The sequence below is a fragment of the Crocuta crocuta genome, unplaced genomic scaffold (assembly GCF_008692635.1).
Source record: "Crocuta crocuta isolate KB4526 unplaced genomic scaffold, BGI_CrCroc_1.0 scaffold323, whole genome shotgun sequence".
NCBI classification, from domain to species: domain Eukaryota; kingdom Metazoa; phylum Chordata; class Mammalia; order Carnivora; family Hyaenidae; genus Crocuta; species Crocuta crocuta.
Window position 1 is genome coordinate 82,472 of NW_027536465.1, and position 66,903 is coordinate 149,374.

Here is a 66,903-nt window from a genome sequence, read left to right on the forward strand (position 1 = left end):
GATAGATAGATAGATAGATAGATAGATAGATAGATAGATAGACAGACAGGTAGATAAAAAGATAGAAAGAAAGAAAGAAAGAAAGAAGGAAGGAAAGAAAGAAAGAAAGAAAGATCCATCCATACATACGTACATACATACATACACATTGGAGCATTGTACTGTATCAGATTCTTAGCTACAGAGCCAGAGCCATCTGTGAGGAAGCGGGCATATGGATGACATAGGCTGGGACAGTACTAGCAGGTACCAGACCTCTGACAGAAGGGAGGCTGGGGCAGCTGATATACCTGTCCTGGTCACTGTGACCTCTGACACTGGTCTGGGCAGAGCCTCCTGACACAGGCATGGGAGAACTCCACCCAAGGAGGGCTTAGCTAGTGTGAGATTCCACCTTCCTGCCCCTTTCCACGTCTGTGGGGCTCTGGTCACCCCTCTGGCCTACAGATCACCACTGCAGTCACCATTCACATGTATGGAGCACTTACTTTGCCCATGGCTCAAAATGCCTCACATCTGCTTTTTCATCAAACTATCTCATTCGGCATATGCAGTAGTATGTCATTTTAGGCCCTCAGGCTGCAAGTAACAACCCCGACACCTTGCTCCACTATGTCTCTCCTTACCACGGTGTCCTTTAATGGCACATATTTCAGAAAAGGATAGTAAAAAAATGGCCCAACTTCCTTCAGCCTTTAAGAAAGTGAGAGATGAACTTTTATTGTGTTAAGCCTCTGAAGACAGAAGATTAGCTTATTATTGCCACTTTGCCTGTCGAATACACTACTCACGACCTCATGGGTTTGTTGTGAGAATTGAGTTTATGCACGTAAAGGGTTTGTAATCTTTCCTGAAGGGTAGTCAGCACTCCATATGTGCCAGCTGGTGTTAATATCATTCTTTGATGACAGAATACTGATACTGGTCCCCAGGGGACTTGAGGGTTTTGGCATTTATTGCCCCAGCATGAACATCCACTCAGTTCCTGTTCATGACAGCTGGGGCTAAAGATGCTTTATGTTTGCAGAGGGTTTTATTGGTTTTCTTTAAGAAGTTTACAATAACCTCAGACTCAGAATCGAAAAGGACCATAAAAGTCACCTTGCCCATCCCTCGCCTGGGGCTTAACTGCCTTCTCCAACTTTTATTCTGAGGGTTCCTTCAGGCTCATCTAAAGCACCCAGGGTGCTTAACCAGGAGCTCGTGCTGCTAGAAAGTTTCTTCCTTGGGGAGCCTGCGTAGCTCAGTCAGTTAAGTGTCCAACTCTTGATTTCAGCCCGGTCATGATCCCAGGGTTTTGGGATCAAGCCCTGTATCAGGCTCTGCACTGAATGTGGAGCCTGCTTAAGATTCTCTCTCTTTCTCCCTCTGCCTCTCTCTCTCTCTCTCTCTCTCCCTCTCAAAATAAATAAATAAAGGAAGGAAGGAAGGAAGGAAGGAAGGAAGGAAGGAAGGAAGGAAGGAAGCTTCTTCCTTATGCTTGCCTGACTGTCTCCAGTAGCCTTACTCTGGCCAGTACACCTGCCCAGTCAATCCAGTGGCCCAGTGACCATTCATTCCATCCATTCAGCAAACAGTTACTGAGTTCCTACTCTGTGCCTGGTCTCACTGCTTCCTGTGGCCTCAAGTGAGTTACTCAACCTCTCTGAGCTTCCAATGCCTCATCTATAAAATGAGAGTAATAATAGCACTTGGTTCACTGAGTTGTCATGCGGATGAGATAAGGTAATGCATATAGGGCACACATACATAGTGAGTGCTCAGTAAGGACAACTTTTCGTTGCCACTGCTATGGTTGCAACGTATTAGGAAAAATAGGAGCCAGATCAGTATTCACAAGTCTGGGAAGGCCTTGCAGAAGACAAGGGTGACCCATCATAGAAACATGGACTGGATCTGAACTGGGTCCTATTACTCCACAAGAAGAGAAATTGGCTGTCAGCAGACCCTTGGAAGGCCTAAAAAGCCAAGCCAAGAAAAGTCACAGCAGAGAGCTTGGTGGGTCCCCCATTGAAAACCCCGACATAACACCATAGGAGAGCTGTTCTTGGAGGTAGCCGCAGAACAGGGCTGGAGGCATCCGGACCAGGATAAGCTCAGGGTTCAGTGCGGGGGCTGACCGGGGAGCAGGATGGGATGGCGTCCACGACCTGCTTTTGTGCCGCATAGAGCAGTCCCAGCAGCTTAACGGAACTGGGCAAGAGTGACACCAGAGACAGAAAACAGACATGGCTGAATGGCTTGCAACTTAGAGCTTCCTGAGGGGGACAGAAGCACAGCCAGGGACATAGGTCAACCAGAGACACAAGCCAAGCCCCCTCCCCAGCGGCTGCTGCTTGTGAACAGCTCCTGCTTCTGAGCCACAGCTCCCCTCCTGCAAAACGAGAAAGCTGGGGGAGGGGGTGTTGGGGACAGAAGGAGGGACTGACAGCCCGCCCTCGCCAGCTCGCCATGACAGCCCAGCCCCACGCTGGAGTCAGATCAGCCAAATGGAGCACACGCAGTGGGAGGCGATTGGCCCGCTCCCACCCAGCACCCTTCCAGAGCCTGGTTTGTGGTTTTACACAGTCTCACTGCATCTTGTTTTGGAGAAGAGCCTGGGAGGAAGGCCTTCTTTCCTCCCTGTGTCTGCTGCTTGCCTGCTGGTTCACTGATCACTCTTCCCATTTCCTGGTGGCTGCTAGGATGTGACCCCAGGGTGGGGGGGGGGCATGGGTGTGGGTGGAGGCAGCTCCCCGCTGAGTCACAGAGGAAGTCCCCCACCCTCGCTTAATTGCCAATAAAACGGAAAGCACCAGCTCTTCTTGGGAGAAGGCAAAGAATCCTGCTAAATCTCATTTAAAACAAGAGTTGTCGGGGTTTTTTTTTTTCCTGTTTGGAGAAACAAATTGGAAGCACCCTGACCCCACCAGCAGCAAGGACCCTGAATGGGTCAGGAGGGAAGTAGAAGAAAGGGTGTAATGGAGAAAATCTACCCATTGGGCCACGTTGAGCACAAACTGGCACTGCTTTTGGCTGTCTCCAGCATTCAGGCACCAGGCCAGGCCCCAATTAGCCAATTAAGTGACAGACACTGACAGTCTCCATCAGGTAACCAGCGTGGGTCACCGCCTCCGCAAACAGAGTCTTGGGAAAAGCTACAACTTGAGTTTGAGTCTGACGCCATTGTGTGTATTTTGTGTGACTTTCAGTGAGTCATATCACATCTATGAGTCTCAGTTTCCTCATCTGCAAAGTGGAGCCAATAATAATAACCTGATAGGATTCCAGGGAAGATTAAATGAGATAAACACGTATTAAAAGCTTCACACAGGGCTGAGCCCGTTGTAAACACTTGGAAGGAGCAGCTGTTAAGACCTTCAGCTATCACGTACATGAGGCTGGCTGCAGAAAGCTTATGCCTCCAGAAGGGAAGCAAAAATAATATAAAAATAGGGAGGGGGACAAAACATAAGAGACTCTTAAATATAGAGAACAAACTGAGCTTTGCTGGAAGGGGTGTGGGAAGGGGGATGGGCTAAGTGAGTAAGGGGCATTAAGGAAGACACTTATTGGGATGAGTACTGGGTGTAATACGTAGGGGATGAATCACTGGAATCTACTCCTGAAATCATTATTGCACTATATGCTAACAAACTTGGATGTAAATTAAAAATAAATTAATTAATTTAAAGAAAAAGGAAGGAGGCTTATGGTTCCAAAAGGAAACAAGTGTCCCAGGTGGGTGTCACTCTCGGGAGCATGACTCAGCTCCTAACACTGTAAAGACTGCTCCTTGGGAAGCTGACAAAGACTACGCTTTATCTCTCTCCATGCTATTATTTTCTTGTATTTAAGACTCCCTCAAATCGCTTGCTTATTTCCTGCATCACACCAGTATCAAAGGCTGGTGAAGACCCCCAAGCAGACAGACTGCAAAGTGGTGGTCTGGCAGCTGCCCTTCCTTCCGGAGGGAGCAGAGGATGTGGAGAGTAAAGCATCTGGGGGAGGGGGGTGCTCCTGCGTGAGCGAAGGCCCAGTGGAGAAAGCTCACAGCATCTCAGCTGACATTTGCAAACAGAGCTATATTGAGAGGTGTCACCTTCTCCAGCAAGGTCAAAAGACTCATGCCTGCTAACCTGGAGAGGTGGGAATTGCAGGCAGCAAACAAAATCACACTGCCACTTGGAACCCTGCCAACTGCTACAATCAGGGTAAAAATAATTAGAAAAGTAAGTCAGGTGTGAATCAGATGCTCTGGCACTGGGTGGAGTATGGAACGCTGTGTCGACTCCCTCTTCTTCTGAGGCCCCTCCTGCCTCAACTTCTAGGACACAGTTTCTGCCCAGTGCTTGTCCGATCATCAGCCACCCCGTCCCCTCCTCTGGCTTCTCATCCCTTTCCCATGCCCTGGGGCTTGGCCCTTGGCACTCTGCTCCTTCCTGCTAATATTGTATTCATTCTTTCTAGGATTCATCTCCTCTCACCCCAACCTCACAGCGGCTCAGCACCAAATTGGAACACACACACACACAGACACCACCACCCCCTGACCCAGGCTCATGGGCACCCTTAAATAAGCCATTCTTCATTCACTGGTATATTCCATCCACAGACACTTAGTAAATACCTGCCACAAGTCAGGCACTGGGCTAGGTTCTAGACATACAGAAGTGAAACGCACACCTGATTGGACGGTCTATTGCAAGGAAAGAAAATTTATTATTTTTTAAAATTTTTTTATGTTTTATTTATTTCTAAGAGAGAGAGAGAGACAGCGTGAGCAGGGGAGGGTCAGAGAGAGAGGGAGTCACAGACTGAAACAGGCTCCAGGCTCCGAGCTGGCAGTCAGCACAGAGCCCGACGCAGGGCTCGAACCCACTAACCACAAGATCATGACCTAAGCGAAAGTCGGACGCTTAACCGACTAAGCCACCCAGGCGTCCCTCAAGGAAAGAAAATTTAAAAGAAATTTTTAAAAATTAGAAATTGCAAATATAAAGAATATAACATGGTCTTTCATGGACAAAACTGAGGGGTGAGGGAGGGGAAAAAAACCTTCCTTTTCATAAAGTAAAGATCATTCTGAGTCAATGGTGTGGAAGCTAATCCCTGATAGGGAGTAGGAGTGGTGTGCAGAGTGGGGAGGGATCCTTCTAGAAAGATGAAAAAGCAAGAGTAAGGATCTTACCCATTTTTTTACCAAATAATTTGACTTGTGTGGGGGTACATGAAATGGAGGGTCTCCAATTTAAGGATTATCAAGAAGTTAAAAGCAGACAGATATCAGCTTTTATAAAAGATATGCTTCAGCCAGACATCCAAATAATTACCTAAATTGTCTCATCTGTGACATTTATCACCAACCCTTCCCTTGGAGATATGTTAGTAGGAAAATAATGAGAAGAAAGTTATTTTGTAATTACGCAGCATGAATTATGACTCTGAGAGGCTATTTCCAGGTGTGCTTTAGTGTAATTTAGTTCAGCATTATCAGAGTTTAATTTAAGATGACATTATCGGTGCAGAGAAACTCCGGAACAAGATTCAGAACAGGACTTTCATCCTGGTATTCCTGGCCATCTGTGTGATCATAACCCTGTTAAGCTTCGGTTGCCTTCTCTATGATGTGGGAATAATAATCCTTGCTTTCCCTACTTCTCAGAAGAGTTGGAAGAATTAAATAAGGCCATGGATGTAAAATGCTTTGCAAACTATAAAGCACTTTTCATGGAAGGATCACTCTTCATACCTTTCCTTGAGGTTGAAGGACCCTTTATCGTGGCCACTGGACAAAGAAAGCCTAACTCAAACTTGTTTGGAGAAGAAAAAACCTACTGGCTACAATAATGAGAAATCTGAGGTTAACTGGCTTCAGGTACAGTCTGATCCAGAGACTCAAATAATACCATCAGTCCCCAGACCTCTCTCCATCTCTCAGCTCATCTCTTCTCCATGCTGACTTTCTTCTTAGGGTCTTCCTGGTGGCTGACAATTGCTCTAAATCTATACTTTCCCAGGTTTAAACCCAGCAGGAAAGAGAGAGTGTCTGTCACTCAACAACTCAAGGGAAGTCTTGAGCCCAATTCTCCCTGACCAAATGGGGTTATGTGACCACTGTGTCCAAGGGATGAGAGAAGCCTTGATGAGCCCTGTCTGAGTCACATGCCCAACCCCAAGCAAGAAGCACATGGACCTGAGTGGAGGTGGGATGGATTCCTGGGGAAACCAAGAAAGGATGAACGACAGTTGGCCAGTGAAACGGCAGAAACTCACTCCACCCCCACATTCTAGGTCCCTCCACTGGAAACGGCTGGCCAGTCTTCAGTATGTCAGGACCAGCAGTAACCAAAGACCAGTGAGATTACAGGCTGGGGCATGGAACTCAACCCTGCTTAAGACCAAGTCCTTCAGAAACTCATAGAGCCATGCCTTTTCTCAAGTCTCCAAAGTACAATCTGTCCTTAGGCATTTGTCTTTCCCTTCAGACACAGCCTGCTTCTTTCCATCCAGGCCAGCTCCCACCAGGCAGTGGATCTGGCCTATGAGGACCTGTGCTATGAACTTCACCACTTCTCCTACCAGTCTTGATTCCATCCAATAGTCAAAAACTCTACAGCTTTTGTGTCTTGGCTTCTCTCCTGCTCCATAGCCATTTCCCCCCAAGTTTCATGGCATGTAAATGATACAATGGAATACAAAGACGGGATAACTACTTGAGGGTATTTGGGGAGATGGGAGAGTGTGTGACAGGGTAAAGGGGTGGTGCAGAAATCTCTATAGAAGAGAAGTGAACAGAGTCTTAAGTAATGATTAAGAATTTGCTAGAAACAGAGTGAGAGAAGATCATTCCAGGCATGAATCTTTGGATCCAAAACTATTTTTGATCTCTCCTTACAAAAAAAGAAAACTCTTTTTCTCAACCCAGAAGTTGTAAGCCAGTGGCCTGCAGACAGATCGGGCTGACAGATGTGTTATATTTGGCCCACACAACATTTTGTAGAATTTAAATTAGTTGCCAACATTTAAAAATGGTGAGATTTTACATAAGGATCTGGAGTTTCGGCTGGTCTCGAAAAATTCAGGAGCTTTGGCAGCCCTGGACCTGGCTTCCCAATGGGGCAACAACTGACTGAGTTGGGGAGCACCTGCCCTCTTGAGACAGGGCAGGGGCCACACAGCCTGCTGGCCTCCTTGTTCTCCTATGACATTTGCCTGGCCTCTGTTGGCATTTGAGTCTGTGCCCTTGTTTCTACCCAAAAAAGTAGCCATTTACTCTGCAGACCATTTCCTATTATTAGTAGTATAGTATAGTACAGTATAGTATAGTATAGTGTAGTATAGAATATCATATCCTATTAAAAAACCTAATCTGTTTTCATTCCTCCCTTCCTTAAAAATCTCAAATGATTCTCCAAATCAACAGAACAAAGTCTAAACACCCAGTGCAGACTGGTGGGTTAGGTAGCGGAAGTTGACCCCAATGCAAGGTTGACCACCACCACCTTCCTCTACCTTATCCACCAACTTCCAAGCCCTAAAACCCTCTATTCTGAACTGTCTTTTCCTACCCCTTCCTTTCCCATGACTGCAAGCTCTTATCACATACTGTCCCTCCAGCTCCTCTCCCCGGGTCAGACTTCCCTCAGCCTTCAGTGCTCCGTCCAGGGGCCATCTCCTGTCTAGCTAGAGACCACCTGACTCTTCCCTCCCTCCTCGGGGCCCCTGCAGCAGCACTGTGTTCCTGTCTTGGTGTCGGCACCTGCCATGTTTCTCTCTAATTATCTGTTTACATGGCTGCCTCCTCCACATCCAGCCAGTCTGAGATCCTTGAAAGCAGAAACCGTGACTGATTCATCTTTGTATATTCAGTGTCTCTCTGTATACCTTGGCAGATATTGGATACTCAATAAATTCTTGTTACATGAATGAAGAAAGGAACAAACACATGGGGAACAAACTGGCAGGTGTTCATGGAATGTCACACCTCAACAATTGTAATGAAAGAAATCCCTTTCACGGAAGCATTTCTGTCTACTCTAGCCACAAGTGCTCCCTTCTCTGGATCCTTGTGGAGACAGTACTTTATGATAGAGCCTAGCTGAGTTATTAGAGGAAGCTAGAAGAAAGGTCATATATCCCTTGGGTGTTGACAGAATTACAGGGCCATAAAAGACCTTAGTGCTGGTCTCTGGCCTTTCCAGCCCCTTGCAGGCAGGTACAGGCACCAAAGCCCTAGAAGCTGTGGCTGAGGCCCCAGCACCAACTCATCAGACACAGAGTAGCTCCACCACTGACACACCAGAGAGAAACCCAGAATAAGTTCTTACTTTTTCACTCAGCTCCAGTCACATCTGACTTACTTGCTGTTCCTTGAATATACCAAGCACCATCCTGCCTGAGGGCCTTTGCACTTTCTAGAATTCTCTTCTGTGTATTCACGTGGTATACACCCTTACTTTATTTAGGTATAAGATTTTTTTTTTAAAAGAACAAGCACAAGCAGGGGAGGAGTAGAGGGAGAGGGAGAGAGAGAATCTCATGCAGGCTCCACACACAGTGCAGAACCCGATGCGGTGCTCAAACTCACAAATGGTGAGATCATAACCTGAGTCGGAATCAAGAGTCAGACACTTCACTGACTGAGCCACCCAGACACCCCCTAGGTATTAGATCACATTTAACCTCATTAGAAAAGACTTCCTTGATCACCAAAATAAGACTATAAGTATGTCACCTACTCCTTGACTCTCCTAATCCTTTACTCTGCTCTACAGAAGAATGGTTAAGAACCAGGACATCAGGGCCCAGAGACAGCTGAGGCCTGATGCCACCAAGACTCCCTCCTTTCTCCTCTTCATCTCTTATGTTGGTTTGTTCTGCTTGTCTCCATTTTTTCTTACCCAGGCAGGCTTTCTCTACAGGAGTAGTCGTGATTCACATCCTTCAAGCTCATGACAGAAACGAGAAGGAATCCTTCCCACTCATCCTGGTGAGAATAATCTCAGAGAAATAAGCTGATTGGCCTAGTTTGGGTCCCATGCCTATCCCTAAACTATTTCCACAGTGAAAGGATGTGTTCTTTTTTTTTTCTAAAGTTTATTTATTTTTGAGAGACAGAGAGCATGAGCATGGGAGGGGCAGAGAAAGAGAGGGAGACACAGATTCCAAAGCAGGTCCAGGCTCTGAGCTGACAGCACAGAGCCGGACACAGGACTTGAACCCACAGACTGCAAGATCATGACTTGAGCCAAAGTTGGGCACTTAACCAACTGAGCCATCCAGGCGCCCCAGAGAAGATGTATTCTTATTGGTCAGGTCTGACAGGGTCTTTATGGCTTGTCAACCTATCACTGTGACCAGCAAAAGGAATGCTCACTTACCCAGGCCTGGGTCACCTACAGACTGAGAACCAAGGCTGGAGCCAGCTCCATGTGAACCAAATGGTTAAGAATAGGGGTGAGTGGAAAATCGAGGTGCAACTGCTCCCCAAGACAGAAGAGACGGGTGGACACTGGGCAGACAGGTTCATGAGACATGTGATAATGGCTTCCCAATTCCCAAAGCACCTCTTTCGCTGTTTATCTCCACTGAATCCTCACACCAGTTCTGTGCATGTGCCCAGGCATTATTATCCCCAGGAAGATATTCAAAATATTGAACAACCAGCACAACACAGGCCCTGGCCAAGCAGAAGGGAACTGTCTTAAGCGTTGGGGGCTGTGATAACAAGGTACCATAGTCTGGGTGGTTTCTGAACAATAGAAAAGTTTTCCCACAGTTCTGGAGCCTGTGAGCCCATGATCAGGAGGCCAGCACAGTCAGCTTCTGGCGAGAACCCTCTTCTGGGTTGCAGACTCCAGGCTTCTTGCTACATCCTCACATGGTAGAAACCAAGCTAGCTCGTTCTCTCGTCTCCTCTTCTGTGGGCATGAATCCTGTGATGAGGGCTCCACCCTCCTGGCTTAATTACCTCCCAAGGCCCTTGCTCTAAATACCATCACATGGGGAGTTAGGGTTCCAACACATGGATTCTGATGGCGGCACAGGCACGCCACCCATAACAGGACTCCAGCTATGCACCACGGGGAGGGCCACCCTGATGAACAGTCATGGAACCGCACCCTGATTGCCCTCGTTTTCCAGGTGAAGATACTGAAGCCAAGAGAGATGTTTAGGCTGTGCCCAGTCACATGGTGAGCTGGTGGCCAATACCTCCAGACCCCGCCACCAACTCGAGGCCTCTTTCCACTGTCCTAATCTACCCCTCTGTCCTCAACCATTTGGGAGGTGAAGTGAGGCAAGACTGGGGGAACCAGAGAAGAGTTGCTATTCGGATCCCAGCCGCTTGGAGGAGGAAGCCAGCACTCTGGAGCACATGGGGCGGGCTGCTTACCAGGTGCCACAAAACCCTGGGAAGCAGCGCCTGCCAGACGGCAGGGATCAGAAACAGCCAATGGGATGGGAATGTGCCGCCAGGCGGCAGACGCCAGGAGGGCTGCAGCTATTCTGGGGTACAGGCAGTGGCTGCGCCATCACCCCAGCCCTGTCCCCTAGTCCCCCAGAGCCTGACTGATGTAGGGTCTGAGACCCGAGGCTTCTGGGCCAAGTGGTCAGGCCAAAGGGAGGCAGACTTTGCAGAGAAGAGCAGAGAAGACCATGAGTAAATACGGCTTCAGGTCATAGTAAATGCCTAGTCATTGTCCTTATTCGAAGTCACCCAATCTGCTCAGAATCATCTGGGCCAAACGCTCCTCCTGTTGGCTCACTACCCTCTGGAAGCCTCCCAGGTGTAATCTGGAACAGTCCTCCTCACTGGAAGGGCGGGGGGAGATGGAAGAAGAAGGCAGCCCACTCCAGGTTGGAAGGTAGCAGTGTGAATAAGCAAAAGGCACTTACACACAGGGCTTGTCCTGGGCAGCTGCAAGATGGATGGGTCCCCACACCCACTCAGCAGCTCTTAAAAGTTTATATTAAGAGGCTTTAACCGGGTCCCATCATGTATACTGTGTAGGCATTTTCAACACCACATCACTACGCCAAAGCTGTGTCCTTGGAGAAGACTCTGAGAACAGAAAATGTAAGTGAAACCCATATTCCAAGGACAGGGGAGGGGATGAAGAGTCTCCACATCCCTGGGTCTAGCTCATGTGTCCGTTTGGCAGTCATATCTTTTTAGTGACGTTCCCAGAGCCCCCATGTTATTAGGTGCAGAAACTGAGGCCCAGGGACAGGCTATGACTTGCCCCAAGGACCCACAGCAAATTTGAAGGAGAGTGGGCATTGCTTGATTTCTCATTTCAGGACCCCTTCACCTGGACTGCCTAAGACTGGGAGGCAGTCCGATTCCCATTCTTAGGGTCACCATCCTTCCACTTCATGGGGCCAGTTGAGCTTGACCTTCACGCCCCCCATTCCTCCAGTAGGGGCCATGCCATAGCTATAGGCGTGAATTCTGCTGCAGCCCCTCTCCCTGCCCTCACGCGCTGCACTGAGGACCACACTGTGCAGGCCTGAGCCCCGCTCCACCTTCTGGATTCAGGGCCTGAGCAGCTCTCTGGGCCAAAGGCACCACCCAGGCACAAACACCTTGGCCCCAAATGTCTCTCCTAGAGAGAGAAAAATAAAACAAGGGTGAAAAAGAAATTCCTTCCTTTCTTCTTCTGACAGGACCCAGCCTTCTTTTTATTGCACCCACCTTTACAGCCTAACTGGACAACAAAGAGAGCTTCATGCTCACCCCAGGGACCAACCTCAGGGACACTGTTGCTGCACATCCTCTCTCAGTCTCCATCTGCTCAAGCCTCTGTCTCCTCCAGGAACTGGGCCTAGAGCACACCCGGGAGAGAGAAGGTGCACCTGTGAAGGCAGTTCCCTTCACAGCCAATCATCAAAGCCATGAGTCTCTGCTCCACTTTGCAGATACTACAGAATGTTTTCTTTTTAATCCTGTGTGGTAAAAAGGAGAATTCTGGCTCCCATTTCACAGAGGGGGAAGACTGAGGCTCAGAAAGAGGTATAGGGCTTTGGAAGGAGAATGATCATGTAGAAGGTCTTTCCCTGTCATAGACAGGCTGTGGGAACCCGTGTAAAGCACTTAAAACCCAGTGCCTGGCACAAAGTAGATGGTCAGTAAATGTTATCTACGCATTGTCATCCCCAGGAGCAGAGAGCCTGAACAGAGCTACAGCTCTAACCACAGCCTCTGGCTCTTATCCAGCAGCCCCAGGAGAGAGTGACCTGATGAGGACAGGAAATCAGCAGTGGTGGCCTTGCTGACATGGGCAGGAATAAATCACTCCAGATGTGGCAGTTTCTCTGTGCCTAAAACCAGAGACAGTAGGTGCGCCACTATCCATGTGAACAGGTGAGACAGAGTGAAAGGGTGTGGGTCACAAGAGTGGGCACGATCTCATTGCGGTTTTAGGGTATTTCCAGGTATTTGCTCAGCAGGACTTACCAAGAATCCTTCTATAAGTTGGAATTACTTCCCAGGGTCTGGGAAGAAAGCCCCCAGCTTTTCTGGATCCCTGGCCTCCCATCTCCTTCTCCCTCAACACTACCACTCTCCTTTTCCAGAAAGTCCCGGGGCAGCATCTGGGCTCCCTCCCACCATCCTCTTCCCAGAATCCTAAGGATGCCTGGCAAAGGTAACTGCCCCGAATGAATGGGCCAGAACAGTGATTCAAAGCTGGGTGCTGATAATTGGAGCTGCTCTGTGGTCTGGCTGTGGAGTCCAGGGCCGGCTGAAAGCATCTGGACAGCATCAGTCACGAACGGAAGACACGTCAGAAGGACTCAACCCCAGCAGCTACCCACAAGGGAAGGAAGATGCAGGGAACCAGACAGGAAACGATCATGCTTTTCAAAATCAATGAGTTTATAGTAACTGTATTTTTTTTTTTCATTTCTCTATACAACTAAAGAAGAGAGATGGGTAAATTATCAAGAAAGTAGAGCATTTTCTGTTTATCAGTCATGAGCAGAGGAGTGTCATTAAGTACTCTATCAAATAAGCTGTAAACAACTAGATATTTTTATCAGTCATTCCCTCAACATTATTTTTATAAACTACGTACATCTTATTGCCCCCTGAATTCATATCCTGAGGACTCGGGGGAAATAATGTTTTCCTTATTGTTGCTTCCTGGTTCATTAAAAGATATATTTCATAGAATGAAGCAAGTTATCTCACCTGAGAGATGCAAGGCTGTAATAATCACCTAAGGAGTGAAATGATGCCACAAAATCTTAACAAATAGCTTGTAGAAGCACACACACACACACACACACACAAACTATCTAATGAAGCTGATAGCTGCAATTAAAAAAACCCACAAAAACCAATGAGCTTCTAAAGAACACCTGATAAGGTAAAAGAAGGAGGCCAGAACGAATGCACTCAGAGAATGCATGGCTTTCTCAGGGAGGTACCCCCACGCACACACCCCATGTTAGCCCAGAGCTCTGCTTTTACCTACCTGCACTACCCTGCATTCTCCCTTCAACCAACTTTGCATCTTTATAATCATTTAAGATCTTTTTTCCCTGTGTCTCCCTTCCCAGGAAGAGACCTTGCCTGTTTTCTTGACTGCTCTAGCATGGCACCTGGTGCATAGTAGGGGATCAATAAATATTTGATGGCCAACACACAAGAAGGTCTCTCTTTGATAGAACCATGGGTTGGCGGCCAGCTGCGTCCACAGTCCCTTCATCACAGGCTGTGTGGATGGAGGCCAAGTGGTTGGTCATCCTTCGGATCCATCAAACGTAGGTCACACTTCTTATTTGTTGTGAAATCACAGGCAAATTACTAACCTCTGCCCCTGCACCCCATTTTTTTCATAGCAGTTATCATCACATCCAGTATATGATTTATGTCTGTGATCATCTCTGTCTCCTCCAAACAGAAAGTGAGCACCAGGAGACCTGGGACTGGGTTTTGTTCACTGCTGAACAGAGGAAAGTCATAACGTGTAACCACCAGCCATCATGGACACCAATTTGAATACATATTGGTCCCATATGCCCTACAGGCACACACTGTGTATACATCAAAGCTGGCTATCGTCCAGTTCGTAGGACAGGGTGTGGTATATAGTAGGTGATCAGTAAATAGGTGTTAGATAATTGGATGGATTTCAGTCACCCTCTCTGTAAAATGGGACATTATGGCTATTTAGCATATATTGGTTCCTTTCTGGCCCTTTGCTGGTCAACTCTGGTCAGCTAAGGAAGCAGTAGGTCCCTTTGTTCTGTCCCCAGCCTCCCTCCCACTGCAGCAAATACAGCCATACAGCCGCTCTTAATAGACCCGAAAGCGACAGTGTCTGCTGTTCCTACCTCTGGCTCTCCTGGGAACTAATTGTAAATTTCCATCTGTTATTTCACCCCTTTCTATCCCCTTCTGTCTCTTCTGTCAGATGCCAGAACCTCTCTTACCATTAGCACCAGTGGTAAAGCATAGTGTCCCTAGACAGACATTGAGCCAGCATTAGCCTGTTTTGCCCAAAGAGGTTTAAAGTGCTCTCAGCAAAGAGGGCCCAGCAACAGGTACAGCTGACCCGATGCTTCAGCGTGAACTCACTCACTCATGCTGCAGACACTTGTGATGTGTTCGTGCTTATTATATAACAGACGCCAGAGGAAAACAGTAAACAAAGTAGCATACGTGCCCAAAAGGTGCTCACAGTCCAGCAAGCGGGACACACAGTCCAGCAAGGAGACAGACAGATAGGCATGTACTTACACTGAGAACTTCCAAGAGAAGGGAGTTGAAATGGACAGAGAACTGCCATTCCCAACAAACTCCGGTTTGTCTTCTCATTTTAGTAAAATGAACTTTGCAAGAGAAACATCCCTGGTAAACACCTAGCGCCCCGGGTCCATGTCAGCAGGAATAATTCTGGACCTTTGCAGCTGTCTGGGGCCTGCAGGACAGGGCAGAGACTCCAAGAAAGATTTGGCCAACAGAATACTGGGCACCAAAAGCAGCTACCTCCACTCACCCCTTATTCCCCATCAGTCCTGACCTCCTCTCCACGTTTCCCTGCCCCCAAGGCAGGGAGATGGCAGTTTGAGGGGCAGAGAGCAGGAGCCAAGTGCATTACATATGAACCACTTTGCAGATGAACGCACCTCATCTTGACACATGCAATTATGAGATTTTACTCTTTGTGCCTCCAGGGCATCTGGATGCATCTTCCCAACTCTTCTCCACATATACACAGACAGGCACGCACCCCCATGCACACAGACATACACACCCGAGCTGCATGCCCACGCCCGCACACATGCACGCACGCACATACCCCTCCTGAGCTGTTCAGAAACGATGCGGATGTCAACATTCAACTCCAGTCGGAGGCTGTGGAGGGTCACCAAGGCACGGACAGGAAGCAGCCATCGAAAGAGCTCAAGAACCAATCCCCCAGGGGTTCAGGAACCAAGGAGCAGTAAACAAGTGCAAGCTGGTCACAAGTAAAAAGGAGGGGCTGGGAAGAGTGGGGGTGTGGTTCCACACTCACCTCCACCAACTTCCTCCTGAAATAACAATAGCAGCAGTAAAGGTTTGTGGAGAGTTGATGGTAGGCCAGGTACAATGACCTATTTTATGAGGGTCATTTAATTCTTCCAACAACCCTGAGTCAGATATTATTATTGTTGCCATTGTTGTTGTCTCATAGCCCTTGCCCTAACCACTGTGTTACACAGGCTCTCAGGTTGAATCAAGAAATTTTAAAAGACTGAAAAAGGTACTCAATCCACTTTTATATAATTAAACTAATAATAACGGTAATGACTATTCATAGAGCTTCTAGAAAGGATGGAGAACTGTGCTGGTTCTACCTCTTTCAAACCTGGCAGCCCTGTGAGGTACACACTGAAATCACGCCCATTTTAGAGATGAGAAAACTGAGCACAGTGAGTAGAAGGGCCACAACTAATTGTGCAGTACGAGTTAGGATTTAACCATCAAACTATGAGCTAAGCGTTGGTCGGCTTTATTCAGTTAACATGATTCTGCCCCCTTCCCGGGCATCAACGGTACCCATCCAAGTGCCCCAGTTAACACTGTTCTCGTTGGCATCTCCTTTATATTAATACGGTGTTTGCTTAGCACCCTCTGTTGCTGGCCAGTCGTGTCATTCCCTTCTTTATCTTTATCGTAAATATTCCTGCTCTGAATATTTTTATATGAACTAATTTCTTGCTAATTACTAGGTCAAAGGTGAAAGCAATTTGCTAAGTGTGTCTGAGCCAATTGCCAGTGTCTGCAGTAAATGCACATATCTGGTTCCTCCAAATGCAGCCCATGAAATTTCACAGATGTTTTTACTGTTAATGGGTTTCACATATTATAGCAAAATAGATTTTGTTGCTCTGCATTTACTGTCTAGTGAAGCCCTGCATTTTTCCACATGACATAACAAATTACCACAAACTGATAGGCTGAGAACCATGCTCATGTATTAGCTTATGGCTCTGTATATACCTGGCATAGTCCTGGCACAGCGCAGGTGGGCTATCTACCCAGCATGTTTCGAGAGGCTGAAGTCAACTCATTGGCTAGTTGCACTGTCATCTGGATCTCCAAGCCATCTTCTAAATTCACTGGCAGAACCACGTCCTTGCAGATTCTTTACTGGCTGTTGGCCAGACTCAGCAATTAGAGGGCTTTCGGGCCCTTTCCACCAGCTCCTTCCCCTTTCTAAGAGCTGGCAATGGACAATATCCCTTTTAAGGGTTCACCTGATCTGGTAACACCAGCCTGGGTAATTTCACTTTTGATTAACACAGTCAACTGACTATGGGGATAATCAGGGAGCAATATCTCATCATATTCACAAAATCGGCTGAAACTCAAGGGGAAGGGAGTAAATGAGGTGTGCACACCAGGGAATGGGGCTCTTGAGGGTCATTTCAGTGACCTGTTGCTGTAACAAATTACCACAAATTTAGTGGCCTAAAACAACTGTATTACCTTACCATTTTAGACATCACAAGCCTAGGATGGGGTACCCAGTTTATATTCCTTCAGAGGGTCTAGGAGAGAATCATGCTTTTTCTAGCTACTAGAGGCTGTCTGCATTCCTTGACTTGTGGCCCCTTCCTCCATCTGCAGGGTCAGCAGGTAGTATCTTCAACCCCTGCCTCCCCCATCAGACCTCCTTCTCTGACTCTCCTACCTCTCTTTCCCTTTAAAGGATCTTTGTTATTACATTAGACCCACCTGGTTGATCTAGGATAATGTCATCTCAAGATCCTTAATCTAATCACATCCACAAAGTCTTTTTGCCGTTTAAGGTGACATAATCACAGGTTTCAGGGATTTAGAATAAAAATATTTTTAAGAGTCATTATTCAACCTACCCCAAGGGCCATTTTAGGACCTTGCTTACTAAGGCATTTGGGTTTTGTTCTGTTTTAGTTTTTACTGAGATCTAATTAACATCTACAATACTTTATCTTCTGTATTTGCATCAGAGAAATTTATGTATTCTACCAATTTTAAAATGATATCCATAACATTTTCATAACATATTTTGTATAGATTATTTCAAATCACTTCTGTCTAAAATCTGTTTTATCATTGAGTTTCTTTCCTTTCTCTCTCATTTTGTTTTGTCATTCTTTTGCTCCAGGAAACCTTGTTGTCTTTCAGTGTTGTGTGTTTGTCAGAAGCCATCTTGTTGCAAATGACATCCTCTGTTTCCTTGACACACAGAAAGACGTCTTCTCTCCACAGCTGGGACAAATGTGCTATTCTGTTCTCTCCCTGATTTGCATTCTGTTTATTGTTTGCTTCTCTCTTTAATTCTTTGGGCCATTTGGAACTTCTTAAATGTAGAAAAGTGAAGTATGGCTTCAATGTCTCAATAACGTTTCTTACTCGGAGATAACTTTCAACACTGTGGTTTTGTTTCTCATTTTTCATTTCTCTATTCTGATAATGACTATCATTTCCTCAAAGGGTAGTGTATCCCAAGGTCCTTTTCCAAAGCACAAACATTGGGTAATGCCACTGACCAATTTTCAGTTTGCAACACACATTTATTTAATGTTTGTTTATTTATTTTTAGAGAGGGAACAAGCTTGGGAGGGACAGAGAGGGGAGCGGAGAGAGATATCCCACATGGGCTTGGTGCTATCAGCATAGAGCCAGGTGCGGGGCTCAAACCCATGAACTGTGAGATCATGACCTGAGCTGAAACCAAGAGTCAGACACTTAACCAACTGAGCCACCCAGGTGCCCCAGTTTGCAACATATGTTTTAATCTTTTAGTTAGCAAAGTCCGCCACTTCTACTTCTCATCATTTCCCATCATCATCATCATCATTATCATCTTCATTAACATCATCTGTGCATTCTTGTTCATTTTTTTCCCCAGTGGCTTCTACCACCAGTTCACCAGATTCTGCTAAATACTTCACTGAATTATTATACTATAAAATGCAAAGTCATCTTTCCTATTTTAAGCTTTCCCAGTAACTAGAGAGATTAACTTTCCATTTCTTCCTGTATCTTCACTCTCTCGAGGCTTCATAATTGTTCCTGAACAAATTTCTCATGTGGTAGATTACATTTATTCTCATGTATTTAAAGGTTTTCTGTCATTATCTCAACTCATTTGCCATGTATGTCAAGAAATCATAATTAGGAAAATGATTTTTCAACTCATTTGTATCTGCAACTCTAAGATTGATTTCTGTGTTTTTTCCCAGTAGAGTAAATCCTTGGCATTCATGATTGAATAGTCACGGTTTCAATAATTTGCAAGAGGCCATGAAAGGCCATGGTATGTAATAATTTATCGTTTTGCTGGGACTCAAAATTGAATCACTCCGTCTGTAAGGCTGCTATGCAAAAGAAAGTCGCTCTACTAAAGGAAGTAGCCAGGCACTCTGCAAAAGAGCAGTGCTGGATGTGATACATCCTTCCCCCTCCCCCAGTCCTTTCCCTTGGTGGGTCACCATGAACATATGAACATTAAAGTCCCTGATAAATCTGGCAATAAATAAATTGGTTTCATTTTGTTTAACTCAACTTATTTGAGAACAAACATTTTCGTCACGGCACGCAGGGTACCATGAGACACCAGTTTGGGAAACCATGTTTTCGTACTTAACATAGAATGATTCTGGGTAAAAGATCATTTAAAAGATTTCTGCTCTCATTTAACCTCACTTTTTTTTTTTTTTACAGAAGACACTGTATGCAATGGCCAGTGGGGGTTTTCTTATCCTGCTCCAGAATATATTCAAATCACATGCAAGCGTTGTATTTTCCTTCCTTCACTTCCCACTTTTGTGCAATTTGTTTTCCCTTCTGCCTAACAATTTCAGCAGTTTTATACTCTGCCATGTGTTTTGTTCATTTAACAAACACGTCTGTAGTGTTCACTGTGTCTATTCCAAGTACTTTATTAATAATGACTCCTATACCATAAAACAACTCCGTTATTAGACACCATCAATGTTATTATCCCAATGCTATAGGCTAGAAAACTGTAGTTTCAAATGGTGACAGGGCATTCTTGTGTAGTTATTTTTTTAAGGAAACTGACGCAAGTACTTTCCTTTACTCATATTATTGGTCTTATTGTCAATAAATTTCATATTATGTAAAGGAAGAAAGCCTCCATTCTTTGTTTTTTTTTTTAAATATTTTTATTTATTTCTAGGAGAGAGAGAGAGACAGCATGAGCAGGGGAGGGTCAGAGAGAGGGGGAGACACAGACTCTGAAATAGGCTCCAGGCTCTGAGCTGGCTGTCAGCACAGAGCCTGACGTGGGGCTCGAACCCACGAACCCCGAGATCATGATCTAAGAGAAAGTCGGACGCTTAACCGACTAAGCCACCCAGGCGCCCCTCTTTGTTGTTTTTTTAATATGCCTTTAGTCAACACTAAGCATTGAAATGTTCTGATTGGGGAGGCTGGGTGGCTCAGTCAGTTGAGCATCTGACTTCAGCTCAGATCATGATCTCACAGTTCATGGGTTTGAGCCCTGTGTCGGGCTCTGTGCTGACAGCTCAGAGAGTGGAGCCTGCTTCGGATTTTGTCTCCCTCTCTTTCTGCCCCTCCCTTGCTTGTGCTCTCTCCCTCTCTCTCTCTCTCTAAAAAATAAATAAAAACATTTAAGAAAAAAATGTTCTGATTACCTTTCTTCATCTCTATTGAAATAATTACATTTTCTATCATTTTTCATTTAATGTTAATGTTAACTTTGCCTTATGGAGGCCAATAGTCTTTGCTTATAATGAATTACTTGTTTCAATGTGTTGCTCTGTTTTGTGCACTAAGATTAACATTTTATTTCTAAGCTCATAAATGAGTTGAAGAACTCTTCCGTTCTTCAAGCAAGGAGGAGATACAAATCATACTTACCTCAGCCAACTCAATATATAAATATTAATGAAGTAGCTACCATACTACTCTGCACCGTAGAAGATGAAAGATTCAAAATGAGCATAATATGAGGACGATGCTTAGCAGCAGAACTCGTATAAGGCAAAAGGAATCATCATGTTAGAGAAGATGCTGAGGACTATGTACATGCCTAGAATCTGTACAACTTAACACATGTTTTCTATTCCTCAATTTGGGTTTCCCCCAAAGACTTAAGATATTACTCAAATAGAAGATCAACTGAGTGAACACACAGGACTCTGTGTTATGGCAAAGTCTTCACCCATCTTACTGGCAGCTGTATGCCCACCATGTACCCAAGCACCAGGCACCATGTCAGTGCTCAATAAGTAATTATTAAAATGAAGCACTGAGTCAGCTCTTTGACCATACCAACTGGTCAAGCTATTTTTTCAAATGCAGGTCAGCTAGAGATGTGTTCAGTGAGTTGTTGCAAAGTCTTCACCTTCCTGTGAGGTCACTCTATGGGAGGAGGGACAGGGAGCTTAGAGAGATGGGAACGGGGGTGGGGGGCAGAGTCCTGGGGTCCTGGAGAAAGAGGTCAAGACCATGAGGTTTTCTGGCAGTTTCCACACTCCCCAAAACAGAGCTGAGTGTATTTGCAGCCCCAGGTACTCCACCTGGACCTGTTACTTTGCCCTTTGCAACCCAAAATTCTCTGAGTTTGTGGGGTCAGGAATTAGAGACAATTAAGGAACACAGAAAGGTCTCACTTTCTATAAGTGTCCCTGATAAGCCCTGAGCTGGTCCAGCCACCTGCTACCTGGTGACCAAAATATATTCAGGCACAGGGAGACAGATGCTACATATGGACTGAATAGATATATCCCATCAAGTAAGCAAACTTGTCACATGCACTTCTCTTTTTCCCTTCCATCCTTCTTCATGTCTTCACTGCCTTCCCCAGTTTCTCCCTGCCCCCTCAAGAAGTTCCTTTCTCCATTCCAACCCCTCTCTATTTTCCCTTCTGGGCCCAATGCCCAATGCCCATAAACACCCCCTCCTCCATCTCACCCCCTCCATCAAGGGGACCCTTGCTTTGTCCCCACTCCAGCCTCTCCCCCAGGGCCCTTTTGCACTCTCCCCTGCCTGCCCCTCTGCCTTCACCCCTGTCCTGCCCCTGCCCCTCCCCCTTGTCTCCCTTGCCCTATGGCTGAGACTAGCAGGTGGCTATGGATTGTGCCACTGCTTCATTCTCTTTTCTCTCTTCTTGGTGGGGTCCATAGCCAGCTCTCCTGTTGCTCAGAGATGTGGAGGCAGTTGCTAAGAGACAGTGAAACGTCAGTACCTGGCCCTCGAGGAAAAAAGGGAGCGAAAAAGGGAGAGAGGAGGGGGAGAGAGGAAAGGAAGGCGGAGAGAGGGGAAGACCTGGCGGAAGCCACATACCCCAGCAGCCTCAGCACTAGCTGAGTTTCGGGAAGAAGCATTCGGAGGATTCTGTGAACTTTCTTCTAAGCATCCTCTCTCTGATTCCCCATTTGAGTTAAAGAAGGGGACCGGCCAGGCACCGGGAGCACAGGACAGGAAACCACAGAGGAGACTGTCCCGGGATTCAGGAGCCATGGAAAACGAGAAGCCGGGGGAGGGGAAGTGCCGGGGAGGCAATCTGTTCTGAAGCAGCAAGCGGGATTCCAGGATGAGGGAGGGAGACCCGTGTCTGCTGCAGATTGATGGCTGTGTCCTTGGAACAGAGTAAGTGGGTTCCTGAGGGCCTGTGGGAGTCTAAGGGGAGACCTGGGGGTTCAGAAAAATGGGTCTGGATAAAGGACCTGGGTGATTTCCCGGTGGGGGAGACTGAGGCTGGAAGTGCTGGGAAGGGAGGCTTTGCCAGAGCGAGGGGGTGAGGGAGTACAGCTGAGGACAGCCAGGGGCCATGGAGGATGCGGGGGGGCCCCAGAGGATGCAGTGGACGCAGGGCTGAGACACCGGGTGTGTCATCGCTCTGTCTCTCTGCCTGACCAAATGTGGGCGTGGGCTCACCCTGGGGGACAGAGAGCGGAGTGGGGTGTTTGTAGAAACGGGGCTGGGATTAGGGGTGTGCATGAGGGTGGAAGATGGGGGGACGGACTGGAAAGGGGGTTCTGCAGTGCGTGTACAGAAGGCAGTTGGTCAGAAAACTGGGAGGTGTGAGCACAGGCAGGGCAAGATGTGGGGAGATCACAGGAGAACAATGTGTGTGTGTGTGTGTGTGTGTGTGTGTGTGTGTGTGTGAGTGTGTGAGCGAGAGAGAGAGAGAGAGAGAGAGAGAGAGAGAGAGAGAGAGGAGGGAGGAGATAAGGGAGGGAGAGGGTGAAAGAGGGAGAGGGGAGCTAAACCCTGTCTGAAAGGGGTATGCAAACCGCCAGGCCAGCAGCTGTGTGCCTGCTCTAGAGAGTTGCCCAGGGGTGGGGTGTTTGGTGCTGAAGGCTGAGGCTAGGAGGAGAAGCAAATCATCTCACCCAGGACAGAACCCTAGGAGGACAGGCAACCACAATGTGAGGGTGGGGTCTGAGCCCACTGCTGCCCTCACCTGACGCACAGCATGCAGAGAACTCTGTGGCTGGTGGCAGAGAAGAAGGGGGGCAGGGAACCAAAGAGGGACAGCAGGGAGGGGAGGGCACTGGAGATCTCCACCTGAGTGCTTTCCTTGTTGACAGAGGGAATTCTGCCCCCGCCTGCTGAACACAGAGCTGGGCTGCGAGAGAGGCACTGGCTGGGAAGAAGTCGCCAAGGCAGTCCTAGCTGACCCCCATCCTGCACGTCCAGGACACATGGCTCTTTCCAGCCTTGGCAGCCGACAGTGGGTGTCACTTGGGGTCCTCCCCAACCTGGGGAAAGAAGAGGCTCCTTGGGGATTTCAGTAGATGCTGAGGCTGAGGACTTGGGCTTTCAGGAGGCGGCCCATGGAGACCCACTCTGCCCCAGGCTCCCTTCCCAAAACACCCACCCCAGGACCCCCTTGGACTCGAGCCCCCTGGGCCACCAGAAGAAATGGCTTCTGAGACCTCAAATGCTGGAGACCCACATGCAGCCCTGGCCTCCTAATTGGTCCCAGACTTGGGACAGGGCTCAGGGTTTTTAGACGTGCCAAGACCTTCAACAGGCACCTTTCATACCCTTCACCCCCTCCACCACCTGTCCAACGTAATACAGAGAGGAAGCACCCAGTGGTCATGTGTGAGAGGAACACAGATCTACATGGACCCTTCCAGGACCTGGGGGCAGCTGGTCCAGCCCAATCCTCAGTTCCTTCCTCTCTCACGTTTTGATCATCTTTTCAGACTCTGTGGGGCCTCGGCTGGATTTATTGCCCCCTGGGCTCCAAAGGGGACATCCTGTGGCTCTCACCTAGGGAGCTCTCTGGTGCTTGGAGGCTCCGGCGAAAGGCTTGAGCCATGATACCACGTGCCCAGAAGCCCCACCTTCCAGGGCTCTGGCCCTGATGTAGCTATCTTTCTGAGCCACTGACTCTGGACTCATGGACACAGCCCCAGCCCCAGTGGGCTCCCTTCAGCATCGCTGTTGTCAGCTTCCTAAAATGGGTGACACTTGGTCCCAGCTGCCCTGGCCTGGGACCCCTCACCCAGCTGTGCTGCTGGTCTCTCTCCTCTTGGCATCTGGGGTGATGCGCTCAGATGCCGGCACTAGCTGCCCGGTCCTCTGTACGTGCCATAACCAGGTGGTGGATTGCAGCAGCCAACGGCTGTTCTCCGTGCCCCCAGATCTGCCAATGGACACTCGCAACCTCAGCCTGGCCCACAACCGCATCGCAGCCGTGCCGCCCGGCTACCTCACGTGCTACATGGAGCTCCGGGTGTTGGATCTGCGGAACAACTCCTTGATGGAGCTGCCCCCGGGCCTCTTCCTCCACTCCAAGCGCTTGGCACACCTGGACCTGAGCTACAACAATCTCAGCCACGTGCCCGCCGACATGTTCCAAGAAGCCCACGGCCTCGTGCACATCGACCTGAGCCACAACCCGTGGCTGCGCAGGGTGCACCCCCAGGCCTTCCAGGGCCTGGTGCAGCTCCGAGACCTGGACCTCAGCTATGGGGGCCTGGCCTTCCTCAGCCTCGAAGCCCTCGAGGGCCTGCCAGGGCTGGTGACCCTGCAGATCGGCGGCAACCCCTGGGTGTGCGGCTGCACCATGGAACCCTTGCTGAAGTGGTTGCGGAACCGGATCCAGCGCTGTACGGCGGGTAAGGCGGGGGTGGGAGAAGGACTGGGCAGCCACGGGCACAGAGGGCCTTGCCTTACTGCAAGCACAGGCTCCAAAGAACAGGGAGGGACTGAGCACTCTTAGCACCCAGTGCGTGCCCTGCTCTGCGCTGACCTCTGTGTACGCCAGCCCTGTCCCTCCACAAGTATTACCCGTTAAGTCCTTGCTGTGCTGGCTGGGAGCCGGGGACCCATTCGCTCATGAAACACACACCACCCGTGCGTCTGAGGCACTTAGGACCTACTGAGGCAGACAGATAGTAAACGAGAGGAGCCAATAATAGCATGTGATGAAGCTTTCATCATGACCCAAGAACTTGGAATGCATGATCTACCCCCACTTTTGTGACTCCTATTTTGCAGGTGAAGAAACTGAGATCTAGAACAATGAAAAGACATATCCAAGGTCACTCATTTAGAAAGTAGGGGGGTCATGGATAAAACCCAAGTTTATTTGACTTCCACGCCTTATTCTACTCTATCAGGCTGCTTTTTAAAGTATTCAATGTGCTGGAAAAACTCAAAGAAATAGAAATGAGCAAACACTATTTTAGTACTTACTATCTGCCAGGACTTACTATTATGCTTTATCCTAAACATATTTCATATTTAGCTCATCTCATCCTCATAAGAACCTTGATGAGACCCCTACACACGCTGTTCTATAGGGAAAGAAACCAAGGGGCAGAGAGGTTCAGTAACTTGCCCAAAGCCACACAGCTGCTAAGTGTTGGACTCAGCATTCAAACTCTGGCAGTCTGGCTGCCTTCTGGCTATATCCTGAAGAATCAGGTACAAAGCTAACAGGAAGAGTCAAGGACTGAGTTCTGGACTGGCCAAAGGGCCTTAGCAGAGCTCTGCAAGGCTTGCATATGGGGTGGGGAGCTGAGACAAGAAATGGATATCGCAGGTTAACCAATCAGTCCCTATTGGGGGTGCACCGGGAACCAATAGAGACTGAATCACAGAGGTCTGATGGTCCCTAGCCTCACCTGGAGGCAGGCAATGCTCAGCTGCGGCCCCCAGTCACTGGCTCTCTTTTGTGGCAGTGCTGAGTCTTGGCACCAGCACCCTGCAGTAGAATGACAGGAAATAGCTGGGGGCACCATCTCAGGGGCTTTCCCAGAGGCTGGCTCAGCATGTGCTCCAAAGGAACTATGCTGAATGAGGTAGGAGGGAAAGGAAGACTGAGTGGGGAGCCCAGGACCAAAATAGTTTGGGGGAGGGGTGTGGGTCACGATTCCACTGTTTCTACACAGTTGTGGGAGGAAGTTCTCCAGGAACAAAATAGCTGGGGACAGAGATGGGGCAATGCTAGGGGGCATGAGGGGGAGGCTGTCTGGAGCCATCTCCCCACCTGCTTGTCCCTTGCAGGCTGCAAGCCATCACCTGTCTCCTGTGTACTAAGGACAGAAAGGGCATCCTGGAGTACAGCTTCCACCACACTCAGGGGCTCCTCCTATGATCTCTGAGGCCCCTCCTGCCCTTCAGAAGAAGCACAGCCTCCCGGGGAGCAGAAAGGGGGTCCAAGATCCCATCCAGGCAGCCTCATGACAATGCAGATGAGGGATCCAAGCCCCAGAGAGGGAAAGTAATCGTCTATTGGCCACAGCTAGAAACCTAGGTTCCCTACTCTCCACAGAACAAGCTCTTCACCACATCACACCCTCCAGGATATTTCCTCTTGGGCGCAAAAAACTTGCCAGCGTAGGGAGGACCAGGCAGTCATCTTCCCTTTGTCTTCTTTTTCTTCTCCTACTATTATCCATAGTTTTTGGACAAATCCCAACAGGGAGGGACAAAAGGGTGCCCTTGGAATACACTCAACCTCAAAACTGGCCCTGTGAATTAACAGAGGGCTTCATCAGCCCTCAGGGTCCCATCCTGAACTCCCCTGGGGTCCTGCCAGCTGCCCTCAAAGCCTCCTCTTCTGGGTCCATACCAATTGTCCTCAGTTTTCCCACATTCCCTGACTTCACTTTGTCTTTCCACCACCCCAGTCATGCATACAATAGACTTTGGAGTTCTGCATCTTCCGGTTCTGAGAGGAGAGCCCTTGGTGGTCAAGTCCAGACACCATCTTGTCCTGAACAGAGTCTGGAGTGCTTGTGCATAGAGCCAACAGGGACCCCTCCACCTGGACTGCAGACTGCATATTCTCCCCCAAAACTGACTCCTCATTTCTAAGGAGAATGATGTTTATCCATTTCTCGAAAAGGTCAATCCAAATCCATCATTTTATTCTTTGCTTTCAAAAACTACCAGATGAATAAATAACATTTATGCACCACCTTATTTAGAAAAGCTCTGCATATTGACTCTCCTAGACAATTTAGGTTGAATTATCCCCTTCTGACGGAGAGAGAGCATGAGAGCCAGGAAGGGAAAAAAAAAAAAAAAAAAAAGACTTTCCCAAGGTGAGAGCTTGATTAATGCTTATACACTGAGCAAAGGAATGGCTGCCTGTTGGAAGGCTAGTGCATGGCACACCACTCTTACCTTCAAAGCAAAGTAAAATGAAACCATTGACAACCACCATGTGTTTGTACAAGTGACCCTGGAAGGGTGAGGTGGGACCATCAATAATGGAGAGAAAAGTAATCCCACTGAAGGAGAAGCCTCTCCTACAGAAGACAATCTGCAGAATATGACCCTCACTGGCCTGTCCAGGGAGACCAACCTAGGATAATAACAAAAGCACATGTTTACATAGTGCTTATTATCCACCAAGAATATATTATTTATACATTTTAACTCACTGAGTCCTCACTACAGTCCTATGTTATAGATACTATCAATATTGTCATTTTATAGATGAAGAAAGCAAGACACAGAGGGGTTAAGCAACTCACCTACAATCACACAACTAGTGTGGGGTAGAGAGGGGATTTGAAGCCAGGCCAATATCTCCAGAGCCCATACGCATAACCCTATACTCTACATCTCTGGAAAAACCACATGGGATAGTAGAAAGACCCAATGCTTTCAGGTTGGACAGAGTCATTCATCCACATATTCACTTAACAAAGTTTCATTGAGCACTTAAATGGACAAGACAGTGTTCAATGACTAGGGACACCATGGGAAAAACTTACATTCAAGGAGAAGATATATAATAAAGAAACAGTGAGACTTAATAAATACAATGGAAAGAAATTAAGCAGAGTAGGGAAGTAGAGAATGCCCAGAGAGAGGTGATGTGGAGTTACTATGTCATATAGACTCATATAGGAAAGACTCATTAGTAAGGTGATATTTGAACAAAATCCCAAAGGAATGAGGGACTGAGCTGGGCCAAGATTCAGCTGAGAAGCACTCTCACACAGGACAAATGCACTCTCACACTCTCAACCCTGAAAAGGGACGTGCTCATGTGATGGAAGAATGATCAAAAAGTGTGTGTGGATGGAGCAGAGTGAACAAGAAGCAGAGGGAAAGAAGAGTCCTTATGGCCCACAGTGAGGACCTTGGCTTTCATTCCATGAGAAGGTAAGAAGTCAGGGGAGGGTTTCAAGCACAAAGTACATGACAAGACTTCAGGTGAGAAAGATACTCAGCCAACTGCAATGAGATGGTTTAAAGGCAGAAGCCCAGAAACTAGTTAGGAAGCTACTGTAAGAGATGAAAATGTCACAAGAAAACCCCAGATCTATCATCAGTAGTGGCTATTGGACTTGAGGCAAGTTACTAAACTCTCTGAGCAACGATGTCCAAAACTATAAAAACAGGTATAAAATATTTGATTCAAGGGTTGTTGAGGAGAGTAAAGAAGGTAAGTAAAATGTCTGACACATAGAAACTCAATAAAAGACTCAATTTCTCTTGGAAGGGGCGGGCAACTCTCCATTCCACTCATTCTCCTCTGGCCCCTCACCTTTTCTGGGTTCTGTGTTGCAGATTCTCAACTGGCTGAGTGCCGAGGGCCCCCTGAAGTCGAGGGTGCCCCACTCTTCTCCCTCACTGAGGAGAGCTTCAAGGCCTGCCACCTGACCCTGACCTTGGACGATTACCTCTTCATCGCATTTGTGGGTTTCGTGGTCTCCATTGCCTCCGTGGTCACCAACTTCCTCCTGGGGATCACAGCCAACTGCTGCCACCGTTGGAGCAAGGCCAGTGAAGAGGAAGAGATCTGATGTGGGTGCCTGGTGTCTCTTCATACTGCTGGCCACCACTGCTGCTGACCACTGGACACTGCTCACTCTGGCTCCATGCTGACCCTGGACACTTCATGACCCAAGCAAAGTCAGGAAACTACCTTTATGTGATCTTCAGCTGTGGGCCAGACACTGTGCCAGAACTGGAAATGTTAGATTACTCTAGCCTAGTCCCTGGCCCCCTAGACTCTTACCTCTAATAGAAGAGACAGATTCAAAAACTATTCCCTTTAGGACAATTTGTTGGCACTCTGAGCACATACTTGTGAAAGCTCAGAGTAGGGGTCATCAATGTGTCTAGAAAAGTCTGCAAGAATTACAAGGATGGAGGCAATTTGTGAACTCAGTCATCAAAAAATGTCTGCTTTATCAAGTAGACAAAGAAAGGTGGGCATGAGCAAATGACGGAGGCCAAAATACGCATGGTGTGTTGAGAACAGTGACCAATCCTTGTAACTTAAGTGTATAGAGCAGATGTGGCACAGGACCAAAACTTCCCTCTGACACCCAATCCTTCAACTCCTGGAGTTGCCCAACACTGCCTCCAGAAGGAGAGAATACCTCCATGCTAGCCCCCTAGGCCTCTGACCAGGAGCTACCAGGTGAGACCCCCTCTTATTGACTGCCTCCCAAATTATGTCCACCAAATGCAGCCTGCCAGTGAGGTCCCAGGTACCAAGCTGAGGGTGAACACTTTCAGTGTCCTTTCTCCTACCCTGTCTCCTGCCTCTCACTTGAGCTTTGCCTTCAGGGGAGGGAAGCAGGAGGTCCAGCAACGGGACAGCAAAAGTCCTGGCACCCTGGAACTCCTAATCCTGTGACTGTTCTTGCCACGGTGCTCACACCAAAGGATCTCATCAAGAAAGTGCACTGTAGCATGAGGATAGCCAGGACTGAAGGAATGGAAGACCACCACAGTTGTGACCATAGGAGAATTTTCTCTTTCTTCCAAGCAATTCACCCATCCAAGCATCAGGGTATGAGAGCTATTAATTACCAAGCACTTGCCAGTGTCAGGCACTGTGATAAGCTCTCTCCACAGACAATTCATTTTAATGCATACAACAATCTTTGAGGTAAGCATAGTTGTTCCCATTGCACAAATGAGTAAAGAAGTGTTCAGAGAGAGTTCAAAGTCACACGTTGCTTAACAAGCAAAATAAAATCTGTGTTCTTTCTACCCTCTCCGAGCTGGGGAGCATCACAGTTCACTCTGAAGTTATGTAAGTTTGAATTCAAGTAGTGCTGATGAATAAGTGCTCCCCACAAGGGCCAGGCACTCTTCTGGTCACTTTTAAACTTATTGACTTATTTATTTCAATTCTCACAGCAACACTGCCTGGTGGTTTTTATTATTCCCATTTTACAGATGAATTAAGTGTAGGGAGATGATTATATTACCCAAGGTTATCTGGGTAAACCCTAGAAGAAAGGTGAATAGGCAGCTCTATTCAGGGAAACTGTGTCTAATCAGTCTGTCAAAAATCAAGTAACTTGATGTGTGAAGCACTATTATCATCATTGTTGATGTCATCTCCATCTTTGCCATCACTTCATCAGCTTCTTCCCTATATCTCTTCAGCACTGGACAGCTCCTAAAATGCTGTGGCATCATTCTTGACTTTTCACAACCCTATGTGGGAGGCAAACCAAATATCATTGCTCCTATTTTACAGACTGGAAAAATAGAGACCCAAGAGCAGGTGTGACTTGCCAAAGCAGTAAATTGGGACTCGACTCCAACTCGGTCCTCTCTCCAGCTTTCCCAGGTGCTTGGGAAAGAGAATGCCCAGAATGGCTGGGCAGTAGGGCCCTTGGATTCAGCAGTCATGAACGTTCAGTATATCAGCTAAATAAAAGGCAGTAAAACCCATCTTCTGCACAGATTTAGATGTGCTCACAGTAGAGCAAATCACAGCCTCTGAAACATAGGAGCAACACAAATAGCACCTGAATAGGAGACATCTGCCTTGCAATGTGCAGATAACACATTAGAACTGGTGGTCTTGATGGAAATCATGCAAAAAAGAAGTTCTTTGGGAAACAAGAGAGGAAGCTGTGCTAACCCCTCATATTCAAGCCCTGCTGTGTTGTGTTGCAAGAGATCAATGTGTGCAGGACAGATGGAGTGAGAACCTCAGCAGGGCAGGGGAAGACATTAAGGAACAGTCCAACATGTTGGAAAAGCTGTCCAGGATGAAGATTAAAACAGGGGCTTTCTCCCTTGCCCCCAGCTCCAACAATTTTGCATCATCCCATCCTCTTAGGAAAGGAATAAAGAAAAATAACATGTCATCTTCCAAGAAGTCTTCCCTTACTCATGCTTCCCTGAGCTAGTCAACCAAAAGAGCACCCAGAAACTTTGCTGAACCTGGGGTACTTGAACCTTGTGTCCCTTGTATCTCACATACAACATCTGAGCAAGAGCCCCGCTCTTGTGACATCTGGAGCAGAACTGTGCCTGCTCTCTTCTTCCACTATTCCCAGGGACAGATGGGCTGGGGCCGCTCTTCATCAGTCAAGCTAATAGCCTAATGTATTTGGGGTAAAACTTTTAGAAATAATAGTCCTGACACAAATAGTTAAGCCTCCCATAGAGGGACACCATATACATCTATTATAATCTCTTAGAGACTCTTATTTGCTGAAATGTAGTTAATATATTTTAAGAGATGTATCTTTTTTGCATAGAACTAGAACCAAAAAGATGCCAAATGCCCCTTGAATTCAAATGTCCTTTCTAAGGAGACTCTTTGGTCCCCGTTAATGGCACACCTTTCTGAGTAGGATACAGGGTTTTAAAGGACAGATTCTTCTCCAGCTACTAGAAGGTCCCCAGTTAACTAAAGCACAATAATAAAACTCCCCTACTGCCAAGGGATTCCATTTCTCCCACCACCATCTTGTACAGGCTATCAGAAGCAAGCTTCTAGAAGCACACTTATCTAGAGGTAATCTAACTGCTCTAGTTGGAAATGTTCACACAACCCTTCTGACCAAGAAACCATGATGGTATCCCTACAAGTCTTGAATATGTTTTTTTCCAGACTAGTTAACATGTAAATGTTGGTGTATCTTTGAGTCTATGTGTCTGTTCATGAGGAACCTCGGTTCATGAGGTTCCGTATATGTTGGGTATCTACTGATATGGGGCCAACTTCTCTAGGACTTGAGTTCAGTTCTCTGACATTACTTGGCAATCTGTTTATTTAATCACTTGATACACTAATATGGAGTCCCATTAGGGTTGGGTTAGGTAGAGCTGCTCATAAAAGTATAAAAAGAGAAAAATATGTGGCTGAGGCAGCCCAGCAACAGCCTGACTGCTTCCCTCTGTTCTCTATCCCTTAGACATTTGTCCTTATCGCAGAAGCTTCCTTCATGTTGGGCTTGAGGATATCAAAGTTTAGCTAACCAACAGAGCTGTGACGGTCAAAGTCTGGATGAAGAAAAGTGTTTTTTAGAAAAGTCCCCAATCTGCACCACACCACTCTGGACCAGTTGCTTATGGTTACCCTCAGACAATCCTTCATCTGTTTCTCCATTCCTTTAGGGATTACCAGGGAATCTTGCAGAAATAGGTCTCCAGAGTTGCTATAGAGTTTGCTAGCTCTTCTCAAGGAAGATGGTATATGGAATTTGAACAAACCAAGAGAGGCATTTCTCTTCAACCATCAGGAAAGACCTACAACCTCCATTTTCCTTGTAGAAGTCTTTGTTGATATTGCTCTGGCATCCTTTTCAGCTCTAGAAGAGTATAAGGAGACATCTTTGCTCATTCCTCAGAAGAAAATTTTCCCAAAGCTAGAGAAACTTGTCTGCTCTACCCACCTCAGAAGAAGGCAAAAGGAAAGTGAAGGAGGCAAGTTGCAAGGTTTTGTGTAAATCACCGCCATGTTTGCCACAGCATTGGATAGAGAGCTCTGGATCCACTGAGCTCTCAGTTTTTCTAAGCACTGTCCTGTGGAATGCTGATGTCTGGGGGTGGGAGGGTTAGGGAGGGGCAGGGAAGGGGAAGATGCCAAACTTTGTATGGAGATGATTTTATAACCATGCACTTTTGTAACTGTGAAGAATTTTTCATAAATGCACATTAATAATAAAGAGTGTATAGTTTAACAAATTTTCTAAGGAGTTGTGAAGAGGAGGGAGAGGGAGGGAGGCAGGGAAAGAAAAAGAGAGAAAGAGGAACTAGGAAGAATCAAGAGAATATGTGCCAAAATATACACACAAAAGGTCTACGGGGAGGGAGTAGATGGGAATAATTAGGAGATGTGCCAACCATGGAGGGGCATGTGTGGGAGTAGAAGGAACATCACAGAAGCATATTTCTACCAGGCAAAAAAGAATACGCGTGTGTCTGTGTGCACACACCCCTATGTGTAGGCATATTTTGGTGCCTGAAATTACACAAAGAAGAGAGCATATGTCTTATACATGTTGGTGTTTGCAGCTTGGGTCAACTATAAAACATGCCAAGGCAAGTGGGTGTGCCTACCTAATTTGCATCACTAAGGAGCATGTGCCAGGGAGATGGCCCACACCAGTTGTGTGGCCATAAAGACCCTAGCTCAGGCATACAGGTAAGCCAGACATTTAAATCTATGGTGTAGGGGTTAAATAATGACATCACTGGTATAGGTTCAGTCTCTGTTCTAATAGGCTAATACAGAAGGGAAAGGATTCTCAGCCTCTTGGATCTTGCAAATGTTACCTACACACCATTGGAAATGAGATGGTTGGATAGTGTACCCTGGGAAAAGGGACAGAAAAGAGGAGTAAAGGGTATTTCTATAAGTACAATGGCAGCCATTTTTTTACTTAATACTCTAAAGAGGAAGATGCTCTGAGCAGGAAGGTGATCCAAGCAGGAAGTGGATCTGAGCAGGAAGTGGATCCAAGCAGGAAATGGCTCTAAGCAGGAAGTGGTTCCTTCCACCAATAGGGATTTTCACCTTCCTGTATGCCACTTTCCACTCCAACTGCCACAGGGTATGGACAAATACTGCATTCAGAGAGTAAAGTCACTAACAGGAGCACAGATACTGGCTCAGAACACTCAGAGTCAAAGAATATGTGCAGCCATAAGCAATGTTTTCCAAAGTAGATTGGAGAAACGCAAAACCTTTCTCTTAAAATTAAGTACTTAATAGAGACTATACTGAACAAGTATAAAATCAAGCATAAGGCATGAAATAAACAGATATCTCATGGAAGTCCAGACCTTGTATATTTTCTTTAGTGCTGTCCCTAGTGCCAAGCATATACCTAGCAATTTATTATGTCAATAATAATAATAAAATAAATTTATTGAGTACGTGTTATGTGTCAGATGTTGTGCTGATCACTATACATGGATTGATTCACTTAATTCTCACAACAACCCAAGATAGGTACTATTATTGTACCTATTTACAGATAAAGGAACTGAGGCTCAGACATGCTAATACGTGTCTAAGATCACACAGCTAGTAAGTAGTACATCTGGGTTTAAGCATTCAGTAATACCTGGGGACTGACTTCAGGGGACAAAAACACCATAAGACATAGAGAAAATCCAGTCTCAGTCAGAAGTGAGCTTTAGCCAAAGAGGTCCTCTACAATTATCTGGTAAAAGAAAAATGTAGGGGGGCACCTGGGTGGCTCAGTTGGTTGAGCGTCCAACTTCAGCTCAGGTCACGATCTCATGGTTTGCGGTTTCGAGCCCCACGTTGGGCTCTGTGCTGACAGCTAGCTCAGAGCCTGGAGGCTGTTTCAGATTTTGTGTCTCCCTCTCTCTCTGACCCTCCCCTGCTCACGCTGTCTCTCTCTCTCTCTCTCTCTCTCTCTCAAAAATTAAAAAAAGAAAAAAAAAAAAAGAAAAATGCAGGGAAATAAGAAATACCAAAAACTATCTTGTATTTTTCATTGCATATATCTTTGATTACTGCATTAGTCAATGCTAATTGTGATAATAGGTGATCCCAAAACCTCAACAGAAGGAAGGTTTGTTTTCTGGCTTATTTAGTTTAATGAAGTCTTATTTCTTGCTCATATCACAACCCAATGCATATCAAAGGTTCTGCCCCCCATGGGTTATTCCTTCCTTATATCCTTCCTCCAGTATCCCTGAGGCCACAGAGCCCTCCACTGTATCCTCTGCAGTGGGGTGGATCTCAAGGGAGATTTGGGGGGGCTTAAGCTGGAAGTATTGTACATAGTTCCAGCCATATTTCACTGGCCTGAACTCAGTCCCATGGCTCCTTTTAACTTAAAAGGAATGCACTAGTAGGTACCAAGAATCAAAGGAAATGGGATTAGATAAACCCCAACAGTCTCTAACACCATCTGCTCTGCCTGTCACCCAAAATGCCTGTCATTCTGTCTTCTTCTCACACATATCTTACCCTGTTGCCACATCCAGCTCAAAGCTCCAGGATCAGCAATGGTGTGGTACACTCCACTGGGCCTCTTGGTGGTCTGGTGTCCATGAACTAAAAAGGAAAGTTACCTCCCACCTACTTACACCTACCCAATATACAATGGTGGCCCAAGAAGAGCTTAATGGCAAACTAAAGTCTTTGTTTGGAAAATGGGAAACAAAAACACACAACAGTCACATTCCATAGCAATTCTGAAATCCTGGTGGGAGAGCATTATGAAGGCCTCAGACCAAGTTGCTTTATTAGTCTCTGGTTCTGCTTTTGGCCAAGAACTCCTTTGTCAGTCATTCTCTGTAGCTTCTGATTCTTCTCCCTTGGAGAATCTCCCTTTTCCACTATCTGCCATACCCATATCTAAAGTGGGTACTGAGGAGCATGCACTTTTTGGAGCTTGCCCATCTTCTTCAACCAGCCTCCCATTGATTTAGGTCTCAGTGGTCAAAAATGGTCAAATTTTCGAATCCTGGCTCATAGTTTCTTAGCAATTTACCACTTACGTTGGTACACTTTTATTCTATTTGCTTCACTGAGTTCCTGGTTTCAGTACACACAAAGTTCTTTCCTAAAAGGTGTTTTCAAGCCCATCATGACTCCTTGCTTTCTCTTCCTGTTCCTTTCTCTTTTACTGGCAACCTTGCAATTATCTGAAACAATAGATAATAAAAGCATTCATGTTCTTAATTGTTTCTCCTTGGCCAAGTTACCTAAGCTGAAAAATTTTAGTGGGCCTGTTGCTCAAAGGCTTTTTCAATTTTATCTCTTATCATGTAGGAATAGAAATAGTCAGGGGCGCCTGGGTGGCTCAGTTGGTTAAGCGACTGACTTCAGCTTGGGTCATGATCTCATGGTTTGTGGGTTCAAGCCCCACATCGGGCTCTGTGCTGACAGCTAGCTCAGAGCCTGGAGCCTGTTTCAGATTCTGTGTCTCCCTCTCTCTCTGCCCCTCCCCCACTCTTGCTCTGTCTCTCTCTCTGCCTCAAAATCAAATAAAACTAAAATAAAATAAAATAAAATAAAAGGTGTTTTTCCAATTTAATTTCTTATCTTTTAAGTCTAGAAATAGTTAGACTTTCCAATTTTTTAATGCTCCAAATTTTTTATTCTTTCTCTTCCTTTTCATTTCAACTTACAAACTGTGTTAAAGTTACTTAAAACCTTATGGACCTGACTTGGATCAATTTGGGCTGAGACCAAAAGTGTTTGAAGGACACAGACAATAATTCAACATGACAGGAACGAGTCTCCCCATTGAAATTGTCATTGTTATGAGAGGTAAGGAAACTGTGAAAATATATGACCAAGTTAAAGAGCTGACCTATGGATTCAGAGTTCAGAATGTTTACCAGAAATCTCTGCTGCAGGACAGGTTTGCCATTGGAGGGACAGCAGGGAGTGATGGGAAAAAGCTATTGCCCATGGATGGCAGTTAAGAGGCTATCCTCTTCGTGTTACTGGCCATTACCCCCAGCCCACTCACCATGAAGGGCAGAGATCATAGATTTAAAAAGGGGCACCTGAATGGCTCAGTTGGTCAAGTGTTCAACTCAATTTTGGCTCGGGTTGTGATCTCACAGCTTGTGAGTTTGAGCCCCACATGGGGCTCCATGCTGACAGTGTGGAGGTTGCTTGGAATTCTCTCTTCCTCTCCCCCTTTGTCTTTCTGCCCCTCCCCTGCTTGCATTCTCTCTCTTTCTCAAAGTAAATAATTTTGTTAAAACATAAAATAATAAGTCACTAGGAAAGTATTGTGAAAGAAAGAATATTATCCAATGTGTTTCCCCCTGTTTTACACTTAGCTCACAGAACCATTTGGAAATACACATCATGGAGTTCTAGAAAATATATAATAATGTGGCTGATTTTTACAAAATGGAGGGTTCTTTCCTTTTTTTTTTAAAATTTACTTGTTTAAATTCAAGTTAGTTAGCATACAGCATAGTTGCAGGAGTAGAACCCAGTGATTCATCTCTTACATATAATACTCTGTGCTCATCCCAATAAGTACCCTCCTTAATGCCCATCACCCCTCTAACCCATCCCCTCACCCACCTTCCCTCCAGCAATCCTCACTTTGTTCTCTGTATTCAAGAGTTTCTTATGCTTTGCCTCCCTCTATGTTTTTATCTTATTTTTCCTTCACTTCCCCTATGTTCATCTGTTGTATTTCTTAAATTTCACATATGAGTGAAATCATATGATATTTGTCTTTTCCTGACTGACTTATTTCACTTAGCTTAATACATTCTAGTTCCATCCATGTTGTTGCAAATGTCAAGATTTCATTCTTTTTGATCATCAAATAGTATTCCATTATATACATATATCATATCTTCTTTATCCATTCATCCATCGTGGATATTTGGGCTCTTTTCATAATTTGGCTACCGTTGATAGTGCTATAATAACATTGGGGTGCATGTGTCCCTTTGAAGCAGCATTTTTGTATCCTTTGGATAAATACCTAGTAGTACAATTACTGGATCATATGGTAGTTCTAATTTTAGTTTTCTGAGGACTCTCCATACTGTTTTCCAGAGTGGCTGCAACAGTTTGCATTCCCACCAGCAGTGCAAAAGAGATCCTTTTTCTCTGCATCCTCACCAACATCTATTGTTTCCTGAGTTGTTAAATTTTAGCCTTTCTGATGGTGTGAGGTGGTATCTAATTGTGGTTTTGATTTATATTTCTCTGATGATCAGTGATGTTGAGCATCTTTTCATATGTCTGTTAGCCATCTACAAGTCTTCTTTGGAAAAGTGTCTATCCATGTCTTCTGCCCACTTCTTCACTGGATTATTTGTTTTTTGGGTGTTGAGTTTGATAAGTTCTTTATAGATTTGGATACTAATTTATCCAAAAGGCATTTTATCTGATGTGTCATTTGCAAATATCTTCTCATAAGTTCTATTCCTATAGCTGAGCCAATATTCAAAAGAGGTCCTTGTATATGTAAATGAAAAGCCCAACATATGGAAGTAGTTGATATAGGACTCTTAGCTGGTCAAGAGTTAGAGTCCCACATAAAAAAGCAGTTTAGCCCTTCATTCATTCACAAATATTGCTCACACACCTCCATGTGCTAGGCACATGTTTCATGTGCTGGGTCACTCTTGGTGCCTACTCTTTATATGGGGGTTGGGGGGGGTAGATCCAGTGGTAAACAAAAAGTAATTAATTAATTAATTAATCCAGATAATGACAAGTGCTGCAAAGAGAATAAAGCAGGAAGAGAGCTGGGGGATGAAATTGAAAAGGTAGGTCCAGATCAAATAGATCCTCATGGACCTTGGTCAGACTTCATATTTAGTGTAAACACCATGGTGAACACTGGAAGGTTTTAAGCAAGGGAATAAGCTGCTCTGATTACATTTTCGAAGGCCATTCTGGATGTTTTGTGGGTAATGTTCAACAGTTGGGAAAGCATGTAAGCTAGGAACCAGGGAGGGGCCTCATAAGTGGGCCTGGTTGAAAGATGTTCAAAGGGGTACCAGTGTTGGTGATAGACAAGGAAACAAACTAAGGACAGATTTTTAGAGGCAGAGCCAGTGGGACTTGATGATGTGTTGGCTATGAGAAGAGAGAACAAAAGAGGAATCAAGAATAATACTTCATCNCAGTAAGTCAGAAAACCCTGATGAGTAAGTTGGAAGGAGGCAGGAGGAAGCAGATATACAAACAGATTCATAATGTCAGGAAACAGCCCAAACCTAAGAGCCCAGAGACAGGGTTAAAAAAAATCTGAACATGCAGTGTTAAATCCCAGGATCCCAGTGGATGTTAAACAGAGCAATGGAACTTCAGGGACTGAGTTCAAGCCTAAATAATCAGCAGCATTTTCAGAGTACAGATAGATTTGCATCTGCAGTGATGTGCTAGAGGCAAAGCATCAGCCTAGAATGATTTCCTAGAAGGAAAATATAAGACTCCTTCACCTATAGTCAAAGAAGCAAATCCAAAACACAAATTATATTTGAGATGGGACCAGATATGTTTGAAATGGGAATATTGAATAGAATCATATAAGTAAAAATGGGAACAAACAACTTGTACTTGTCTTAACCAAGGAATGAAATGGTGATGAACTGGGCTTCTCAGGATGATGCTAACACAGTGAACATTCATAACCAGAAAATGCTGACTTTTGTGCATTTCCTTTGTCCCACACATGCACCAAGCAGATTACTTGCAATATCACGTTAGTGTCTCACTAGGACACAGCTGCCACTGACAAACGGAGAGCAAAATAAAGACGATGGCCTAGGGAGCCCCACTGTCTAAGTTCCAATCCCAGTGCTGCCACTTGGTAGCCATGTGACCTTGGGCAGGTGACATCATCTCTTTGTGTCTGAATTTCTCTGTTCATTTGAAAGGACAATGGAGGCTACATCATAGGGCTTCTGGAAGGGCTAAATGAGTTCATGTATGTAAAAGGCTTAGAGCAATGCTTAGCACAGAGTGATATGGGATTTGTGAGAATGACTACTGCTAGCTTCCCTCTTTTACAGAGAAAGAATTAGACACTGAGAGATGTTCACGTAACTTGTGTAAATCACACAGCTGAAATGTGACAAAGTCAAAGTGTTAATCCACACCTCCCCTTCCAACCCAGTGTGCTAAACCACTGTCATATGCCAGATAGGTCACAGTGGCCAGCTGTGACTAGTCTCCAAACATGGAACTCACTGAGTCGTGCCTCCAGTATTCACACCCTTGAGCAGTCCATTCCCATGCTGCATCTAGGCTAGCTCTGTGATTCGATTTAGCCAAGGGAAGGTAGCAGAAGGTAGCAGATGCTGTGCCTGTTCCAGACCTAATCCTTAAAAGGACCTGACAGCTTCTGCTTGTGTGCTCTTGGGAGCCCTGAGCTTCTGTGGATTAAGTCTGATCCATGGAGACAGAGGGAAAATCCACATGGAGATACCACATGGAAAGAAAAGAGACTCAGACATTCCTGTGTGCCAGCTGAGCCCAACTTTCTAGCCAATCCTGTCAGGCAGGCACCAGACATTTTAGTAAATCTGTCTTGAACATTCCAGCCCCAGACACCCTCTGAGCACAGCCCCAAGCAGAAACAGCAAAAGAACTATCCAGCTAAACTTCTGAACAGAGGTGACCACTGTCAAATTAATTAAATAAGAGGCCATTAGACTTAGGTGGCTTTAATGCCTTAGTTACCTGCAAGAGCAAACCAAAATCTAAAGCCTCTAATGCCTCAAGGTTAAAAAATAAAAACCTAAGGACAACCAATCACAAATAGCCAGCTACTCTTTCTCAAATAAGGTGACCACTGAAACTATAGTCATTCAAATGACTCTTGCTTTGCTTCTGAGCCTTCTCCTAACCCCTTCCAATATGGCACTGCCCTATTCAAATTGACTTTTGCTCAAACAACCTCTTAAAATGTCTGATACGCCACAGTTTTCTTTTTTAACATGGCTAGTTTATCATTTTAAGCCTCTTTGTGTAGGACTATTTTCTTTTAATAAGGCATCCACAACTGAGACACTGCCCTATGAGGAAAAGATCTACAGAGGACAAAACAATGTTAGCAACATGAACCTGAAACCCAGAAAGGCCATTCCACCCCAAAAGCAAACTATATAGAAGGTAGCAGCCCATGCTTCTGGATCTAACCACCCAAGTTCAACAGCACCCATGTGCTTTGCCACTTACCAGCTGAATAAGTTACTCAGTATTTCACTGACTCATTCTGTTCTCTGTATGATGGGGATGCCACCTGTCCCATAGCACTGTAGTCATGATTTAATGATCTAATCCCTATTAATGAGCTTAGAATCATGCCTGGCACCTTGTAAGAAATCGACAGAAGATTTATCACTGCTATTTTTTAATATTAAAAATATTATAATTACTCTAGAAGTACTTAATTTGGCCAGTGCAAGGAACACATGAAATCTTCAGTCCTAGTTTCCACCTTCTCCAAGAATAACATCACTGGAAACTTGTATCACTTTCCTTGGCTTTAGGCAATGCTAGTGCACCATACTGTAATGATCTATTAACAGAGTTTGACAAGGCCAACAGAAATTAATAAAGAGAAGAGTAGAGTACAACCTATCTCATACTGGTCTGGAAGCATATTGACATCTCAGGCTACTACTGTAAAATGTCATTGAGAAATGTATCGTGGCAGCGTGTTTTTCCCCAAAGGAAAAGTCATCTATAGCTCAGATGCAAAATGTGATGTGGCTCCTTCTGTTAAAAATTTTAAAGCCCCATTCCACTCCATAATAGCAGAAGACTATTGAGCTCCCAGAAGTATTGCAGCAGCCAAAGGAAACGCAGGTGCGTGTCCTGAGCCTGTGCATTACAGCGAGAACCAGCTGCATGCATAGTCACTATTGTGATGAACAGATAAGGGAGGTGCAGTGTCTGCCTTACAAATAAAGGTAGTTTCTAATGAGTACTTTAGGCAAATGTTAAATCAAGAATAAGGCGTCAGGGCACCTGGGTGACTCAGTTGTTTGGGCAAACAACTTCAGCTCAGGTCATGATCCCACGGTGATCCATGGGTTCAAGCCTCACATCAGGCTTTGTGCTGACAGCTCAGAGCCTGGAGCCTGCTTCAGATTCTGTGTCTCCCTCTTTCTCTCTTTCTGCTTCACCCCCATTTGCACTCTATCAAAAATAAATAAACATTAACAAAAAAAGAATAAAGTCCCTAAGATAAGAACTAGACACTCCAATAGAGATCAGATCTCAAGAGATCTTCACTTTGGTGGCGTGGAGCCAAGCACTGATATTTGGGCCTGTTATATATCCTGTATTGCTTCATCAAAGATGTTTCACCAATTTGAAATCGCTCCTTGTTCTGGTACAGAATGCTCCCCTTCTGTCATCTGTGATCTATGGACTTCTGGAGTGCAGGCACCCTATCTCATTATCAGACCCTTGGGATCCTACTCTCCAGAGCCAGTAAAATGAAGGATACAGCCCACTTTCTGAATTCCTCCTTGAAGAACTTATTTATTTCTGCCTGAAAGTGCGACGAGTTACTTCAGGAGGCTGGTAATTACAGAAGGCAGCTGCAGTGAAGAAGCAGCAACCTCAGGCTGGAATTCAACAAACACTGAGGCCCTGGTGTGGGCAGGGCGATGTTAGGTACATGAAAGAATAACATGAAGACCAAAGAGACCAGAACCCCTACTTCACCTTTTATCCACAGAGCTTAGCATAGGGTATACAGCAGCTTTCCAACAAACGTTTGTAAAAGCAAATTAATCTTGCTACTAGCTCACAAGTCCATTTCCTTCTCCAGACTTCAGATGCCACCTCTTGTTTAAAAAATTAAAAATAAATAAATAAAAGCAGGTTAGAGCAGCACTTCTCAATCTTCAGTGTGCACAACAATTCCCTGGGGATCTTGTTAAAGTGCAGATCCTACTGCAGTAGGCTTGGAAGGGCCTGGAAATTGCATTTCTAGCAAGCGTCCAGCATCACTGGTCCACGGACCACACTTTGAATGGCAAGGAGTCAGGTGGTCTCTCGGGGAAATACTCTGGACACAACTGAGAGCTCTCCAACTCTGTGTGTGTTAAGTATGGAAAACATTAGTGATCCTAAGTGTAGAAGGAAGAGGAAGAGAGGCAAAGGGGGATGGGAGTGGAGCCCAGGGTGGATCCGGGAGGTTAGTAGAGGCTTCTCCCCAGAGCCTGCAGGAAAAGCCCGCTCTTTTGTCACAATACACAAAGCTTTTGGTGTCTGTAAAAAGAATCAGCGATAATTTTGCTGGCTCGGAAGGCACTGTCTCTTAATGATTCTTCCTGTTTTTCTCAGTCCAATCCAAGAGAATGAGAAAACAGACCTAGTGAAGGTCAACTGAGGTCAGAGAGGTCCCCGGAGAGGGGCTGCTTTCAGCCCACACTTGAGGGACAGGAGGCATCAGAGGCCCACCTCCAGCCCTGTCTGGTTCTACTCTTACACTCTGATGAATCCAGCTCAACACAGAGTAACAGGGTAACAAAGGACTCAAGATGGATAGGCGGGGGAGCTCTGTATCAAGTCAACTGCATTCAAGGCCACATTCATTACAACTGCTGCGTGTAGCAATATGCCAGATTCCCCAGATGATACCAAGATACAACAAGGTCAAGGCCCACTAGGTGCTTACACTCTGATGGAAAAGGGATGATACACTCACAAGAAGACAGATTGCAATGCGGAACGCAATCAGAATGTACACAAGAGATGCATAAGTAGTACAGACAGTTAGAGCAGCAAGAGATCAAATTCCCTGAAAGGGACCAAGGAAAACTTCATGGAGAAGGGAACATCTGAAAGATGGGTACTGGCTCATCAAGTAAAGATGGAAATGAAGGTATTCCGGAGAGGGAAAAGTGGGAGAGAAGGCACAGAGGGGCAGGAAAGTACATGCTCAGCGTGGAATCCAGTGTGACGGAAACTTGCAGGAGAACAGCCTTGTGGGGGCCACCGGGAGGCCAAGCAAGGACTTTCATCTTTAGCACCTTTCCCATCCTAGGGTTTGATAGAGGTCCCATATGCACACACACACTTTCCTGGACTGTTTTTAGAATCATACCTGCAAAAATGGCACCGAGATCATTCATGGCAACTCACCAATTTTTTACTGAACCCCTAATATGTATGAAGCACTATATGAGGCACTGGAAGTACAAGAGAGGGCTAAGACAGACAAGTTCCCAAAAGCCAAACAATAAGAAATATGACATGTAGAAAGAACGTGGGACCTGAAATCAGAGTCCTGGGTGCAAATCCTAACTGTGCACTGTGAATGAAAGACATCACATCCGTGTTTTCCACCTCCCTGGCAGGGGTAGGGAGGGTTGGGGGAGGCTAATTATTCCCATTGCACTGCATTGTTGTAGAAAGTAATCTCTGGGGTAAGGACTTCATACTGTGTGGGGCACGCTGTAGACATTCATTGCTTGTTTGCTCTGTACTCAGCCATAAAGAAAGGAGGCTGGAATAACTCATCATCAGGGTTCCTTTCAGCTCTAATATTCTGCTTCAGCAGTTCTAAAACTCTGCGGCACCATACCCACTGACCAGGGCCCTGGCACACCCCACCAAGTGAGCTTCTGCCCCTCCCTGGGCGAGAAGCCTCCCCCAGGGTGGCCTGACATGAGGCCAGTGGATCAGGCAGACATTAATCAAGCTGCTGCCCTCACTGGACGTGGCGCCGGCAGGCCAGGCAGCGTTCTGGCTGCTGAGCCGTCCCTATTGCCTTCCTCACCACTCCACCGACCCGTTGCCATGGCAGTGAACCCCAAGAGACAGCTAGGAGTGGCCAGAATCGAAGAGGAAGGTTCTGTTCTTCTGAATCAGTCTGACTCCATCTCGGTTGATTTCAGGGTCCCAGAGTGACAAATAAGAACAATGTAAGCTGAGGGGCACCTGGGTGGCTCGGTCAGTTAAGAATCCAACTTCAGCTCAAGTCATGATCTCACGGTTCGTGGGTTGGAGCCCCGCGTCGGGCTCTGTGCTGACAGCCAGCTCAGAACCTGGAGCCTGTTTCAGATTCTGTGTCTCCCTCTCTCTCTGACCCTCCCCTGCTCACACTGTCTCTCTCTCTCTCTCAGAAATAAGTAAAACATTAAAACAAACAAACAAACAACAACAACAACAAAGAATCCAACTTCAGCTGGGGTCAGGATCCCACAGTCCGTGGGTTCAAGCCCCGTGTCAGGCTCTGTGCTGAAGGCTCAGAACGTGGAGCCTGCCTCAGTTTCTGTGTCTTCCTCTCGCTCTCTGTCCCTCCCCCACTCAAGCTCTCTCTCTCTCAAAAATAAATAAAAATTAAAAAAATTTGTTTAAAAAGAACAATGCAAACTGAGTGCTTTTTCAATGCTAGATACTATGTTAAGTGCTTTTCATCAACTACCTCATTTCCTACCACAGCACCGTGAAATAAGCATCCTTACCCTCACATGGCAAAACAGGAAACCGAGGTTCAGTGAGATGAGCACCAATATCACACGGGTGGTCCTAATGAGGTCAGGACACAATTGTGCCCCCCACTCTCACCCCTATGTGATATTCCAAGGGCTCTATGCATTTCCATATGCCACCGTCTTCCCAGCCACCTGAGTCTCTACAAAAGCTGGTACCTTTGTCCCCCCATTGCCTGAATGTTCCTGAGCGCTCGAGGGAGCAGCTGCAAGAACTGGGGCTGAGTCCTTCTTAGGGCCCCAAGGATTCCTCAGGGACCAAGCCAGGACTCACTGACAACAAACTACTCAGCTGCCAAAAAACAAAGTTCTGGAATTTCTTAATGCAACCCCAATTTCAAATATTCAGCCTGTTTTTCTTCCCCCCCAAAATGAAAATTCCAACATTTTGGCTTCCACTTTAATTCATCTTCCAAATGATCTCTTACGTCTGGAAGCCCTGAAATGTTTGATAACATCTGTCGGACCCTGTCACAACACTCCATTCTAAAAAGCCAGGTCCCCGTATTTAGGCACAAGGTGGCGACCTTTAGTTCTGGCTTTAGCTGCAGGGCTCTGGCCAGACTAGAGGGGCCACCTCCAAGACACCCAAGGAAATTAACCCTCTCCGTAAACTCAGAAGCTGGGAAACTCACTGAGAGAGGAGCTTGGATTTCCCTCTCTGCCTCCAGTATAGCTATTGAACCTATTGAGTCCAAACACTGGGAACCCAGGACATGGGAAAATCCAGCTGGCTTCATGGCTCCAGACATCTGGATTCCCTAGTCCTGCTGAGAGAGGAGCCAGCGGGCGCAAGGAGGCTTGGGAAAGCATTTGCAGGGGCCTCTGCCAAGTTATCTCCCTCCTGAACAAACACATGTCCCACTATCTAGAGGTCAACAAAACCATGTTTATATATGCATAGACCATTCCGTTGATTAATTCATTAACTCCCTGGGTGGCCTTTGGTCCCTAAAGACCTCACCCCTTGGGATCTCAGTTTCCTTATCTATAAAATGTAAGAATTAGACAAGTTGATTTCTAAAGCTTCTTCCTGCTCAAATATTTCTACAATTCTACTCTAAGAGTACAGGAAGAACACAGGGCGTGTTTCTGGTGTTGGCTCTGCTGTGCTGGCATGGGCAAGTCTTCCCCATCTCTGAGCCCCAGTTGCCTCAAGTCATCAGATCAAGAGGTAGAAAAGACGACCTCACAGTGCTCCACAGCTCTGACAGGTCAGAATACAGAAGATGTCAATCGCGCACTTGTAGAACTGACACCACCTCAGCACCACCACTGACACTGCTGGTGCAAGTCACCCTCACCTCCCATCCAGACCAGTGCAACAGCCTCCCAGCTGGTCCAGCAACATTCATTGCCTCCTCCCCATCCATTCTCTGAGGCATCCAGAGTGATGTTTCTTTTCAAAACACAAATCTGATCCTATTAGCCCCCTGCTGATGTGGATCCCACCCCCCACCCCCCCACTGCTTTTAGGGTAAAGAACAAAAGCCCCAGTGCAGCCTGCAGGACCCACAGAGCTACCCCCACCAACCCCTAGACATCATCTCACATCACCACACTCCTGCACAAGCCACCTGGCTTTTTATCTCCCTGATGAACAAGGCTCCCAGCCCCGGAGACTTTGCTCATGCTCTTCCTTTGCCTAGAATGCCAGTCTGCTTCCTCTCTCTTTCTCACTCTATTCTACCACTATGGAGTTTCTTCTCCTCCCTTAGAGCCCACTTCAAGCTCTCCCCACCCCCCACCAATCCCCATCCAGGAGTCCTCCAGGACTATTCAGGCTAGCTCAGAATGCTTACTAGATTCTCCTGGGAGCCCATACCCCCTCCTCCGCAGCTCTCCTACCCATTCCCATGCACGTGTTCACTGATGAGGTTGTTTGTTTCCTCTCACCCTGTGATTGATTTACACTCAATAAATATTCCCAAGATGGGTGGATGGAGTGGGTGTTCTGCCCTTAGGAAGCCCCTGGGCAGTGGATGGCATCTCTTCCAGCAAACCCTGGCAGAGACCAAGGCTACGCTGGCTCTGATCTAAGTCTTTGAGGCTCCTGAGGAGACATCCTGCTGACGGCTGGGAAACTTTGCCCAAGGCAAGCTTGTGACTTCAAGTCAACTGTGGGCTAGGCTCAGAGTTCATCCCAGCAGAGGGTGCTCAGAAGTCCACCCCAGAGACCCCGGGTGCTGGCTGCCCTCCCAGCCAGCAGGCAGACAGAGGAGTGGCTCCAGAGCCTCAGTCAGCCTCAGGGGAGGCAGGGGAGAGCGGGAGCCAGAGTTCTGGCGCCAAAGGCAAGATGACTAGATAGATTCCTTGTTCTCTGGAAATGTCTAAAGTACTTTCCCCCCACATCCTTCCACCAACTGTCTCGCACTGACCATTCAAATGGGAAGGCAGCCCCCTACTCCGAGAAGCCTTCTTACACCTCCCTACTGGACTTAGGGCCCGATGCCTGAATCTCTACACTCCAGGCATCCCTTTAGCTTTGTACTCAATACATTACACTGAAAGTATGTTTCTGAAGGCTGCCTGAGGGAAGGAACCTAGTCCTTTTCATCTTTGATCACCAGCACCAGTGCCCAGAACACAGCCAACTCTTGGAAAAACTCCGTCATTGCACAGATGAAGACACTAAGACCCTGAGAAAAAGGTGACACTTCTGCAAGGTCACACAACGTGTCACTCACTAGCAGAGCCAGGAATACAAGCTAGGTCACCTACTTCAATTTGCCATCTTTATCTTTTGCCTCCCTGGCTCCAGAGGGATGGGCCCTATGTATGATTTTAGGGACCAGGGCCTCCAAAGACTTGGGATGGGAGCATCCTGAAAGCAAGACCCCTGGACTCTCCCATGTGAAGAGCAGCGACAGCCTGTTCTGTCCCCTGCCCACCAGCTAGAAAGGCTGACCCCACTCAGGACTCAGAGTAATGGAAAAGCCAACTTCAGTTCCAGTAGGTAGGGAGCACACTGTGGCAATTTCTCCCTTCTCTGCATGCATAACATCCACTATCCAGGACACAAAGATTTCTGGTTCCCCCTCCACTCCCCTATCTCCAATCAGGCGTCTCCTAAGAATCAGTTGGCATCTACCAAACATCCCCATACTGTAAGCTTCCTGAGAGCAAGGAAACTTATTTTAGGTTTGAATCATAGAACATATTATCGGAAAAGGCCTTTTGGGCTCACCTAGTTCCACCTTTTTTCTATGTCTGTACCTAGGAAATGGGGTCAAGAGGGCAAAAGTGACTTGCCCAGGTCACTGTGTGAATGAACGACCGACAGAGCCAGGCTCTGAGCCTGCCCCTCTGTGTCCCAGCAGGTCTCTGTCCTCTACTTCACAGGACCCCAGCTCTGACAAGGAGCTTTGCGGAATCTCCCTCCAGGCTTGAGAGCAGAGAGGGTGCCTGTGAAGTTTTGCTCACTGACGGGGGAGAACATGTTAAGATTCAAACTGCAAATCTGATTGCATCCTTTCCCTGCTGAAAAGGCTTCTGTGTTTCCCACTCCCCTTCAGATGAAGTTCATCCTTCTTGGTGTGACCAGCTCACAGAGCCACTGGATCCAGTCGTCTCTCCAGCCACAGGCCCCTGGTACTCAGAGCTATAGTCCCAACTCAACCCTCCTCAACAATACTCACACCTCTTCACCTGGCCAACTCCTGTCCATCCTTCAGCTGTGCGCCCATCTTCCTCCACCAGGGAGCTGGCCCCCATGCTCTCCCACCCCTCCCCCAAGCTCCCTGTATTTTTGGAACTGCATTCAGCTCACTACATTTGCTCATCATCTTTGCACCGCACCCAACTGTAAACTCCCCAGGGACTGAGATCCCAGAAATGCAGATCTCATCACTGCATTTCCACAGACAATCTCTGTCCTCAGCACCAAGAAGGCCTTCAACAGATATGAGTGCTTTGATTGGCAAGTGGAGACCACTCCCCTTCAATGGTCTTGCTCCTAGACTCTGTAACTGTGGGAGGCCACTGAGCATGGACCCAGAGGACAGCTCCAGCTAAAGCAGGGACAGCAATGGGGTGGAAGCAGATCACAGAGAAAGCACTAACAATCTGGCCAAGAAGAGTCTCCGTCCAAGGCAGCTGATATTCCTGTCTCTGTATCAGTCCAGGATGCATGTGGAGGGGGAAGTCTTCATCTACCTCTGATCCCTGGCTGCTACTTCCTGAGCCTCCTCGGGACTCAGGGACAGGCGGGCAGGCGAGCGGGCAGTGGGGCAGCCACACGCTTCCACCCCCAGCACGTATCCTGTCTCTGCCTCTTCTGGCAGGATGTTATTGCAGAGGCCTGGGCTGTTATTGTCAGGAGATGGGCTTTCCTGAGCTCATTAAAGGGCCTCTGTCCTTTCTCCTGGACCAACCCCCCCTTTCCTCTGTCCACATCAACATTGAGAGAAAGAGGCCCAGGGGCAACTCCAGGTGGAACATGGCAGCTGCCTATCCCTCCGCTTGCCTGGCCGGGCACCATGATCACAGATGGTGATGGTTGCCATTGGGATGCCCTTGTGTGTCAGGCAGTGCTAGGCATTGATGGCCTTTGTCTAATTCAACCCTTGCAACAATGATGTAAAATAGACACTATTCTCAGCTTTACACTAGAATGAGCTGGGGCTCAGAGACGTTAAATGATGTGCCCAAGGCCACACAGCAAGAAGAAAACAGAGCAGCAATTCAAATCCAGATCTTCCTAACCCCAGCACCCATTTTCTCTGGCTCCATTCCCTTGCTGCCTACATGGCTCATGAGCTAGTTTCTGTTCTAAGTGAAGAACTCAGTGAAGGAAGGGGGGAGAGGTCTTCCCAGGAGCCAGCATTTCCCTACAGGGAATCTAGAGGTCACAGGATCTTCCTTCATCCCTGGGAAAGAGCTGCAACTAAGATGGATAACAAGATAACTCCCATCTTGTGTTTTCTCAGGCCTTAACCAAATCCAAGCACTTCCACCCCTGGAGGAGAAAGGTTCCCCATCACTCGTGGACAAGGCAGAAGAGGGATAAGTATGATCACAGACAGAGAATAATAATGAGTATAATTTCTCTTGAGTGATGTTGTGTCGCAAAGAACAGTAGTGTGGTAGTCAAAAGCCCTGGCTTTTTCTGTGTCTTACTATCACTAACTGGGTGATCCTTGTACTTCACACCTTCCAGAACCTCATTTTCCTTATCTGGGAGATATGATATTAGGCAACCACCCCCACCACACAGGGTACATCCTAAGAATCCAATGATTCCATGTGCATGAAAGTGCCTTATACTGTGAAACACAAAACTGTTTCAGTTATGTTTTCTTTCTTTTTTCTGTTTGAATAACAACTTAGAGTAGCAGCTTTGGGGCCAAACCTGGGTTCAAATCTCAGTTCTACTAGTTACTACTTATGTGATCACGGATGAGTGTTTTAGAGACTCTATACCTCCGTTTCTCAGTATGAAGAAAGAACGATAATACCTGCGTCACGGGCTTGCAGAAAGGATGAAGCACATTGACATATAAAGCACTTAGCCCAGTGCCTGGAGTTCAAGCTCTCTGTAAATGGCAGCTGCTGCTTGATTACAAGTCATGTTATTGTTACTGTTCCTATTACTGCTCTGATTATTCTGCGGAAGTTGTATTTGCAGTCCTGCCGCACAGAGGAGCAGATGTGGGGCAAGGAGGCAGCCCAGCCCCACCTGCTCAACAGCAAGGAGCTTTCTTGGCTCCAACACCCAGCAGCTAGAGCCATACAGTGTGAGCAATAGAATTAACACCTGCCTGCCATGGAATATAACAGAGACAGAGACAGACAGGGAGAGGCAAGGAGATCATGAGAGAAGCACAAAAGAAGCGCTTGGAATAAAGACATCGTGAAAACAGCCTTGTTTTCAAAAAACAAACAAACAAGTTTGTTCTTTCAAAAAAAAAAAAAAAAAAAAAAAAACCAAACCCTGCCCTGCCTGGAATGGCCTTCTCTTTAACCCTAGAGAGAAGTCTCTCAGACACTAAATCGATGCCTACGGTACTGTACAAGGTCCTTTATCTGCATTATCTCCTTTAACCACATCCCTAGGAGGTATAAACTGTTATGATTCCCAGTTTACAAAGAAGGAAATCAATGTTGAGAGATTTAGTGACTTGCCCAAAGTCAGACACTTAAACCCCAAAATGACTCTAGAGTCAGCTTTCTTTAATACTCAGACCACATCTAAATAAAGGCCAGTGCCACCACTTACTGACTAGTGACTTTGGGAAAGGACTTCACTTTTACTGAGTTTTCATTCTCCTTTCCTGTGATATGGGTACAGATAAAGCCCATCTTGCTGCACTGTGTGGCCTATGGCCCAACCTAACAGGTGCCTGGTGAGTGACATCCTTCCTGTCACATCCATTTTTTTTTTTTTTTTGCAAACCCACTTGACCATAAGAATTATTTGACATGCTTCATAAAATTACAGATTCCCGAGGCCTGCTGCAGACCTACTGCATCAGAATCCTTAGGGAAGTTTCCTAGGAATCTATAAAAAAAAAAATGCTCCCCATGATCCTTATAATGAGTTAGGTCTAATACTCAGTGGGCCAGTGCTGACCACACATTAAAATCACTTAAGGAACATTTGAAAAATCCCAGTACCAAATCCTATCCCAGACCTATTCACTTCGAGTCTACGGTTGTGCCCCAACCAGGCATCAGGACTTTTTATAAGCTCCCAGGGGACTCTAAGAGACAGCCAGCCCAAGCCAGTGCTGTTCACAAGAACATTCTACAATGATGGAAATGTCCTATATCTGCCCTGTCCAATCTGACAGATACTAGCGATGTGTGGCTGTGAAGAACTTGAAACATGGCTAGTGCAGCTGAAGAACTGAAATATTAATTTTACTTAATTTCAAATAATATACACTTAAATTCAAACAGCCACAGGTGGCTACCAGCTACCTTATTGCAGCATGCCATTCCAGTCCTGCAAGTGAGCACTGTCCCCTCTGGGAAACAGGCAAGGGCTGGGGAATGGAAAGAAGAAGGGTCCCCTTCCCACTTCGTAAAAAGGGGGGGGGGGCTTTTTGAAACATTTCCTTGGAAATCAAAATGTTTTCATGGGATCCAAGACAATAATTGGTCCCAGTGGTCTGTTCCATTTGGTAAGTCTCCCACCTGGCCCCTTTCTTGGCTCATCTGCAGAAGGAAAACAGCCACCTCCAGGCTTCCAAAGAGAGCCTTGAAGTTGCAGGAAAAGCCAGGGGGTGGGATCAGGAGGCTAGCTTCTATTTTAAAGATGTTTTCCTTTTTAGAATAAGCTCCATCCTCTGATGGTGCTGACAGGGCAAAGGTTGTGACTGACATTGTGTTGTTGGACATTAAACAGCCTCTGAGGTCAGCCGGCAGCTGGTGGGCACGTCCTGACAAACGGTTCTTAATCAGACTCACCCCTGCCCCTGGGAAGCGTGAGGCCCCCAGGGGGGCAGGGGGCAGGGGAGGCCAGCTGCTGCCGGTGATCACCAGTTGACTTCCCCATCCCCCTTCAGACTCTCTGCTCCTGCGTGTCACTTCGCCCCCCACCCTGCCGTGATGGATGTTTGTGAATTGAGTGGATCTACAGGCAGGAGATGCAGGGACCAGACCACCCGGGCAACAACACAGGAAGTCCCATTGGGTTTCTTCTCCCTGGTGTGAGCTCACTCCCGAATGACAAGATGTGATTTCCAACCAAATGTTTTCTGACAGTCACCACACTTATTGGTTTTCTCTCCCCAGAGATTATTCAGTGGGTCTTTCAAGAAGGTCGTCTTACCCCAGCTCCATTAGGGCATGGGACCTCAAGACCTGAGTCTAGGGTCAGGGAGGTAATATAGACCTTTCCTGGAGGAAGTGCTGGGCCTGGCCGTGTCTCTTCACCCTTAAAATGGGAACAATAACATCCACTTCACACAGTGGTTGGAAAAACAAAGCCAGATGATGATTTATAAATCAAAGTGGCAGCAGGTACCTAAGTATTTTTTAAATCTGAGCTTTCCTGACCCCCATCCTTAGGATTTCTTAATCTTCACCTTATCCTTACCCTAAATTTCCTCTTAATAATTGCAGTGCCCTGGTCTATGAATTTTGACCCCTGTAGGTTTTGTACCCTAAGAAAATGCCCCATAAAACCCTAACAATCCCCAAGCTCCAGTGGGCCACACTATGGGATTCCCCACCTGGATTCCCAGGTCAATCTTTCCAGGGCTATTATCTCCACAAATCTTTTCTTTCTTAACGTTTCTTTATTTATTTTGAGAAAGAGAGAGCCCAAGCAGGGGAGGAGCAGAGAGAGGAAGAGAGAGAGAATCCCAAGCAGGTTCTGCACTGTCAGCACAGAGCCTGATGTGGGGCTTGAACTCACGAACTCTGAGCCAAAATCAAGAGTCAGATGCCCGATCCACTGAGCCACCCAGGAGCCCCCTCTGCAAATATTTGCTGTGTGTTTTCCTGGATGAGCACTTGTACATGGAGTGGGACAGGGCTTCGGCATAAAATCAGTAAGACACGGGGCGCCTGGGTGGCTTAGTCGGTTAAGTGTCCGACCTTCGCTTAGGTCATGATCTCGCGGTTCGTGGGTTCCAGCCCCGAGTCGGGCTCTGTGCTGGCTGCCAGCTCAGAGCCTGGAGCCTGTTTCAGTCTGTGACTCCCTCTCTCTCTGACCCTCCCCTGTTCACGCTGTCTCTCTCTCTCTCCTAGAAATAAATAAAACATTTTTAAAAAATTTTTTAAAAAATCAGTAAGACACCCTTGCTGCGTCTGGAACCCCAATCAGTGTTAACACACAACACCAGGGCATCTGACAAGTTTCAAAGCACTGTCCTAATAACTCTTAGGAGCCTCAAAATAACCCTCTGAAAAGAACATGGACATTGTAACTTGTAATTCCTGTATTCCAGGGGAGTCTGGGTGGCTCAGTCAGTTCCGTGTCAGACTCTTGATTTCGGCTCAGGTCATGATCTCACGGTTTGTGAGATCAAGCCCTAAATCGGGCTCTGCGCTGACATCACAGAATCTGCTTGAGATTCTCTCTCTCTCCCTCTCTCTCTGCCTGTCACCCACCCACTCTCTCTCTCTCTCAAAATAAATAAATAAGCTTTAAAATTCCTGTATTTCAGATGAGGAAGCTGAGGAAACTGCTCATGTTCACAAATAGTTGACAAAGACCAAGACTCACACTCAGGTTGGTTTTTACTTCAAATGATCCTGTGCATGCAAATCACTCAATATAGGAACTGAATGATTGATTAGTATTATTGTCCTCCAGATTCCATGTCCTTTCCCACAGGAGGGAAGCAGCTTGAATTTTAAAAAGACAACAGGCTAGAATTAGGCACGGACGCAGGTGTTCAGAGAAACCAGATAATCATATTGCCTCCATGTATGTTTTGAAGACCTTGGTTGTGAATGGGGGCTGGGAACACTTCATAGAGAGGGCAGGCTTGAGCTGGGTACAAAGGAAGGGCTAGACCTTGCCTGGGAAGGGGGAAGAGTGAGGGTTTTCCAGGCAGGGAGCTCCGTCAGATAAAAGGTTCCCAGTTCCGGAGTAAGAATGCACATTTCATCAGTGCATACAGCTCAGCCACAGGGCCAAGCACTGGAGATGNGAATTTTGACCCCTGTAGGTTTTGTACCCTAAGAAAATGCCCCATAAAACCCTAACAATCCCCAAGCTCCAGTGGGCCACACTATGGGATTCCCCACCTGGATTCCCAGGTCAATCTTTCCAGGGCTATTATCTCCACAAATCTTTTCTTTCTTAACGTTTCTTTATTTATTTTGAGAAAGAGAGAGCCCAAGCAGGGGAGGAGCAGAGAGAGGAAGAGAGAGAGAATCCCAAGCAGGTTCTGCACTGTCAGCACAGAGCCTGATGTGGGGCTTGAACTCACGAACTCTGAGCCAAAATCAAGAGTCAGATGCCCGATCCACTGAGCCACCCAGGAGCCCCCTCTGCAAATATTTGCTGTGTGTTTTCCTGGATGAGCACTTGTACATGGAGTGGGACAGGGCTTCGGCATAAAATCAGTAAGACACGGGGCGCCTGGGTGGCTTAGTCGGTTAAGTGTCCGACCTTCGCTTAGGTCATGATCTCGCGGTTCGTGGGTTCCAGCCCCGAGTCGGGCTCTGTGCTGGCTGCCAGCTCAGAGCCTGGAGCCTGTTTCAGTCTGTGACTCCCTCTCTCTCTGACCCTCCCCTGTTCACGCTGTCTCTCTCTCTCTCCTAGAAATAAATAAAACATTTTTAAAAAATTTTTTAAAAAATCAGTAAGACACCCTTGCTGCGTCTGGAACCCCAATCAGTGTTAACACACAACACCAGGGCATCTGACAAGTTTCAAAGCACTGTCCTAATAACTCTTAGGAGCCTCAAAATAACCCTCTGAAAAGAACATGGACATTGTAACTTGTAATTCCTGTATTCCAGGGGAGTCTGGGTGGCTCAGTCAGTTCCGTGTCAGACTCTTGATTTCGGCTCAGGTCATGATCTCACGGTTTGTGAGATCAAGCCCTAAATCGGGCTCTGCGCTGACATCACAGAATCTGCTTGAGATTCTCTCTCTCTCCCTCTCTCTCTGCCTGTCACCCACCCACTCTCTCTCTCTCTCAAAATAAATAAATAAGCTTTAAAATTCCTGTATTTCAGATGAGGAAGCTGAGGAAACTGCTCATGTTCACAAATAGTTGACAAAGACCAAGACTCACACTCAGGTTGGTTTTTACTTCAAATGATCCTGTGCATGCAAATCACTCAATATAGGAACTGAATGATTGATTAGTATTATTGTCCTCCAGATTCCATGTCCTTTCCCACAGGAGGGAAGCAGCTTGAATTTTAAAAAGACAACAGGCTAGAATTAGGCACGGACGCAGGTGTTCAGAGAAACCAGATAATCATATTGCCTCCATGTATGTTTTGAAGACCTTGGTTGTGAATGGGGGCTGGGAACACTTCATAGAGAGGGCAGGCTTGAGCTGGGTACAAAGGAAGGGCTAGACCTTGCCTGGGAAGGGGGAAGAGTGAGGGTTTTCCAGGCAGGGAGCTCCGTCAGATAAAAGGTTCCCAGTTCCGGAGTAAGAATGCACATTTCATCAGTGCATACAGCTCAGCCACAGGGCCAAGCACTGGAGATGCACCAATAAATTGAGACAAGGTCGTTGCCCCAGAGGTATTTACAGTAGCAAGGCTAACACTTGTTCTGAGGGGCTGTCAAGGAGGAAATCAAGGAAACTGCACAGCTCTGGTGGAGACAGATACTGAAAGCCTTGAATGTCGGTCCAGGGAATTCCAGGTTTATCTCGAAAGCAGTGGGGTGGGAAGAGGGCTCTTCTTCCCGTCCCTTTGTCTCAGTCTTGGCTTCTTGCTCAGGCCCCTGGACACAGCTCACAGTCCCTTTCATCTGTCCCCTCCATCATCCTGTGAACAATTTGGAAAGCCATAAGACAAGGACAATAAATCGTCCTTAGTGACACCCCTGCTCCCCCTCCCCCAGCCTTTGTCCCTCCCCTTTGTCTGGAGAGGGAGCCTCCCACCCTGCTCAGCCCCTCTTCCTCTAATCGCCTGCAAGTGGGCTTTATGGTTTCCATGGAAACCAGAAAGACCTAGCAGCCAGGGGTCCCTCACAAAGATACTGTTTGTGCCACCATTTGGGACAGAGGAGACAGTGTGAAAGTGAGAAAATAGCCTATAAATGCCTTCCCCACCATGCAGCCACCCAAGCTCTGGTCTGGGAGGAAAGAGGGACTGAACTTCTTTCTGCTTTCCACTTCAAAAGGGCTTTGCTGGGTTGAGTGCAAACCCAGCCTAGCATCACTAAAGGAACACACACACTCACACACTCACACTATATGCTCATATACGTACACACGCATGTAATACCTATGCTCGGACACACATACACACACACACGATCACATATATACATAATACATACAGTCACACACACACACACACATATACAGGCTCTCAAACACTCACACACGCAAACACATGCTCACCACCCCACCTTCACCAGTACAGCTGGGCTCAGTCCACTAAGAAAACACACCCCCAATAAGGGAATGACACTGTTCATTCCTCGCCTGTAAAAACCCTTCTGGGAACCTCCTAGAGCTGCTGCCATACCCTCAGTATCCCCCAGAACCCCGGATAAGACCTCAAGCCTCCTGGCCTTACAGCTTACAGACTGGAAACTTGCTTCTTGGTGTCTTAAAGGCCTGTGACATCAGATGCTGTAGACCTGCAGGCTTTCTCATCCCACCCCAGCAAAAGCCATCAATCCTGCGCAAAAGGACAAAGAATGGTGCAGAAGTGATAAATGAGCACAGAAGAGAAACATTTCATTTCCCATTTTGAGGGGTCCCAGCTTGGAGATCCAGATCCTAGGGAGCAAACTCACATCAGGGAGGGGTCCCCAGGTGTTAGCAATATTCAAATAGGTAACAAGATGAATAGGTAACAAGAGCCAGATTGTTCTCATCAGCCGCTACAAGGCAGTCCAGAAGTCTGGGGGACAGTTTGGTTGTTTCAGCTTAATTTTTTGGTAAATGAGGTAATCTAGGAATTAGTTCTCATTCAGCACAGTCTGCTTGGGAATCTAACTATGTCTGAGTACAAGGGAGTGGTTGCTGTTCATACCCATTAGCCCATTGGCCCAAGATCCTTGATTCATACCATTTGTTGGGCCCATCCAAAGTCACTGCTGAGTTCCTTCCCCACCTCTAGTTTGGATTAGTTCCCCGCTCTTCAGAGGAAAACTAAATGACCCTCCTCCCCTTCCACTGCCCAAGTGTCACCTGAGCAGGCAGAATAGAATGTCAGTCTGGTCCTCCTTCCATTTAAATGATTTTTCCAACACCTGGAGGGTTACTTGCATAGTGGACCTAGCGTTCTGACTCTCCTAACCTCACTCTTGAATTGTTAATGTTGCCACAGGAAAGTTAGTGTAACTCTAAATTTCATCTGTAAATAATAAAAGAGCACCCTCTTCCAAGACTGTCCCAATGATGTTCACATAACACATGCTAAAGTGCTCAGCACAGTGTGTTCCATTCATGTTCCTTCTCTTCACCGTGCTGGATAAATGTGAAATGACATTAACTAAGCACTCTCTTGCCATATTTTTTTATCTCAAGGAGACAACAGAGCTCATATGTGCCCTTAATGCCTTGTCTCTGTAAAGCAGTCCCTTCTTAGTCATGAAAATTAATTCGGAGCTAATCAATCTTGAGTACCTAATGTGTAGTCTCTGCACCAAGACCCAGCAAAAATGTAAAATGAGGAAAAAATGTCATCATCACTTACATAAAAATAATTTACTGAGCAATCTGACCTCTATGTACCAAGCCCTGCAGAAGGCAAGGGGATGAGTAAAACACCATAACTGCCAACCAGCTGCAGAGTACTGTGGCGGAGAAAATCTCAGCCCTGGATCCCATCCACCCAGACTTAAACCCCAGCAATCCCTTGCCAGCTGTCACTTCACATTTGACAGCCTATTCCAATCTTCTGAAACTCAGTTTCTTTATCTGGAAAATGGAACTGGTCACAATAGCACCTCCACCTCCCAAAATTAAATGAGATAAATCCTATCAAATACTCTTCCAGCTCAGGCAATGTCCACCTCAGAAAGTGCAGAATGAACTTTAGCGGCTGCTATTATTATTATCAACCCACCCAGTTCTAGAATAATTAGATCACAAAATAGCACAGTAGAGCAGGGAAAGGGTGGTGCAGAGTCTGGCTGGATCCCTTTCTGGACCTTCATTACCTAAAACAAAATGGAGAGATGAGACTAGTGATCCTTCATCACTCAGTGACTTCAAGATGTGCTCAAGAACTAAGGGTCACAAGCAAACAAGAGAAACACACAATCTTGACCAAAAGCACCAGTCAAGGTCATCACACTCACCTTGGTTCCCTAACAGCCACTTGTTTTCCGGAAATCTCCTTTTTTCCAAGTGCTCCTCCCTGTGCCTTCCCTTCCTCCCTGCCACCTTCCTCCTCCTGGGGAAGCAGAAGTTCCTGAGGACCAGGGGGGAAGGTCAGAGGTCTCCACCGGCCTGGCCAGGAGCCACCAAGGCTGCTTCCTGCCAGGAGTCTTCTGTGAACTACTGCCCACCCCAGGGAAACCCAAATAAAGTCACCTCCCCACTCAAGAGCATTTTGCCCTTTAAGGAAAGGTTGTGTTTGGAGCCCAAAACATATTTATGTCTTGATGAAGATTTCATCCAACCTTTTACGGACACAGTCTGCATCAAAGGGGCTCACCCAGGCCCATCTGCTACTTGCCTTTGCCTTCTTTGGCAGATCTGGCTTGGATCCTGAATAAATTATAAAGGTGCTGAACTCTGCTGATGCCCTTTCTTTGTTCTTTCTTCCCTCCTTCTACCTCTTCCCTGCCATGGCCAACCACCCTTACGATCTAATTCCATTCTGTCTTTCCAAAGATGAGACTGTGGATAATTATTCAAAATGACCATCAAATGTGACTTAATACACTTCCACCTCAGGCAAGAAAAATTTAAAGAAGACACCAGATAAGCATTTGTGTGTCCAGAATTTTACAGAATTTGTTTTATCCTCACAAGAGCCTATGAGTAGTACAGTAACCATCCCCCAAGGCTGACACCTAGACACCTGAGGCTCAGGGCATTCATAACTTGCCCAAGGCCCTTGGTAGCTAGTGAGGACAGAGCTGATATTTGAACGCAGGTCTCTGTGAGTTGTATCCGTTGCACCACACCACAAACGACTGAATAAAAGGATTTCTGGCATTGCCAAGAGATTGGCAGGGTCTGCAGGGAAAGACCAAAGTTTAGGGAATCTATCACTCCCTGTAAGTTGCTCTCAAACTTCCTTCTTGTGGAAACCGTTCTGGGGCTGCCCATGGCTGAGGTGGTGGGCAGGATACCCTCACTCTAGGACATCTTTGATGGCAACAGTTAACCACATTTCAGCTTCCCCATCCAGAAAGGGGAGAGTACCTGATTTCCCAGAGATTTGGGGAATAGAAGGCAAGAGCATTTGAGATACTAGGTAAATTCCTGCCATTTCTTTAGATAGATAGGTAGAGAGAGAGAGATGATAAATAGATAGGAGTATGGATACAAGTAGAGAGATGAAGGTATGCAGACATATACAGCCACAGAGTTTTCACATCACAAGTTTTCATGCCAATTAGAAATAATCTAGTGACACTCGGGAGCGTGGTGTGGTGAAACCACCACAGATTTTTATACCTGATAAACATGGCGTTGATCCCTACAGGGCCATATACTGGCTACATGACATTAAGCAAATTGTCTAACATTTCTGAGCTTCAGTTTCCGCTTCTGCAAAACAGAAATGATAGTATCTGCCTTTACAAAGTTATTTAAAGGATGTGGGATTAGTGCTGCAAAATATTTAACATTGCATTGAGAGTGTAGATGTTCAACAAATTCCAGTATTATGGTTCCTATTTGAAGTAGTCATGCTGTTAAGATGCTCTCCAAAACATCTAACCATACACATCCCAGGCTGAATAGGGACCAAGAAACAGTCCACTTCTTCCATCCTTATCTCAAAGCAGAGATGTGGAGAACTCCCAAAGTCCAGAACAGGGTAAATAAAAGAAAGAGATTTTACCAGACAAAGAGCAGCTTCTCTGGCCTTCTGGGAATGGTCCTCGGCCTTAAAGCCCTTCACTGACCACCCAGGCTTACAGAAGAACATCCAAACCCCCAGCATGACTCACAGAGCCTCTAACCCCCCTCCAGTTGGTCTGCTCTCCCACTCACACACCCCCAACCAGATGTTCAGTCCACCATTCCCCAAATACAGCATTCCATGGCTTTGATCATGCCGCTTCTAGGGCCCAAAGCATCTTCCTCGCTCTCCACCTAAAGAAACTTGTCATCATTAGGAGCCCAGCCCAAATTCCTCAGGAATTACCATCATTAGGAGCCCAACCTAAATCCAGCAGGAATTACCCCCACCTTCTCTATGACTCCATCACACTTCCTACTGAAAGGAGGAAAAGAGGGGTCTGGAGGAATTGGGAGAGCCATACTTGCTGAGTGCCTACTATTTGTCAAGCACTGGCTACTCCACACACTTTATATGGTTACTCCTTCAAGCAACCACATGAGCTAAGTCATTATCTCCACTTTGCATATGGGAAAATGAGTTTACAAGGCCTAAGACATAGCCCCAAGATTGAAAGACCCTAAAGCCCCTTTCTCCTACTTCCTGTATCCCATTGACACACAGTTAAGCATAAGCCTGTCTGTCTCCAACACTAGACTGTGCTTATTATAAACGGAGTCTGTATCTTACTTATCTCTGAATAAGTCCTAGCCTCTTTGGCCCAGGCTGAAACCCTGTACCTGATACCTAGTAAGGCCTCCATAGACGCTTGCCACATGCATCTTTTGCAGCATTGGAAAGACAGGGAAAGGCAGGGAAAAACAGGGAACTGGAAAACAGGGAACAGCATGGGGAAAACAGGGAGCTGCTGGGTCATCCTTTTGTTTATTATAGAGACTAGAGAGAAGGTATTCTGGGTCACTGAGGAATAGCATTGCCAGGTGGACTGTCTTGGCTCTCTCCATGAATGCAGGTTTGCTGGCAGGAAGATTTGACCTTGACAACTACCCATTTGCAGGGCTTGGAGAAGTAAGAACTTTCTATTCTCTTCTCTATTCAATAGAACTTTCTATTTCTCTTTTAACTACTGAAGGGAATTCTAAACTTTTAGCACACAAAGTCTAGCCATACTGTGATCTTTGAGCTGGTGATGGACCAAATTCTAAGCATAATGGCCCAAGAAAGTCTCAGCCTAGTAGGCAACCTTTGTCACATCTGCAATGCTCACTGTTCTTTTGCACAAACTCTCTATGTCTGAGAATCTTCCCATAATCTGAGCTCCATCTCCCATATTGGAGGCTGATTCCACCCCCCACCTCCCCATCCTTTGCAGCTTCTGTCAGCAGGTGGCCTGGGCTCCACCAATCCTGCATATGCGAGAGAGAATTTGCTTTGGAGAACAACCTAGGGACCCAGGAGTTGCATGGAATGTCTCTTCTGGCTAATGTGGGAGGAATGGCAGGAAAGCAGAGAGGTTGGGGTGTCAGTGGTGGTTGAAGTGCCATGCCGGTCCCATACAGAACTTCATGGTGCAAGCAGTGTCCATTCCCCCTTAGAACCAAATAATTCCAGGAAGGCTCCTTTCTGAAGCCTAATTCTCCCAGAGCTTATGCAAACCACCTAACACATCTTCTCTATTAAATTCATTTTCTGCATAAATAGCTAGAGGAGGTTCTGTTGTTTGCATCTAAGATGCCAGAAGGATGCAAACTGCATGCATGCCAACCTTGCAAAACAAAACCTGTTTAGACTGAACATACATCACAGCAGTATCTGATACCCCTCCCCAACACACACACACACACACACTTATGGGGATCTCACTGGCTTGGAACATACTGAGTGCACAATAAATATGTATTAAAATAAAGTGAAGAGAGGCCATGTTTCCAGGCTGCATCTTGGGGTCTCAGACCCAGCACCAGAAAAGGAAAAGGTCCACGCCTTGTATTAAATAAGGCTCTCTAGTGCAGTGGGCTGTCATTGTGACTCAGAAGCTGGCTCTGAAGATCACTTCTCTGACGGAGTTTCCAGAAATGGTTGGAACAATGGCAGAATCACTAGAAAGAAGTCTGTCACCTCCCACAGAAGCAACTTTGAGGGACAACATGTTTTTGAACTTGCAATTCAGAGTGTTTGCTAAAACATCACTTCCATGATAGGGTGTGGCACATAGTGCTGAGAGTCAGGAAAACAGCATTTTGCTCCAATTTGGCCACCAACTTCCTATGTGTTTGAGTTCTTTCCCTTCTCTGGCCCTCAGTTTCCCTGTCTGCAAAATGAGAAGTTGACCTTTGCTCTTTATTGCCTCTGTCAGGACATTTCTCCTGCAGAAAGCTGATCCCTTTCATGCCCATCCAACCAGGGCGGCAGGGCATGGTTGTACAGATTGTGCAACTAGGGTATGTCCTGGCCAAAGATGCCCACCTGAGGAATAAGTAAATTCCAGTCTATACCCTCCAAGCTCTGAATCCTGGGGTGGGGCTACTTCCCCTGGAGGCAGAACTTTTTTCCTAATTTGCACAAAAACAAATTATATGGCTCTATATAATACTCTCAAAAGCATCATATGACTCTACATTCATTTCATATTTGTGCCCTCCTCCTCACTGGGGTCATGCTACCCTCCTTGGTCATCACCCTTCTTTCACCATAGACTTTAGCTGTGTGATTTTCCCTGGCAGCCATGACAACACAGAGCCCAGTCTCACAAACTGTGAGATCATGACCTGAGCCAAAATCTAGAGGTGGACACTTAACTGACTGAGCCACCCAGCTGCACCCCCAACATTTCTTGTCTGGGTATCCTGACCACCAACCCATTGATCCCATGGTCCACCAGCCAGCAACTGTCTCCCCTCTTTGCTTCCTTTCTTACGTAAATTAAATGTCATTGTTCCTCTTTATAACCACTCTCTTGCAAACAACCCGACACCCTTGCATCTCTCTCCTCTGGCACAATTCCTTGCAAAACTCCAACACCTGCTTGAGTATGTTCTCTTTGCCTAAAACCGCAGCAGGTAATTGCTGTCCAGGAAAATCACAGAGACTGGCTAAGGAATTTTGCTTTAAATTCATGCACCCAAATCTCAAAGGGGAGAATCAGAGATGTACGCTTCCCTGAGAATTTTTATTTTTATTGCTCAAGATAATACTTTATGCCTCCAAAACTTCATTTTGTTATTTTTTAATGTTTATTTATATCTGAGACAGACAGACAGACAGACACAGAGAGAGAGAGAGAGAGAGAGAGCAGAAGTAGGGGAGGAGCAGAGAGATAGGGGGACGGAGAAACGGAAGCAGGCATCACACCAACGCAACGAGCCCAATATGGGGCTCAAACTCATGAACTGAGAGACCATGACTAAAGCCAAAGTTGGACACTCAATCAACTGAGCCACCCAGGCATCCCTATGCCCTCAAAACTTTATATACCTTCCCTACCTCATGCACAGCTGATAGCCTCAACTTACAGTTCACTGAAAAATGAAGTCACAAACCAGGATTCCCTCACCTTCCCATCACCAAAATCCATCAGTTTACCTGCCTCTTGACTCTTTCCTAATATGCCAAAAGACTGTTCTTTCTTCTTATCGGGCTGGTCCTTTCCCCATATTCGAGCTCACATCCTCTCTGATCTTCTTGAAAGCTTTTCTCCTCCAATCATCTCCCCTCTGTGGAGAAATCATCCTCTTTATGGCTTACTCTTGCTCTCACTCATAGTTGTGGTTTCTCTCAGATCATTGTCAGCACACAAACATAGCCCTGCAGCCCTGATTGTTTAGAGTTTTCTCTTTGTCCCACCTCCTCTTCTAGCTACTGTCCATTTCTCTGCTCCCCTTCCCAACAAAGCTTTTGAAAAGTGTGGTTTCTGTAAGCATTCTCCAATGCCCCACCTCCATCCTCTCTTCAACTCTCTGTCTTATACCAACACAATCCACCGTGATTGGTCCATGTCTCCATTGACCTCCATGTCACCAAATCCAGAGGACAATGTTCTGGTCTCCCCTGTCTGACCTCTCATCAGCTCTCTTCACTGTTCCTTTGCTACCATGCTCTGATCTTATCACCAGCCCAACATCTCCTCAGAGCTCTGGCCCGCATGTCAAACTGCCTTCTCGACATCTTCATTTGGATATCTTATTAACATCTCAGGTATGACATGGTGAAAGCAGATATCTTGACTCTCTGTCTCTCTCTCTCTCTCTGTCTATCTCTGTCTCTGTCTCTCTGTCTCTCTCTCACACACATACACAAAACACTAAACTCTTCTTACTCCAACCTTCTCTACCTCAGTAATTGGCACCACCCTCTTCCAAGTTATTAAAATCAGAAACTTAAGATCTCTCTCTCTCTCTCCTCTCCCTATTTCCTTCTCCCTCTCCCTCTCTCCCTCTTTGTCTCTCTATATCTCCCTTTCCCATCCACTCACCCACATCCAGGCCATCAGAAGTTTTATTCCTCCTGCATCCAAAATATGGCTCAAACGTGTCTGCCTTCTCAGTCTCGGTGGACCCCACCCTCATGCAACCCACCATCATCTCTCATTTTGGCCTATGAAGTGGTCTCCTAGCTAGCCTTTCTGTTCCCCTCTTGCTCCCCTTTAATTCATTCTCCATGCAGCAGACTGAAAGGTAATTGTATGCAAATTGGATTCTGTCGTATTTCTGATGGTTTCTCATTGCACTTAGAATAAAGTCATACTCTACACCATAGCCTTCAAAGCCCTATATGAGCTGGCCTCTGCCTGTCTCTCTAACACCTTCTGATGCCACCCTCTCCCTGGCCTCCTGCGCACTAGTCTTCCAGGGGGCCCTGACAATGGCTCTGAGAACCCACTGAGATCCTTTCTGCTTCAGAGTCTACCTACTGTTCCCCACATCCAGAACTCTCTCAGCCAGCCTTTGGCATGGTGGACTCAGTCTCATCTGTCAGGTGTCAACTGAAAAGGTCACTTCCCAAGAAGGCCTTCCTGAGTACCCTGTCTGAAATTGTCCTCAACATCATTTTCTATTTGAAATGTTATTTCCTTCATGGCATTTTTTGATAATCCACCATTTAATTATTTGCTTATGCACCTGTTTATTGTCCATCTTCCCCCATAAAAATGATAACTTACCAAGAGAAAGGACCATGCCTATCTCATCCTCCACTGTAATCCCAGTGCTTAGCAGTGACTGGCATATAGTAAATGTTAAGTAAATATTTGTTGAATGAATGAATGACTCTCACACTCCCTTATATGTATGCTCTACACACAAGCTAGCTAGACCTGTTCCTCAAATGTCTCATGCCCTCTTCCCTGTCTCTTGCCTCTGTTCACACTGTCCTGTCAGTCTGGATATCTTCCTACCAGTCCCATTCTCCATTCAAGTTGCCAAAATCCTAGTCATCCTTCAAGGCCCATCTTCAATTCCAATGTCTGAGATCTCGCCATTAGCAATTCTTAAATCCGTGAATGTCAGTTCTTAGAGGTGATCATTCAAAACCATATTTGCTGCTTCCAATGTCCAGAATTCAGGCTAGGGCCATAATCAAGCAAGAAAGACCATTCATGACAATGGGAAGGGGATGGCTGCCCTGATCTCATTCGGTCCTCAAATTACAGATGGGGAAGCTGATGTTCTGGCCTAGAGGATGGGGGATGTCTTTCCAGGGAACTACACTGAGAACACAACAGTGTCCCTGAACCACTGGTGTGGAATTTTATAAGGCACTCCCAGGCAGAGAAGATGGGGCTCACACAGACTTAAAAGACTCTCGAGATTGTGAATTTTGAATGCAAAAATATTTATGCAGTATATTATTTTTAATCTTTCTTTTCCAACAAACTTCTGAACAGATTAATTTTATATGCAAACTTATGTCAAAAGTCTGTGGTTTTATTTTGTTGTTACCACCAAGATAAAAATATTTTAAATACAAGAAGAAGAATTACCAATAACCACAGTCTTGGAGACAAACACCCCCTTCTTCCTTAGGCTCTCTTTTACAGTGCAAAGATCCTCCGAGCCTTCTGTAGTGGTAAGGTCATCAAGTCACTCGTTTTTGTAATAAGAAAGGTGAAAAGGGAAAGTGGAAGAAAATTAAAACCTATTTGCCACAGATTGAATGTCCCCCCCCCCCCCCCCCAATTCACCACTTTG

General features: G+C 46.3%; 1 protein-coding gene across 1 annotated transcript; it reads left to right on the plus strand.

Annotated features, from left to right (window-relative positions):
* The first annotated feature begins 23,912 nt into the window (after window positions 1-23,912).
* On the plus strand, window positions 23,913-28,740 carry LRRC55 (leucine rich repeat containing 55). The gene is made up of 2 exons (XM_077748926.1): window positions 23,913-24,588; window positions 28,505-28,740. The coding sequence occupies exons 1-2, from the start codon at window positions 23,928-23,930 to the stop codon at window positions 28,738-28,740; spliced, it is 897 nt and encodes a 298-aa protein (XP_077605052.1). The 5' UTR covers window positions 23,913-23,927.
* The last annotated feature ends 38,163 nt before the right edge of the window (window positions 28,741-66,903 follow it).

What these genes read in the sequence shown, in the direction of transcription:
- LRRC55 (XM_077748926.1), top strand. Translation starts at nt 23,928, where the DNA reads ATGGGTGACACTTGGTCCCAGCTGCCCTGGCCTGGGACCCCTCACCCA. An exon ending in GATCCAGCGCTGTACGGCGG is followed by an intron (nt 24,589 to 28,504) that starts GTAAGGCGGGGG and finishes TCTGTGTTGCAG; the next exon opens with ATTCTCAACTGGCTGAGTGC.